The 71062-nt window shown below is 43.7% G+C and overlaps 4 protein-coding genes across 6 annotated transcripts; 1 reads left to right on the top strand and 3 right to left on the bottom strand.

Annotated features, from left to right (window-relative positions):
- Positions 1 to 966: 966 nt before the first annotated feature.
- LOC109783765 (uncharacterized) lies at positions 967 to 3792 on the bottom strand. The gene is made up of 3 exons (XM_020342364.4): positions 3510 to 3792; positions 1779 to 1984; positions 967 to 1694 (listed from the first exon to the last, which is right to left on the bottom strand). Exons 1-3 carry the CDS (start codon positions 3687 to 3689, stop codon positions 1253 to 1255), a joined length of 828 nt encoding a protein of 275 aa, XP_020197953.1. The 5' UTR covers positions 3690 to 3792; the 3' UTR covers positions 967 to 1252.
- Positions 3793 to 23437: 19645 nt separating this feature from the next.
- On the top strand, positions 23438 to 28109 carry LOC120964372 (uncharacterized). Of its 3 annotated transcripts, XM_040388991.3 has the most exons (7): positions 23438 to 23708; positions 23807 to 23873; positions 25564 to 25629; positions 25722 to 26189; positions 26274 to 26329; positions 26402 to 26492; positions 26985 to 28109. In XM_040388991.3, exons 2-6 carry the CDS (start codon positions 23811 to 23813, stop codon positions 26475 to 26477), a joined length of 729 nt encoding a protein of 242 aa, XP_040244925.1. In that variant the 5' UTR covers positions 23438 to 23708; positions 23807 to 23810; the 3' UTR covers positions 26478 to 26492; positions 26985 to 28109. The 3 variants fall into 3 exon arrangements, 2 of the variants coding, with proteins under 2 accessions (XP_040244925.1, XP_040244926.1); XM_040388992.2 differs by lacking the exon at positions 25564 to 25629 and having other exon boundaries at positions 23439 to 23708; XR_012183616.1 differs by lacking the exons at positions 25564 to 25629; positions 25722 to 26189; positions 26274 to 26329; positions 26402 to 26492; positions 26985 to 28109 and adding an exon at positions 24327 to 24657 and having other exon boundaries at positions 23440 to 23708.
- A 1139-nt stretch (positions 28110 to 29248) lies between these two features.
- On the bottom strand, positions 29249 to 31647 carry LOC109783764 (uncharacterized). The gene is made up of 5 exons (XM_020342363.4): positions 31550 to 31647; positions 30979 to 31307; positions 29807 to 29887; positions 29563 to 29726; positions 29249 to 29476 (listed from the first exon to the last, which is right to left on the bottom strand). The coding sequence occupies exons 2-5, from the start codon at positions 31286 to 31288 to the stop codon at positions 29264 to 29266; spliced, it is 768 nt and encodes a 255-aa protein (XP_020197952.1). The 5' UTR covers positions 31289 to 31307; positions 31550 to 31647; the 3' UTR covers positions 29249 to 29263.
- Positions 31648 to 48314: 16667 nt separating this feature from the next.
- LOC109783766 (pyrophosphate--fructose 6-phosphate 1-phosphotransferase subunit alpha) lies at positions 48315 to 53746 on the bottom strand. The gene is made up of 19 exons (XM_020342365.4): positions 53503 to 53746; positions 53237 to 53409; positions 53038 to 53150; positions 52745 to 52819; positions 52543 to 52656; positions 52229 to 52296; positions 52055 to 52138; positions 51875 to 51928; positions 51701 to 51781; positions 51520 to 51613; positions 51320 to 51393; positions 51126 to 51236; positions 50988 to 51032; positions 50857 to 50913; positions 50670 to 50774; positions 50448 to 50564; positions 49967 to 50070; positions 48849 to 49014; positions 48315 to 48754 (listed from the first exon to the last, which is right to left on the bottom strand). The coding sequence occupies exons 1-19, from the start codon at positions 53722 to 53724 to the stop codon at positions 48617 to 48619; spliced, it is 1995 nt and encodes a 664-aa protein (XP_020197954.1). The 5' UTR covers positions 53725 to 53746; the 3' UTR covers positions 48315 to 48616.
- Between the last annotated feature and the right edge of the window lie 17316 nt (positions 53747 to 71062).

A 71062-nucleotide genomic window follows, 5' to 3' on the forward strand; every position in this document is an offset into this window, starting at 1 on the left:
TGTGTGTGTGTATATATATATATATATATATATTCTCTGAAATGTAGTTTGTAAATATATTAACATTCGGTACATAGATACTTTTTTGTACATGAACATTTCTTGAATATGTGATGCAAATTTTTTATCTACACACTTTTTTCATTTTCCTCAAAATAGCCTTTCCTTTTTCAATACTGGAGTTTGAAAACTTTTTAAAACCCTTTTTTTTATATAGATGAGTTCAAATATTAGAAAAATCACAGTTTAAATGGGTCGTGCCCAAGACCCACCCATGTAAGACCGCTTTAGGTGTTTGCATGACTATTCCACACACCTAGGACGAAACATAAGGACTTTCCACCAAATTCCGTCCCACAATTTATGCCGTTTTGGCTCTTGTATTGTTCGTGCCTTCTTTGCCTATGTATTATCTTATTTCTTAATGAATATACATGCAACTCTTCTGCATGGTTCGAAAAAAATATTGGGTCGGAGTTGACAAAATACATTTATGTCATTTTCAAAATACATTTGTGTCAGTTTTGGCTTTGTATTGGTTGTGCCTTCTTTGACGGTGTATTATCTTCTTTCTTAATGAATGTACATGCAACTCTTCTGCATGACTGAAAAAAAACTACCGAGTCGGTCGCCAGTCGGCAAAATACACAGCTGACGCCTCTAACAAGCTCCCCTACTTCCCTTATTTGTGGTGATTCACGCGAAGCGTGCCAATCCACCTAGTACTTGCAATGTTCAGCTAATTTGGTGCTCATGTAGGACCTTCAAATATTCTACTCCCTCGGTTTCTAAATACTTGTCTTTCTAGGCATTTCAACAAGTGACTACATACGGAGTAAAATGAGTAAATCTACACTCTAAAATATGTCTACATACATCCGTATGTGATAGTCATTTAAAATGCTTAGAAAGACAAGTATTTAGGAACGGAGGGAGTATGAACCTTGTGGGTGGAGGAAACGAAAGTTCAGTATAAATAGTAAGTAGTTCATCTAAATGAGTGGTAATACAACATGATCACACACATTGCAGAGAGCAAAGGCTTCATGGAACAGCAGCTACCTTACTGCTTCTAATCTCATGATCCGTAGTTGTACAGAGATAAACAGCCAGTTTGTAGCAACTCATCGCTCAAGCCGCGCACTGCAACACCGCAGAGTGTCATCACCTCACTAATTAATTATAACAAACTCAAAGGTCCTTGGCAGAACAGGTTAAGCTGAACACATTTTAGGTGTCATCCTCAGTTTTCTCATTCATCCGACGTCAGGAGAACACTGCCCCGGCAGTAGGGGCAGTCGCCGTGGGATCGAAGCCACCGCTCCAGGCACGCCGAGTGGAAGACATGCTTGCAGCGCAGCTGCATGAGCCCGTCTGCCTCGCCGCACCTCTCCAGGCATATCGAGCACTCCGGTGAAGGCGCGGTGTTTTCGCCGTCTTCTGCGTCTTGGCAGGCCGTTTCTTGTAGCACAGGGACCGGTTCGGTGCACGGGGTGACAGGCATGCAGTTATCCACGGTGCTGAAAGGCTCTAGGAATGTTTCTTGGACTTCGCTGTAGGTGGTGATGGATACACTGGATTGGAAGTAACTGGTTAGGCTACCAAGTTCGCTATCGGCCAAGTTGGAGACACCAATGTCAGCAGGATGAGTTACTACTCCAGCCCAAATGGTTTCGGAGCACGAAGTGTTTTCCCTGAAACAATGGTCGAACATGCGTAAATCGAATATAAATTAAACTCTGCAATGAAAAAACAATGTGATGATTATTATTGCGGACCTTCTTCCTGACAAGTCCACACTATTAAGCCTCTGAAGAAGCCTTTCCCTAGCCTGTTGAACAGCATCAGGGAGCCGTCCATGATCCGATACACTGCGGCTTAGCCTTGAGCTGGAGCACGTGAACCCTATATGTTCTATTTTGTTTCCGGCACATCCCACTAGCTTACCACCATCTCTTTGGTTTGCTGGAACAAGTTCCTGACCCTGATTTTTTTTTTTAAAAAAAACAGATGTTAGAAACTATTCGTAGTGACTGAAGAATGGTTCACAACTATCATCATCATCACAGAGAACTTGGGAAAATAATATTGTGTTATTCTCCGCCGAAAGTGTTTTGTTGCATGCCTGGAGATAGCTCGATGATACACAAGGAAAAACGGCCAGCTCATGACATCAATAGGAGATTCTACGCATATTTAACTAATTTTCCTTAGGCTACAAGCCCGCGAGAAGGGTTAAGAGTTCATCTGCTCATAACTGAGATATGTTTCAAAACTGTATTTGCTCGACTATCGGAATTCTGGCAAGTACTATTTTGGTAGAAATTGATCAGACATGAGGAATATTTGACATAATAACACTCACTAGACAAATGGCTGCTCCTTCTGAAAATAAACATTCAGACAGTGAGCAATCACAGAGATTAGCACTTTGTAGTTCCCACAATGATTTCGGCCACTTAAAGCTTTGGCGTAATCATTCTACCAAGGCCTGCAACTCATCCATGTCACGGAATAGCTGTTCAAAAGAACTATCATTGTCATGTACACACTGAACTTTCCATAATAGATTAGTAGAGCCTCATTTTCTAGGAAAGGATATTCCAGTATATGCTGGCTTTATGATAACACTTACTATAAAAGTATGGTTCTCAGTTAAATACACGAACCCCCTAAATTCTAAAACCGGTTACTTATATATACTTTGGAAAAAGACTGCACAAAATTTCTGCTACCAGCTGAGAAAAACATCTGCAGCCTCTTTTGTGGATGTTTATGAGGAAATACGAGACTGTCCCTTCGTTGCAAAATGAAATAAAAGAACACTCATGACCAAACTGACAAAAGCTATATGCAACACAACCATTCCTATACAGTGAACAATTTGTGCGTGGGCCAAACATATAGGCAGTCAGGTATTGAACAAAGGGTACACACATAAACAGAAGTGCAGATGGTTCATGGTTCCACACCCTGGTTCATCTCAATTCCTAACCAATCCCGGCAAACGTACACCAAGATTACATAATACATATTCTACTTGGTCTTCATGTTAGTCCCACAAAAATAACAGTATTTCTCCCTTGATCTAATAAACAAAATCTAGTAGTAACAGTAGCTTTTCTGAATTAAGTGTTACTACCAGATTGTGCACAGGGCCATGCTCCTCCGTCCATGTATAAAATATGAATTTTACCCACCTTGTTCTTGAATCTTGACTAGCTGTAACTGCTCTAACCCCATGGCGTCCCCACACCCTAGTGCACTATCTGGATTGTCATACAAACGTCTCAATATTTTTTCCGCGGACGAGCATCCAAACGCACCCCTGAATTGCTGTCTTAACCCTTAACATCCGGACCCGCAAAAATAAGCCCCCGCAATTCGCGGCAACTGAAGCTCTAGATAGGAAGCAAAACCATGCAGAGAAAAACGTAACAGAGCGCAGGCCACTTGGGCCATGGTAGGGAGGGGATCGAGGAAGATGAGATGCGACGGCGAGAGCTCACCGGCTTGTGATGATGGTGGTGGTGGTGAGAGACGGCCGAGCTGCGCTGGCGGCGGGGCCCGGAGGCGCTCGCCCCGCGGCAGGGCCGGCGGCGCTGGTCGGGGGGCTCCGGCGGGCCCGGGTCCGGCGGCGCCGGCGAGGGGCGGCGCTGGAAGTAGAGGAGCTTGGAGGCGATCGGCATGCAAGGGAGGGAGATGTGGCAAACTGTTGCAGCTCCACCTGCTTCTCACACCTCGGTGTCTCTCTCTCCTCCCTCTTGCAGTAGCACTAGTGGCTTTATATCTCAAGATCTCGAGAGAGAGAGAGAGAGAAAGAAAAGCGGTAGTGGCTTTATTTATTGCAGCGTTTCAGTTCTCTTTTCGTGTTGCGACTCTCCCTTTCTTTCTCGGGTCAGATTTTTCGCGCAATCTTGGAGATTTTTGTTGCCCGTCCGATCAGAAAAATGGACGGTGGGATGGGCAGCTGATGAAAAGGACGTGACCTGCGAGAACAGTAGAAGTGTAACATCCTAGTCCTAGTACTACTTGGAACAGTCGTCTTCTTTGCTCCAACGATGATGCTTACTAAAAATCTTCGAGGTGGGCCTCTATAATTCACACGATTCATACTAGGAATAGAAGTTTCTAGAAAAAGGAATAGAAAAAAAAAACCATAGAATTGCAGTCATATCCATTTGAATCTCATAGATTTTTGGTATCTGATTGTATCGCTGAAACACAAAGGATTGTTCTCGAGAGCTGGAGTGAACGGTAAAATTTCTATGGAATATTTTGAATAAAATTATGATCGGAAATTTATATGAATTGCATCAAACGACCAACGAGCGTTGCGCTATCTGAAGAACAGCTGAAGCCAGCACGATGCCTACTGCCCAGAATGCGTCAAAAATGCTTCAAAAAATCCGATAGAAAATTTCTATGGTTTTCATCAAACGACCACCGATGTTGCGCTATCGGAACATATAAAGCCTCCTACACTACCCGCCGTTTCAGCGCCATCGCGGTTTGGAAATCATCCTGCGCGCACGATTGTCCTCGCTGGCAGCGGTAATAGTGATTATCATCGACCTGGTAAACATCCCGCCGTTCGTTCATTTGTACGCCACGGTTTCGGCTCAGGAGCAGCTGACATGTGGGCCACTCGTACACGTGGGCCCGGCTCGCAGCGACGCGGTCGGTGCGCGTTTCTGTCGGTGGAAAGCCAGCGGGGGTCGGTCGTGGGCTGTGCCAGTCGCTCGTGGGATGTCAGGGCGTTTTTCACCGTCGTCGCTCGCACCCACCGGTGACGTCTCCGTTTCAGCTGCGCCTGACCCCATCTGTCTGTCTCATGGGTGCGGGCCGCTCTGATTCTTTTTGACCGTGTGGGCAGCTCGGCTCGGACCGTTGGTGAAAGAGGGTTTTCGTTCTCTTCGCGCTGCTACGCGGGGTTGGCTGTCCTCGTCTCGCTGCAGGTGGTCCCTCCCTATCCTCGGTCCCATGCGTCGGGCTGGTTGGGTTTCTTTTTAGGTTCCTCTAGAAGTTACAGCGCCTCGGAGAGGGGTTACTGACCGGGTTCGTGGGTTCCTTCTGCTCCTCGTTGCCTCTCTGCCTCCTCGGTCACCTCACTTCCTCACGCCTGCGCCTCTCTCATTCCCCGTCCAGTCGCCATTGTTGCTCCTCCTCGTTGGTTATTCATCGCCGGCGTCTTGCTCGTTGCCTGCTTGGCTCGTCGTCAGCTTGTTTCGTCATGGCTCCTCGCGCTGCTGCTGTTGCGTTTGGCTAGGGTGAGTTCTTTGATTTGTCTGCTTGATTCCTGCTGCTCTCGTTGTTGTAGATTAATCTGTGCTGACTTGTTCTTCTCTGTTTCCTCTCCTTTCTATTCTTTCACAGGGCTGCTGCGTCTCCTTTGTTGTCTGCTTCTGCGTCGCTTTCTTCCTTCTCTGTCGGGTGAGGTTCTTCCTCTGCTTCTTATTTGTTCGATGAAATGCCTGGCTGGGTTTTCCCCGGTTTGTCGCGTTAGATCTATCCTGTGATGCTTTTAGGAGACGCTTGTCATGCTAGATCTCTTTTTGTGATATTTTCAGCAGATGCTTTTATGCTTTTGGGGGATGCTTCTATGCTTACTTATGTCCGTTCACATTTACACGTGCTGCAGGTCTTCCTTTGGGACGGTTTGGCTGCTTGGTTGGCTACTTTTCTTACTCCTGGTCTGTCTGCCTTCTGCCGTGATTCGATTTATCTCAGGGCTGGCGGTCTGCCTTTCGTCCGCGCAAGGTTCCATCTTTTTCATTGGCATATCTTTTTCTGCACTCCTTTAATATTTACTTTCCTGTCTCATTCTAACCATGTGTGTTACCTGCGTTGCGTGCTGTCGTGTTTTCCTTTGTTGTTACTTGTTATTCGTTGTTCTTTGTGCCTGTTCATTGTCCTTTGCATATCCAGGATGATTGCTATAGTGTCTACTGTTGTTCCGATTCTAGAAACTGTGATAGCCCATTGCGGGCTTCCTCCTGCTAGCTACCTGTGTGAGGTTGATGGGAATGGCGATGTCCTTGCTGGGGTAGAGGTCGAGATTCCTGGGGACGGTATATTGTCGACGCCGCAGAGAGTTTTCTTTTGGAGCCCTGCGTGCCTGGGTTGTGCAGAGTCGTACGAGCGGGCTGCTCTTCAGGCAATTAGGTTTTTGCAGGGACTGTATGGATTTGTGGTTAGAGATTACAATTATGAATGTGTTGTTCTCTATAGGAATTGTGGTAACGCTGCCATTGCTGTTGCTGCATCAGCTGTTCGCTATGCAGCTAATTTGGAGAGGGTTCTTGCTTGCACACACTCATCCACCACAGCCCCATCCAGGAGAGTTTTCAGTGGCCCAGCGCAAACGCCTGCAAATCTAGCGTTGCTGTATTCAGGCCTTCTTGCATCTCTGTACTCTATTTAGCCGCCACTGGTTGTTGTTACTGTTCCATTATTCTATTTAGTTGATGATGATGATGCTACACTTGCTGCCGATGAGTTTAGTTCATAGATTTGATTTGCTTTCTGGTGTCTTCCATGGATTGTGGGTTGTGCTTCTTTTTCTTTACTTTTCATCATGCCGATTTTAGAAAAAAAAAGTGTTTGTTTGTCTTCTCTTCTGTTGCAGAGACATGCTATCTCTTTTCTCATGCTCTTAGTTCCTTTGCCCGCGATATGGCACCGCGACGTGCTGTGCCTGCGCGACCTCCTGTTCCTGGGCAGTCTCCTGGTCCTTCTGGGAGAAATTCCGCTTTAGGCCGTGTGGTTGCCCCCCGTAGGCCTGCTCATGGTGCTGCTACTTTGGCTGTTTTCCCAGTAGGCCCTGCCATTGCCCTTGTTCGAAAGAGAAAGCGTATGTTCTGTTCCACTTGTCCTCCTGTGAATTCTATTAGACAACTGTTAGTAGCCAGGCCTTATTTTTTGTGTGTGCTCTCTCTTCTTTATATCCATAGGAGATGGCTTCTTTCCTTTTCTTTCTTCTACTGAGACTGCGAGGAATCGTAAGAGATGCAAGTTCTTATTGAAAAGGCTACGCGCTCATAACAAGGGTGGTTAGTTCTTATTCCCCTTGGTTGGTCATAGGTTACGTTCTTCCTCTTATCTGCCGTGTTAGTATTTTCTTCTTGTGGTTTGCACAGAGGATGCCCCTGCATCACCTCTGCATCCTGATTGGGTTGGTTTTTCTCCTGATGAGGTGCTCATACTTAAAGGTACGTCTGTCTGCTGTTGTCGGCGATGGTACTTCCTCTTTTCCCAGTGTCGTCCATTCTTATTAAATGCGGTTCTCGTACAGCTTTTTATCCAAAAAGATCCTACTATGGAGGTCCCGACTACCGATGCAGCCGCTGCCAGGCTAGCTTTTGGTGGCGTGAGAGGGTTAGGTCATAGTCTGCTATTACCAAGAGACGAGTGGTCTACAACAACTGTTGTAAGACTGGCAAGGTCTTTGTTAAACCCTTTGAAAAACCACCGCCATTCCTGGCAACCCTGCTTGATTATGAAGGCCCACCCCGCAGCCAAAAGTTTATTAAGCAAATACGCCAGTACAATTGCCTGTTTGCTTTTACATCCATGGGGGCAAAAATTGACCGCTCTGTAAATGATGGCGGGGGTCCAAAATTTTTTAAAATCAATGGTCAGGTTTGCCATCGTATAGGCTCGCTGCTTCCAAATGAGGGTGATTCTCCCAAATATGCAGAGTTATACATACATGACAGAGAAAATGTGGTTAACAATAGAATTCAGGCTTTAAACCATGAAAATGAAACTGGTGCAGGGTTAGACAAAGAGATTGTGAAGGGTCTTACGCAGATGCTTGATGTGAACAATTCTTTGGTCAAGAAATTTCGTATGGCCAGTGAGATTCTGAAAAATAATAGGCATGAAGTGATTTCAATAAGACTTATAGCTCCTGGTGAAAATGATAGTGCACAGTTTAATTTACCTGCAACTGATGAGCTAGCAGCCTTGGTTTATGGTGAATTTACGTTGGAGGCACCATGTAGAGACCTGATAATACGTACTAAAGAAGACCGTCTTCGTCGTATTTCCTCCTTAGATACTACTTAAATGCCTTTGCAATACCCTCTGTTATTCCCCTATGGTGAGCGTGGCTTTCAGCTCGGTGTGCGCTACATTGATTCCAATACCGATGATCCAAACAAGAGGGTTAAAATGACCATGCAAGACTTCTATTGCTTCTGCTCGCATTATAAACCGGAGCAGCATAACCCATATCTATGTTGTGGCCTGTTATCCTCACAGGCTGCTGTTGATTTTCGAGCTTGCATTGATGAATGCCGGCTCAATTTTATTCTTAAGTGTAATGATGACATGCGGGCTGAAAATCTTCAGGGTATCGTCGATGCGGTAGGCCAGGGTATGGTTGGTGGGTCAGAAGTTGGGAAAAAAATGTTTTGCCATCATCTTATACCGGTGGTCGCCGGTACATGTATGAAAATTTCCAAGATGCTATTGCTGTGTCGCGTGTTCATGGGTCACCAGATGTCTTCACTACTTTCACATGTAACCCAAAGTGGGAAGAGATCCTTGATTCTGTTGATCCCGGGCAAACAGCGACAGATAGGGCTGACATTGCTGTTAGGGTGTACCACATGAAACTTCTGCAGTATCTTCATCGGATAAAAAAAGGGAACGCCTTTGGTCCAGTTGTTGCCGGTACTGTTCCTCGTAAGCTTTCCTCAATTCTTATCTTCCTCCTTGTATCTGCTTCTTATAAGTTTCTCCATCTTTTCCTCCTATTTTCAGTCCTGCACACTATTGAATTTCAGAAGAGGGGGTTGCCGCATGCACACATTCTTGTTTGGCAAAAGAAGGAGGACGATAGAGTTGTCACACCGGCCTTTATAAATTCTTATATCTCAGCTGAGATCCATGATCCTGTACAGGATCCTTTGGGATATGCACTTGTTGCTGAGTTCATGATGCACGATCCCTGTGGTGTTGATGGCCCAAAATGCCCTTGCATGAAAAAAGGTTTTTGCTCAAAAAAATTTCCAAAACCATTTCAGGATGAAACTACCATTGATGAGAGTGGTTTCCCCTTATATAGGCGGCGCGATAATGGTCGTTTTGTAATGAAGAACAATGTCAGGCTGGATAATAGACATGTGGTTCCTTATAACATGCTTATATTAAAAAAGTGGCAGGCGCATATTAATGTTGAATGGTGTAATAAAACATATGTTATCAAGTATCTATATAAGTATGTTACCAAAGGCCCGGACAAGTCAAAAACCCTGTTTGAAAATATTAGGCGTGATGGCGACCAGGATGTCGATGAGATCAAAGAGTATAGAGAGTGCCGTTATATAGTTGACTACGACTCTTTCTGGAGGGTTTACGGCTATGACATACATGGCAAAACACCATCTGTTGAGAGATTACCTGTCCATCTCCTGAACATGCATGTTGTACGCTTTCGTACCCAGGCTACTCTGAGTTCAGTGATTGATGATGCCTGGCTGCAAAAAACAATGCTAACAGAATGGTTTGTGGCAAACAGGCTTCACCCTGCTGCTAGATCCTTAACTTACTGTGATTTCCCAACCAGATGGACGTGGATGCCAGAGGACAAAAGATGGAAACCTAGGACAAGAAGCGATAGAATTGGTAGGATATACTCTGTGCACCCAGCGGCTGGAGATCTTTTCTATTTTAGAATGTTGCTGATGATTGTCAAAGGTGCGACATGTTATGAGGATGTCAGGACTTACAATGGCATCGTATACTCGACGTTTAGAGAAGTGTGTGGAGCAAGAGGGTTGCTTGGTGATGACATGGAATGGTATACTGCTTTTGATGAAGCTGTCAAGTGGGGCATGGGAAATCAGCTGCGCCAGCTATTTGTTACTATGATTCTTCACTGTGCTGTTAATGATGAAGCTCTTTTCTTTGAAAAATACGAGGTTTACTTAGCTGATGATATCCAACATAGAATTCGGCACGCTAAAAATAATTTGAAATATGATGTTCCTCCGGTTGATTTAAGAGACATGCTGCTTGATGAATTGACTGTTATATTTGCTAGGAATAGTGCATGTATCCTAGATCATAAATTACCTGTAAAATCTGCATATGGTGAAGCCTCGGTGCAAAATGATATGCTTTCTGATGCGCTAGATGTCGATGTTGTTAGTCTTTTAAAAAAGGCAGAGGACATGTATGGTAGATTAAATAGAGACCAGTTGCATGCTTACTCTGTTATAATTGATTGCGTTCGGTCTGGAAAACCTGGTTTCTTTTTCGTCTCTGGGTATGGTGGCACTGGAAAAACATTTCTTTGGAATGCACTTGATGCTTATCTTAGAGGTAATAAGAGGGTGGTGCTGTGTGTTGCGTCCTCAGGGGTGGCTGCCTTGCTTTTACCTGCCGGCAGAACAGCACATTCTAGATTTAAAATACCTATTGACCTGCCTGATTATGGCACCTGTGAAATTAAATGGTCTACCATGCTCTCCACTCTAATTGAATCAGCTGATCTTATTATATGGGATGAAGCGTTGATGTCCCATCGAAAATGCTTTGAGGCCTTGGACAGGTCATTTCGTGATGTTCTATCGGCTAATGATCCTGCCTTAGCTGAACTTCCTTTTGGAGGCAAGGTTGTTGTTCTGGGTGGCGACCTTAGGCAAATATTGCCAGTCATTGAAGGTGGATCTCGAGCGCAGATTCTTGCTGCTGCGATCACTAATTCTCCTCTCTGGAATATTGTAGATGTTTTGCACCTAAATATAAACATGCGTCTGACTGCACACACGAATGATCCAATTCTCCAGTCTGAGGTAGCTGCCTTTGCGAAATGGGTTCTCAGTTTGGGTGATGGCACGGCAGCTGCTGTCGCTCGGGAGGGTGAGTCAGAGCCATCATGGATAACTATCCCTGATGAGCTTTTGATACATGCTGATGTGGATAAAATTGATGCCATTGTTCAAGTTGTATACAAAGAGATTCCTATTAGGTACTCTGATGTTGATTACCTAAAAGAAAGGGCAATCCTGACACCAACGAACGAAGTGGCTGAAAAAATTAATGAGCGTATTCTGTCTTTGGTGCCTACCAATGAGAGAGAGTATTTGAGTTGTGATACTATAGGTAATTCATCTGATGCAGTTCGCAATCAGGATGCTTTCTATCCTATTGAATACTTGAATGGGATTAAAGTTAATAATTTCCCGTATCATAGATTAGTACTAAAAGTAGGCGTTCCCATAATGCTTCTAAGAAATCTGAACCAATCAACAGGCTTATGTAATGGCACAAGGCTTATAATCACAAAACTTGCTGATAAGATTATTGAGGCAACTGTCATGACTGGTTCTAACATAGGCGACATTGTTTTAATTCCGAGAATAGGCTTGACCTCAAAAGATCCTAAATGGCCTTTCACTTTGCAGCGTCGGCAGTTTCCTATTAGAGTGTCCTATGCAATGACCATTAACAAAAGCCAAGGACAGACTCTTTCAAGTGTTGGTTTATACTTGGATACACCTGTGTTCACGCATGGGCAGCTGTATGTCGCAGTGTCCCGTGTTACTTCAAAGAAATCACTAAAAATCTTGATCAAAGGAGAGGATGATAAACCTGCTTCTCAGACAAGGAACATCGTGTTCCCTGAGATATTTCGTTCCATTTGCTAGATTGTGCTGCCCTATAATATATGTAGAATAAATTTTCTTATATATACTTTTATGATTTCTATATTCTTCCTATGATACAACTTCAGTCTTCGTATGTTTGTCCATTCGTTTGCCCTGTCCGTCAGATTCTGCAATTTACCGAGTCAAAAAACTTTTGCAATTCTGTGTGCTGCTTCCTTCACCTGCTGGGTCATTTTTTTTGCGCCCTGTCTTTCAATTTATCAGGTGAATTCATATAAATGGCATCTTTAGACTTGATTCTTCTTTATCTCTTTTTACTGATCTCTTGAGGTTCTATTTGCATACTGCAGATGTCGAACCAGAGGAACCAGAGGATCAGCCTTCTCTCGCAGATCAATGAAAGAGAACTGTTCTGGAATGCTAAGGTTCTGGTCTCTCGCATTTGGTATTACCGAGGTGGAACTGATGAAGGTGATATTATGCATACTGATATTGTGGTGCTTGACAAAGAGGTTCGTTTTCTACTGCAATACATATGCTCATGCTGCTAATCTTACCCTGTGGATCTAAGTTGTGATGGAAATGTGTAGGCCACCCACATGCATGGCCGGATTCCTGCTGACCTGTCGGCCCGGGTGAAGGATATCTTAAAGGAGGGCGATGTTTATTTAATGAAGAGATTCGCGTGCAAACAATCCAAGCCCACTTTCAGGGCTGTTGAGAGTCCATATATGATGCAGTTCACTCGCTTTAGTACTATTGATCCTGTGGTGGGTGATGAAGAGGATTTCCCATACTGCACTTACAACCTCATATCCTTTCTGGATATCCCCATGCCAGGCCCGCACACTCCTCGCTTTATCGGTTAGTCATTCCATGTTGTCGTCATGTATGCCCTGTTCTCGCTTCGGGTTTCATTGGGTGGTTTTACATTTGTCCTCCCATATACAAATGTGATTGGTCGAATTGTTGCAGTCACAGACATTGTCGCTGTTCACTCTCAACATCAAGCTGAGACTTCAGATACTAGGACTGTAGTTCTCCAGGATCAAGCGTAAGTTCCTTGTTAATTTTTCCTTTATTCTCTTGCCCGCTGCCTTTTCCCTTTCTTTACTTGCTCCTGTTGGGTTGTAGAGGAAATGAGATCAATCTTGTTCTCTGGGGTGCTCGAGCCCATGAGTTTGAGGCGGAAGAAGTCCGTGCTGCAAGTGAATCCGGAGTTGTCATTGCTATCTTTGTAGGAGCACTGCCAAAACAATACCGAGGTGATTGTTTAGTCTATCTGTCACTTGTCGCATCGTTTATTATGCCAGCTTGATATACATTTGTGTCTGACTGTGTGTCCCAATAGGTGTTAAAGGACTGAGTGGTAGTTCTGCATGCCGCTGGTATATTAGTGAGGACTTGCCAGCGATGAATGCCTTCCGTGCTAGGTATTTTCTCTTTCTATGTGCTTGCCAGTTTTCAACGTTTGTACAGTTGTTTTGCTTGCATTACAGTTGAGCTTGTTTCATCTAGCCTGGTGGAAGGACTTCCTTCTATTGCTTCTCAAGTTACAGGAGACCAGGCACTTGTTCCAGCGCCTGTTCGTGAACCTCCTATTGAATTGAGTGTTCGGGAGCTGCTTGCCCTTGATCCGTTTGACAATATGGTACCTTTTGTTTTTACTTTCTTTATGGTATTCCTATCTTCTTTCTGTCATCCTTGTCATCACACTTGTGGTTGTTCTTTATCGCAGAAGAAGCAGTTTATCGTCAAAGTTGCTATCACAGGCTTGGGCTCTGACAACCGTTGGTGGTTTCTCTCATGCCGGAAATGCCATAAGACAGCATACATCTCTGGGAGGCAGTACCGTTGCTCGGACTATGGTTGTTCTTCTATTGCAGCAGATCCCTCGTGAGTGCCTCTTTACAATAACTTCCACTCTCTTCTGTCTGCTGGATTGCTTCTGACTCTACTTGCCTTGCAATGTCTAGGTACTGTGTGTGCACCTATGGAAGCGATGGCGCAGATGAGGCGGAATTTATATTCTTTGATAGAGCAGCAAAAATCATCGTTGGCAAGCCACTCATGAATTTGATTTATCGCAAATACCCGGGTTTTACAGCCGCACTTGATCTTGCTCAGATAGGAGGTGCCGATGTAGGTTTTCCACTTGAAATTTCCCGACTTGTTACCCAAAAATACAGACTTGTCGTTACTATCTCCACCAAGAGCTTTCAGCCTACAAGCACCCAACTGTCATTCCAAGTTGGTAGAATTGATGAAACCTTTAAGCCTGAGCTTGTGCCCTTTGCAAATGCCGGTGCATCATGCGTCTTTGGAGCATCATCTTCTGCTGAGGGCTCAGACATAGCAATGTCCATACCTACCTCTTTCGCTACAGGATCATCTACACTTGTTGTACTGCCTCCTGATGAGGTATAAGTGCTGCTTGTTTTTTTAAAAGTATCTTTCAATCATTTAATTTCTGCCTTGTTTCTTTTACAGTTGAACACTCCTATATCTGCATTCAAAGGAAAAGGACAGGCTGTTATGCCTAAAACTCCCAGGCATTGACCCTTCCTTTGTCCTGTCATACATTCTCAAAGATTCGTCCTCTTTGCTTATGAGTGCGGTTCTTTTTCAAGCAACAAATCGCCATGCCCAAAAAGTGCTCGCCGCAAACTTTGCCTTGGGCCCTCTAAATCTAAGGACACTGAACTATCTGCCTCTGCTATCAAAGTGGCCTCTGCAACTGAAGAAGGTGCCGCTGATGGAAATATTGTTCAGCTCGGGCCCTCTGATTCTAAGGACACTGACCTATCTGCCTCTGCTATCAAAGTGGCCTCTGAGACTGATGAAAGTGCCACTGTTGGAAATATTGTTCAGCCTGCATCCGTGCTAAATGTTCGTACCTATGCTTATTATGCAAATAACATATCCATTCTGCATAGATCATACTTGATGTACAATGATCTTACATAACACCAAATTATACAGGTTGGAGAGGGAACTGAAGGTGCATCTGCTGAGGACCCAAAGAAAATCTTTCCTGACCCCTCTAAGGTCAAAAGGTGAAAACCCCTCTTATAAAACAAATTAAGTTGTTGTGTTAAATTGTGGAATGGCTCCTGCTTTGGTGTACACATTTGATCTGTACTTTTTCTAATAGAAGTTATAAGGTTCAGTTATTTTTCTGCTTGCTTCTTGATCACAATTGTTACAAATTTACTGAGCGCGGGTTTGTTACCAGCCTCAATGTCTGTTCTATACCTCACTGATGTATGTGAATTAATCACTTACTCGCAAAAAGTCACCACCTTTTACTATTGTGTTCCTCGCCAATGAATTGCAGATTAGATGCCTAACCAGTAATACTAGCCCCTCGTTTAGGAGCTTACAAGGCCTTTCCTTCTTTGCAATGAAAAACAGTGTTCCCTTTCTATGTTGACTATGCTTTCTTCTTCACTGATGCGTATGATGCTGTTTGATCAGAATTTCCTTTATAGCATTGCTCTTCCTGGATTCCTGAGAGGCTTAGTAAAATATTTATGTGCCTCCAGCATTTTTATGCTTGTTCCTATTTCTTTGCTGTTGCATGCACCTGGAAATTGATTATCTATGGAGTTGGTTTCCTATGTGCTAGGGTTCAATGGGTCTTCCGCTTGTGTATGTTGTCTTGCAATTTTTGTGTCTAATCTTTATGTACTTCCTGTGTATACAACATTCTAAAGATCTAACCTTTATCACCAAGAACAAAGTTATTAATGTACCCTTATTTTTGCTAATTGATCAAATCCAGAACAAACAATGCCATCAAGGGAGCTGGCGCACCAAAGAAAGCGAGGCAGTAGTTGTTCCATGGAACACTTCTTTCATGCCGTAATCTAGATATGTACATACGGTAAGGCTAACATTTCTTTGGTTCTACTTATTCTGCAGCTGTAATTAATGGTATGGTGCACTATGCTAATAACTGTGATATCTCTTCTTTGCCAGGGTATCTTCTATGTTCTGCTTACTTACCAAGTGAAGTCTATGCTGGAAGGGTATCATGCTGACCAGAGCTTCTCTGCTCTATTACGTCAGCACGACGGTCTGGCCATCGGGTTTGAAGGCCGTCGACTCAACGTACTTTTGCATGTGCACCGAATTTATTTTGTGCTGCTTTACAAGGCTGGGCTTTGACATCTGTGGACCTGTGTTGAGCCATTGTCATGACAATTCCTCTATTTAGGTCTTTCGAACGAATCAAGTATCATCATTGTAAATATCACTGTTACCTCTGCCTATCTTATCTTCTTATGCCAGTTTCAATCTAATGTAAATGCCGCTCGGTCATGGTACTTACTCTAAGTCCTCTTGTTCTTCCTATGGTGTATGTGCGTCTTCTTATGTCTTATATTTACTGCTGCCATTGCTGATCTAACATCCATCCTCCTTTGCTTATTTACCTCAAAAGGTGGATATCATGTGCCTTACTGTTAATTCACTACTGCAGTTAAATGTTTAAAGTATTTTCTGTACTTCTCTGAATACCGATAGGCTGAGCAAATTGAAAAAGCACCGGCTAAAACTGATGCTTCAACACCGTTCGTTCCTTGCTCTCTTCCTCATATTGTTTGTTTGATTTTTCCAACAAAATCTATGAACTTTATTTCCTATCAGGTTCAGCCTTCAGTTGGCTTTGCAAGTTTGTCATTTGTAAGTTACCTTCCACTGTTCTATGCTTTATAACTGGGATGTTTCCTTTTGGACAAAACTTAGTGTGTGCTTTCTAGACTCATATTTGTTCCCCTAACTTCTCAGCATGTGTGTATAGTCCAACTAATAGTTCATTCAATGGTTGTATAGTTTTGTAATCTACAGAATAACGAGAAAAATGTTCACCCCCTTGAAGTATTTTTTTTATAGTTATATGTATATACTATAAAACTTATAATTAATTATGATGTATACTTACTATTAACATACAATAAATAAATTATTCATACCTCTTCTTATTTTATCACAATACAACAATTATCATATTTATGCATCAAATACATACATAATTGATAAGAGCATCTTCCTTTCAACAGTGATACCTCCAGTCTATAAAATCAAAATCAAATAGCAGTGTTCATGTATAAACCTGTAAAATATTCTAGCTATTAGAACTTCGACTGCCTGCTAAAAGAAAAATGTGTTTTCCCTATAAGCCCATCCCTTCTCTCCTATGGGCCCTTGGCCTTCTCAAGCCCAAGTAGGGTAAATCTATGCTACGGCCCTCTCTCTCATCTTATCGCCACACCGAACTCTACCTTATCTTCTTTGGATTCGTCTTCTCACCCTCACCAGACCTGCTCCCCCTCCCCCCTCCTCCATCCGCCCTAGTCTGCTTAGAGCTCCTTTGCATTGGATGCTTCTCCCAACACACCAGATCCCCGGGTAACCACATCCTCCGACGAGTCTCTACAGCGCTCTGCTATTTCTCAGGTGGACACCTCCTTTCCATACCCATTACCGCGGCTTACTCACTGTCAATAACATGTCTTCATGTTCAGTAAGAGTAGATCTTTTCTTTCATTAATTTGCCTTCCATTGCCCATGATTTTCCTTCCTAGGTGTTCGATCTGTTTAAATCCTAGACAAAACTGGCCAGGAGATTCTAGAAGCACAACCCAGGACTGCAAGGTATATCCCTCTGTTTCCAGATCCAGATCCAACTATGTGTTTTATTCATGCAGATGAATACATATTTCGTTTTTCCCTACATAGTTTAGTATCTGGTCTGTGTGCTATCATATAGCTATCGATAATGTACTTTAATAAAGCCAGAAAATCATGTAATCTGGTGCCCTTTATTGATTAATTCTAAAGTATTCATCTTGTTTTTCTTCTAAATTTGTTTAATGATAGCAAACTACATCATCCATGTCTATGCTTTGCCTATACTCTTTTGAAAGAAATTGTTCCAGGCCATATGAATACTTTCTCATTCCTGGATTAAAATCACTAATTATCTCTGTTCATAGCCTAATTATATTATAACTTCATTTCATCTAGGCTTAGTAAAGCACTATTACATCATTACTGCATATCAATTTTCAAACTTCAATCTCCATTATTCTTAATGCGCACTTTAATTGTGGCTTCTGCCAGCCTCCCGAGTCTTATCTTTTCAAGCCATTCTCATGGAGTTGGTTGAGCTACGCACAACATCTTTGGCTGAGGCAATGTTTGACAAGCTTGGGCTCCCAAAAACAGTCTACTATGTGCGTTTGCTTGAGCAAGGTGGATATAGATCACAGATTGAATTTCACCGCACAAAAGAGCGTTATGATGCTTCAGCGCCCCGCACTAAATTGTTCAGCCATATATGTGTAAGCGGGGAGGCAGCAATGGACCATGCAGCTAACCTAGCCATTGGATACATGGAAAGCTATGGAAGAAAGGTTCTTGTTGATTATAACTACCATCGGCTGCAGCAAGAAAAACAAGCTTACGCAAAACTTTCAGACAGGTTGTCAGAAACAACAGAAGAAATCAATCAGCGCAATCAAACCATCAAACAGGTGACTAGAGAAGCATCCAATTATCTAGAAGAAGTGCATGTTGCATCAAACAAAATCCACACCCTTGCTGATGCTGCCTTAGACCCTGCTGCCGGCCTCTCTCTTTCCACTCTAAAACAAGCTATTCTACAAATTCAAAATGCAACTGTTGCTCTCCAGAGCACTACAGCCGCTGCACGTATTTCACGAGGAAAAGGGCATATACTCAGAGGATAATGTGCCTGAACCAGTCTATGATGGTCTTTCTGATGAAGAAACCAATGAAGATTATCATCAGGACATGGATGATGACTGCGCTCATTACGTGCGATCCCCATAAACAATGTGTAAAGCCCATTGGACTAATCAGCAAGTGAAGCTTTCTACATATAGCTTCACATCAAACCTTGCTTCTTTCTGCAAAGAGCCAATCTATTATCATACTTGTCCTGCTAGGGTGGCTAAATAAAATGTGAAGCTCAGTGTTTATAGCTTCACATAAGAAACTATCTCATTCTCAACTACTCTCTCATTGTGTACAAATGTGAACTATATTGTACTATCTAAGACCAGTGTAATATATCTATGTTTTACCTTCGTATTCCCTTTCTAAGATTCTTCGTTACACTACTTTTACCATTTACCTTTGTTTGCATACCCTGTTTTTCAAGTACAAACACACTGAACATTGGTTATCCCAATGCACACGCAGTCATTTATTATTGATATTCGGTTTTGTTTACTTATGAACAGATGAAGCACACCGTGCAGGCTGAAAACATAAATCTTGATGATGTTATTGTACCTGTTATGCTTAATGAAGATGACAACATTCAAAGTAATGTAATACCATTGTCCTATGCTGGCAGAACTCGTTCTATGATTCACGCATATCGTGATGGAATGTCGGCTTCTTATGTCCACAACTCACCTGACATAATCACCACCTTCACATGTAACCCTAAGTGGGCTGAGATGACAATGCCGCTTAAATTAGAGCAACAACAAATCAATAAGGCTACTGAGACTAATCGTATCTATCGCATGAAGCTACTTGAGTATCTGCAGAAGATCAATGAAGGGAAGATATTTGGGCCTGTAATCACTGGTACTGTGCCTAATGATTTATCTCTGCTTTCTCCATTTTCCTTCGGCATGCTCGGCTAATATCCTCTTCTGTAGTTCTCCATGACATCGAATTTAGAAAAAATGCACTGCCGCATGCCAGAATCCTTGTTTGGCAAAACAAAAAAAAATAATAGATTGGTCGTGCCAACTTTCATGAGAACCTTCGTTTCAACCACTGTAAGCATTTCTTTTGGACCTACCTTTCCTGCTTCTTTTTTCTTGCTTCAATTCTACATGCTTTGCAGTAATTACCTTAACTCTATCACAGGGATCTGAGCTAATTGATGGTTATGATGATACTCCTACATATGGTCTGATGCCTCGGCTACAAAGGCATGAACTGTCTATACACTAAAACATAACATACCACTATCTACTTACCAAAGCCATTAATTCTCATATAAACTATAGTTCATTTCACACTATAAATCCATCATCAAACAAATTTATATCCTATTGTGCTTAAATCTGTGAAACCTCTGTTTCTTCATTCTATCTTGTATAGTTTCTATTCATGTTCATATAAATATAGATACATGCTTCCCAGGTACTCCTTTTAATGAGAATTTGATAAACGTAGGAGTGAGCCGACTGTTGAAGGGTCCAATTCATCAAACATATTACAGTCCTAGCTCAGTCAAAGTTTCCAATGAGCATGCGAAAGTGGTATGTGTGTTCTTGCAGCCTCTTCTTTCTACTTATTTCTCCGTTACCATCCTCTCCGTTCTGTTATCTTTAGCATGAAACACAGGAATATGGCCTACCATATCAACGTCTTGTCTTACAAACTTTCCTGTTTTTCATGTCAGCCTGTTCTATGTATGAAGCCTTGCTACCTTGATGCTTGGTGCTTCAGTCCTCACTATCTTCACCGCAAGACAAGTAACAATCGCCTTTTGAACAACGGCCATCCTTCGCACTCATGGAGATGCACCAAAGCTCTCTTTGATCAACTCCCTGCTTAAGATCTGTGTTAAACTACTTTTGAGTCTTGTACATATCATCGCGACCTGTCCTGTTTTATCTATCTCCTTAGTAACTGTTTGTATCCATTGTAAATTCTCATTCACTCATACCACAGACTAATGCTGCTGCAATACTAAGTTTTCTCAAGTTTATGTCTATGTGCTCGTCCTTCTCATTCTTTTATTCAATTTTAAACTTCAATGATCAGCCTTTATAAAATTCATTAGGTAACACTTAAATTAAGGATAAAACTCCTTTAGTAAGTACAAAAAATTCTTCTATTGAAACACTGAACACTTAGTATGAAGGCAGAATATTTTAACCTTACAAGAGCTTTAATAATCAAATTAAGAATACATAGTGATATACTTTGCACTTCCTATCCACAGGCACTTAACCCACTACCTATAACAATTATAGTTAATATTTTTCTTACTCTGCTACTCAATATACACGTACGTACATATAACCAGACAAATCGAAGCCAAATACAAAATCAAGACTCAGCAACACAGAGACAAGCCCATGATAAAGAGTTATAAAAGCCCATATAAGTCCAGCCCATCCAGATTTTACCGTCGCTCTCGACCGTATATAACTACTGCACGAGCACACTTTTTGACCTAGATCCCCAATAGATAAACTCCTGGTTCTTCTCTCTGCCGACCAGCGGCTCCACCAACAATCCATCCATCCCTATCCCTACCACAGAAAGAGGTAATTCGTCCTTTCCTTTTCGATTTCCTGCTTCGCTTGCTTTCTCCTCACTGCACTATCCCTCTTCAATCTCAGATAAAAAATCTCACGATGGAGGACATGGACATTGGCATCGTCTGTGACAACGGTTCCCCAGGATCAGCAGCATCAAGGACAGCAACGCCTGCGCCCAATGTAATCTTCTGATCACCTGTTGTAGTTCATTCATCGGTCTTTATAAACTTGACTTTCTGTTTTGCTCCATCGCCGGCTTATTTGCCTTGCTTCTGTGTTCTTGGAACAGTGAATAAAAGATACATGCATGATGAAATACAGATAGTTAGGTTCGTGGAAATAGTTTGAGCGCCGCCTTGAAGCAACCAGAAATAGTTTCTGGTGAGCTTTGGTCAATGTGTCCTGACCAGCATGCTTCTGTAGTTACTAAATCAGGCACCTTTTGTTTCATATCGATCAGACCAGGATCTTTCGCATTTTGGCGTACTCCGAGCAAGATGTGTGTACGCTTTAGTCTTCACTTGCTGCCTCTATGCTGAAAAGTAGTGTATGATATAGCCTATGATCTTTAAACTTTGTTGTTATCTCTGTACCCAGAAGCGGGTTATCATCGCTTACTGTATATATGTGAAGGCCTCTTCTTCTGCTATTCTTTCCAGGCCACTGCGGCTAAAGAACAACCTTTTCTTTCATGTATGCTTTCACTTCAATTCTTTCATCAAAACTTCCTTCTAATCATGTCTTGTGATCACAGTGTGTACAAAAAATAAGAGCAATTACATTCCTGCCTATTTTACAAAGCATTTGCAACTATAAGTGCATATCTGCAAAATATCAAACTCCATTCAATTCACACCAAAACAATACTCACTTCTCTAGCTTAACCGTACACAATAGCCACTACTTTTTTAAATAATCTAACCACCGTCAAGCACGCTCTCAGCAGGCATGCTCTCAGTTCTGAATATAACACACTTTTCAAGCGACATCGGACATCCTATAATTTTGGGCAGCACCTCAAAGCAACCAGAAATAGTTACTGCTAGCCTTTGGTCAATGTATCCTGGCCAGCATGCTTCAGTGGTTACTAAAACAGCCACCTTTTGTTTCATATCAATAAGACCAAGATCTTTCCCCTTTTGGAAAACTCCGAGCAAGCTATATATAAACTTTAGTCTTCCCTTGCTGTTCCTATGGTAAAAAGTACTGTATTATATAGGCTATGATCTTTAGATTATATTGTTCTCTCTGTGAAGGACTCCTCTCCTGCTATTGTTTCCTGAAAACTATGACTCAAGAAACAAACTTCCTTTTATGCATGCTTTTGCTTCAATGCTTTCATTAGAGCTTCCCTGTGATCACGTCTTCCAATCACGGTGTATGCAATGAATTAAAAGCAATTAAATTCCTGTTTATATAACAAACGATCATCAACAACTACTACATCTGCAGAAAGTCAATAGTACTTTCCTACATGACTTAGTGCACCATTTCCAATCTTATCTGCTCACTGCATATAGTACATTAGCTATTCTTTTGAAGCAACAAATATATTAATGCATTCTCTCACAATAATTAGCTTCCACACGGCTTCCCATTATATCATCTGCTCAGTGGTCTTACGACAAAATAAATCTTAGATTTATAATCAAGGCCCTGGTTTACAATCAAAGTCGAATTCTGCCCTTCAAATAGCAACAGCTGCCAAAATATTATATGTACTTTATTTTAAAATCCAAATTTGGCCGCAGGTTGAAAAATTATTAGCAGCTTGAAAACTTTTTCATTATTCTCAAAAAGTACTCTCTTTGCGAAAGCTCAACAGTTAAAAGTTTTCCCTGTTCCAAAATTGTTCGTAAATTAAGAAATTTTGCTTCTTCTTAAAAGTGTTTAAAATTCAACAGTTGTTCATTGCTGTGAAGAGTTGCCCGTAATTTTTAAAAAATGCTCCTGCTTTCCCATCGTTTGTTCGCAAATTCACCAAATGTTTGTGCTTTCCTATTTTCTAAATTGTCTTCATTTCTACCATAAAATGATCATCGTTTCAGAAAAATGTTTCTGTTTTTAAATGGTTGTTGAAATCTTCAAATGCGTGCTATTTTACAAATTCAGAACATTTCTAGCATTTTTTTAAAGCTCGTGTCTTTTGTACCGAAAGCAATCGTGCTTTTTAAAAGAAATTGTTCACATCTTACAAGAAAAGATCCACAAAAGAAAAATTAATCCAATCTGCCGAGGTGACTAAGTCCAAAGTATTAACATTGCCATTGCACCAACAAATTACATCAGGCCTGGTGGAATGGGAATAATGCAGAGCTTCACATAGGAATTCTGCTGTTCCACAGGAGCATGAGCAGTTCGCTGAGTCGACAAAACAAGTATTCAGTTCTATTCAGGCCTAATGAATATGTAGCTATATACGGCCTAGATACAGCCTGCCTACAGCCCAGTCGCGGAGAGTGGAGGTGACACTAGGACCAATTATCCCCTCCGGTAAATCTTTCACGCAACAGGACACATACCTGTCCTGTGGCTACTCGTTGAAACCTCGGACATTCTCTGTTCATCGACGGTGCATGCGGTGAATCTCACCGCCGAGGCCCACAGCGGGCGAGGCGCTCTTGTCTTCTCCTTCTCTGCATCTTATCCATTCCTCTCCTCCCCATTCTCTCTGGTAGCACTCTCAGATCCAACCCTCAGCGACGGCCATTAGAAGCTTGCCATGGAAGCTATGAAGACCGCCGCCGACTGACTCTTCCCCATGGTATTCCCTTCGCCGCCATTGTATTTTACTACTCTACTATGTTCCCTTCTCTTACTGCAAATTGGATGCTCTAATCCGGTTTCTCATGCTTCTTTTAGATCCATGATTTTTTCTGCCGACCCGCCTAGCAGTTCTTCTACCACCGGTCACCATCGTCTTCCTCAAGTATATATCTATTCCGTTCTGGTCTAATTTACTGTTAAGCTGGCTTTGAGGCACCAGTACATAATGTGGCTGAAACCCCTTGTGCCAGTGCTTTTGATTTTTTTATCCTTAGTATTGTGTCTGACTACCTAAGACGTGGTGGTGTTTTAGTGTGGTCAGGCTTAATATCCTTTCTGTCCAAGGTAAACAAAATAGATGAGAGCGATGGATCTACCTAATAATTTACTTCAATTCCACAACCTTCCTATAAGCTGTGAATTATATATTACAGGAAAATGATAGTAGACATCCTGATCCACCTGCAGTTAGTCTTCTCATCACAAAATCCAAACTGTAGAACCCACTTGTCACCTATCATGTTTTCTTCCCCTTCCAACCCATACAGACTTGAGGATGATACTATACGTCAAGCCAGCTCTTTGTGATAGTGACATTCTCTCTCGCTTGCGGCAGGTCCAGACAATGGCTTCTGTTCCAATTTCATCTAAGATCCTGCTTGATGCTATGTTAGAGAAGGTTGGCCTGCCAGGGGCCACCTACTCAGCAAGCCCAACAGATGGTTCCCGTCTGCAAGTCACTGTTACCTTCTATCCAATCAAGATCAGGCTCAAGCGTTCACCTGTCAAGGTTTCCATTTCTACCTCGGAGCACCAAGATCTTGAGGAAGCTCAAGATTATGTAGCTGCAGCATCAATTAAATACATGGATGCTTATGAGGGCGTGGTTCCAAAAGACTATAGTTATGATCAACTGAAGGCTGTGGAAAAAAGAAATGCAGTGTTGTATCAGCAGCTTAAGGCAATGAAGAGGGACAACGCATGTCTGAGACAGAAGCTAAAAGAGAGCATTGGAAAAAACAAACTCCTGAGCAAAGGATCGGATGGATCCCTGGACACATAACAGAGCGTCACCAACAATCTTAAGCATTTGGTCAGTAGCAGGATGAGCCCAGGATCTGGTCCAGATGACCTGGAGCTTAGCAATGTTCTTCTCAATGTAGAGGCCAACAGCGAACATCTTCAGCAGTGCACTAATGACACAATGGTTAACCTTCAGGAGACTGGCGTTTATCCATACGGTCAGGAACAGCCAATAGATGAAGATAAAGGTCTGTCAACCCAAGGCGATGGAAATCCACCGTCACACCCGGAACTAAGAACCTCATTTTATGATGAGGAGGTCTTTGACGACAAATGGTGCTGCTCTGATGACTTCCGTGCCCTGCCTGAAGATCGCTTCTAATCTCATAAGGACCATCAGATTGCCATCATCATCGTTAGAGCCAGTCATTGTTCCCTACTAATATAGTTATCTATAACCATATGTCGTGTGTGTCTTATCGAACCATGGTACAATCAATGCGTCTGAATCTATCTATTTAGTTGTGATGGTCTGTATGTAAGTGTGCACCTGATAATGTAATCTACCATATCGAACCATATCCTATCGAACCATGGTACTCTCGGTTATGCAGCATATGCTGCCAAAGCTTGGTGCTTTGTCTATTTGTTTCGCTGCACGCTATTGTATTTGAATCGTGTGTTGAATTGCATTTCTATGCTTGCAAATTTACTTGAGCATTCTGCCTTTACTATCATACTTCTGTTACTTTGCTTACATAGGTCTCTGTGATTGCCTTTAAATAGTTTTAACCTGTGCTTTATTCCCATGCCACTGAAATTTTATATAGCCCCGTCCTGCGGACATTGCCAGCTCAATGGACGATGATGATTTCATAGTCAAGGGGCTTCCACAGGTTATGACTAGGCCATGTATATGCATCAACATTCTTTGTGTTACCGTATCCAGTTGACTTGATAAATTCTTTCGTCTTTCTATTGAATGCAGCTCTCTGCCATCTCTGTTACCATTAGCAGAAGGTATATGCTTGAACAGGCTATCAAGCGAATCCGCGCTACAATGCATGCATTTGAGCTAACTGATGATGATGACGCCACGTTGATGGCATCAGTGAAAATCGATCTACAACCTCACAGCAAAAGCATATTGCCAACCCAACAGGTGTTCTTTGGAGAATCAACTCAATTTGCCAGCGACGCTGTTGAATCAGCATGTTCTGCTGCTTTGTCCTATCTGTTGACGACGGGCATAATTACGATAGATGACTACAACTCAGCAGATCTGAATAATTGCCAGAGACAACTCAAAGCTGAGCAGTTCTGGTCATCAGAGCTATATGATCGTGTGGAGTCGTTTCAAAAACAGCTCAGCTCCTTGACTACAACAAAGAAGAGGCCTAGTTCAGAGAGTAATGATGATAGCACTCCAACAGCTAAATGTGTGAATAAATCAGAGGTAATCATTGCTTTGTTTTGCTCTCCGCTTCCGTTCCTCCAATACCACATACCATTTTACATACAATTGCTCATTGACTTGTAGGATGGCCTCAACGACACTCCGGGTTCGCTGCCGCCAAACAAAGAAACATCAACCAAGTAACATGCCCTCCCTCCTGCTCTTTAGACTCATGCAATTATATAGATTACTCATGTCTATTGCTTTCCCAGTGAAACAGATCACAGCTCCAGCAAAGAAATAATATCTCAGCCTGTTGCCCGCAGAGCTTTACTCTTTAAAGACTAAATGCACGGATCACATGTAAGACAGCTTGTAGGATCATTTCCTGTATAGCATTCTCAAATGCACTGCCTAGACCTTGCTCGCCTTACATATAGTTCTGTGCTTATCCTTATAAGTTGCTGTACAAATCCCGGTCGTGCACTATTAACATATGCACTTTCTTTTAGAATTCAGCATACCCTGCTTGTCATTAGCACTCTCTTTACAACATCTACATCTCTCTTTACAGAAGATTATTTGTTTCTTACTTTCCAATAGTGATCATCCTCATCCACCCATACTTCGTCTAGAAAATTATTATAGCATTTCTTTGACAACGTAAAGCATCGGCAAAAAACATCAAAATGTAGCGTACTAACTTGGCGTTTGTTCCCTTATCTACTGTTCCATACATATATAACCAATGTCTTTCAGTGAGGTTTTTTTATCTGATATTGCATACTTCGATATCGCCTGTTGATGTGTCTTTGAATGTAAATGTCTAACTGCTATATCATCCCCAACATCAAGGGTGCGTAGACAGGACTAATGTTGCTCAAATGTGAGCATACGTGCACGTGTTCAAGGAGTTTTGCCCTCTGTCTATGCCTCAAGTCTCAATGATGGCTCTCCATATTATCGCTACCATGTCTTATTTGTTTTGTTTGCTCAGCAAATGTTTTGTTGTACAAGAATTAGACGACACTGGACCTGTATAATTATATCCTACTCATGCAGTTTATTATGTAAGTTTCGAATGATGTTATCTGTTTCTATTAATATCATATCATGTATTGGAAACTCTTCTCTAAAGTAGTCCTGCTCTATGTGAACTTTTAAATGTTTCAGAGTTTTTGTGTTAATCCTTGCAATGTTCCAGTGGTTCTATAAATATGCTATATGTAGGTACACCCATCACTTCCCGCCTGCTAAAGTTATCTTTTACTAACTTTTTGTTTCTTGCTTCATTTCTTAGTGTTGTGTAGTCAGCTGTATTCCATAAAGAATTATTTCATATTCTGACAGTACTCCTATTCAAATTCCAGCGTTTGCCCATTTGACCATTTTTATAATGACTTTCTAACAATTTAAATGTATTAATATTGTACTCACAAGTTATTTGTATCTGGCCCAACAAAAACACATATTCCCTGTCCACAAAAAATAGTAAACGCATCTGTTTTTGGATAATGGCACCGTTATCTATAAAACCAAAATTGAATAGCACTATTCATACATGCTACTGTGAAATGTTCTACCTTTTAGAGTTTTAAACGCTTGCTAAAGAAAAATGAGTGCCACCTTTTTTTTTCCCCCGGCCTGCCTTCTCGTGCTTCTTTTCCTCGCTAAGTCCATTGCTTCAGAGTACCCCTTTTCTCCTATGGGCCATCCGCCTTCTCAGGGCCGAGACGTTGGCCCTTTCCATCACACGCACCAACCATTCGTATTGTCCATGTATTCAAGTTCATAGGCATATATATTGACATACCATGTATAGTTTTTTTGCATACAATGAACTACCACTTTGTTTCAAGAAATTTATCTTACGTATTTGTCCTACTTCATACTAATTAATTGCTTGGAATTTATAAACGCTTACAGAATATGATGCCCTATTCCTAAAAAAGCAAAAAAAAATCAGATACTCCTATTTTCCCACCTTCTTACACACATCGCACTCCATGGAAATTGGCCTTCATAAAAATCACATTCTTATTTTCCTTTATTATAGCTAAGCTGTTGTGATGTTCCACCCTAGGATGTTTGCTACTGGTAGAAACCATATCATGTGTTTTCGATATTCATGTTTTCTTTCGTGAGCTTTCAGTATATATGTGTAACCGAAACTTATTTGCTAATAACTCATTTGTTAATTCTTAAATTTTATTGTGTGTTGGCAGCAGAGTTGGTGCAGAACAATAAACTTAGCCATTAATTTATGAGAATTCTTTGCTTCACATGATACCATCTGTTCAATACTCTTACAACAAATCCGTAATAGCAAGGTCATATATAAGTAAAGAAATTACAGCTAAAATCACAATACGTCCTTCAAACTATTTATCGTGTCTCTTATGCCCCAAATTGCCATTGCACCTTCCTTCGTCAGATAAATAATGGAAACATCATGGTAAAACTGTGACCATACAAGCTACAGATCTTCATCCAAACAAAGATGAACTGGGAATTAGCACATTGTTGCCCAAAAAATAGACCCGGTTCAGCTGCCAGGTCTTTTTTTTGTGGGTAAAAGGAACAAGACTATGATGAGCAAAAACACAAAGACATGTGACATCAAAATAATGCTGGCCAACACAAATCCGGTCACAGAAACAGCAGCAAAGCAAGACCCCAGCTAGCAACACCTACAAGATTTATATCACTAAAATTTCTTCTCCTGGTGAAAGTTACTTCATGCCTTAAAACAAACAGCATTGGAGGCTTAGCAAACAGCGCACAGGTCACACATGGTTCACAATTTCAATCACCGTTCCATTACATGAACATCATGACAGATAGATCACTACCAAAAGGAATGCATACTGCCCCCCCCCCCCCAACTCAGCACACTTGACTAGAACCTAAACATAACTAGACATGGAACCATAACTAGACATAGGTATATATACATAGCCTTATGGAACACCTTAGATACACGTCCTTAAACGCTGCGTTGTAGACACCTGCACAAGTACAAACTTACTTACACCAGGCAATAAAATAGCAATCCTTGTACAAACTAAACGCACGGTGCATGTACAAACCTTCTAAATCTTGTGAACGGTGAATTCTGGTTTCCCTCTGCAAGCTCAAACAGAGAAAACACACATTTCCCCTTTTGTCAGCTTTGCTTCCTTTGCAAAGTCACTCCAGTTATGTGTTATGGCGGCCCTGTTGTCCACGCCATTAATAAGGCGAACACGTCTTGCACACCGACCAACTGATAGCTTGATCTTCACCCCATCAACTGGAGTGGTAATGAAATCCACCAGATACTCTTTAGTGAAGGAAGTAGAGAAGTACTACAAAAATACATCAGAGCTATAGTCAAATGATATGACAGGCTAATACGCTGATGCGAATGTAAGTACACTCAAAAAAGTCATACCATTCTCTGCCCAGCCTTGGTAAAGGTTTTGTTCATCTCACACACGTAGTGGCCAATAGCAGGCTTAACTGACTTAATATAGTGGCTGAGACGCTTCCGAGCACACATTGACATCTTCAAATTCTTTGAATACATCCATCTACCATTAGAGTCTGGATTATAGCCTGCAACCAAAACCAAACAGATTGATTTGATTCAGCCAACGAACAGCAGAATCAGTTAATCATGAGCAAGCAACGCTTACCAACTGTGTAATGTTTAGGACGGTCACACACGGACATGCATACCTTCCAAGGCTTCTTTACCTTCATCCGCTTATGCACTCCTACATAATTGAACAAGCCAGGAAATTATAAGTGCAAAGGATAACAATAACTGGCACGGTTATATGCAAGTTAGGCTGTGAATTTAAAAAAGCATTCCAAACAAAAGTAACCCAAGACAGGATAGTTTCATCATTGCTGAACAAATAAAATAGCAGAGATGGTATTTCTCTTATGATGTTGTTGATCATATGGAGATGTATAACATCATGCCAGCACAAGGTTGATCATTCGTCGCCTTCACGATGCTATACATATGTCACCCAAACAATAAAATACATACTATACATATACATACATCCTCCAATTTCCATAAATTATAACAAATAGTCTTTAGCCAAGAACAGAGCTGGGAGCAACAAAAACGACACAATTAATCAAAGCATAAACCTAAGAATAGGTCGCAATGTTACATAGTGTTCAAAGAATGTTCATCCGCTACTTTTGCAGCCTAAAAACATTCTCTGTAGTCTACTCTCCTCCATTTGTTGCCTATCCCAGCAAGTACATGGCATGAGGGTTGAATAATGAATATATGTGGCTAAAAAGACAGAGAGTTGAGGCATCTTAAAATATAAAAAAGGAAACCTATACAATAAATGTGATGAAAGCCACCAAACTGATACTTCCATCACAAACTGTATCGCAAATTGAGATCATATAACCACTGTTAACGAATTGGACCTAAAATCATACTTCCATCACACACTATATTGCAAATTAAGATCATGTAACCACCATTAGCAAATCAGACCTAAAATCGTGTCGGCCAGTTCGGTCGTACATATCTTTAATACCAGATTTTGAGAATAACAATAAGCTAATAACCACACCAAAGTACTGCATGCCTTTCTTCTGCTTTATACAAACTGAATTTCTCTGAAATCCTCACAATTCCTGTCAAAGCTCCTGCCTTGAAAGTGAAAGCTTTCATGCCTTTCTTCAACTTTATATAAACTAAATTTCTCTCAAATCCTCACAGTTCATGTCCGACCTCCTCCCTTGAAAGTGAAAGCTTTCAGTTCTAGAATTTGTGGCTCTAAGTACATGCAATGAAACTCCAGGATACTGAGATGCACGTGTGAAAAAGTACCTTTAGAAGAGGTGGTATGTGCACCTCCATCAAAGCTCCTGTATGAATCTTCGTCAGAGCTCGTGTATACACCTTCATCAGAGCTGGTGTATACGCTTTCATCTGAGCTGGTGTCCCCGCCTTCATCAGAGCTTATGTGCCTTCCTTCATCAGAGCTGATGTACATCACTTCATCGGAGCTCATACGCATTCCTTCATCAGAGGAGCTATCAGCACACCCATCTGAGCTGCTATTCGAGTGTTCATCAGAGCTACTGTCAGTGCTTCCATCAGAGTTGATGTCCACAGGATCGGTTCGAGATCCCCTCATGATCCCCCGTCGCAGGAACCTACAAAATGATGGATCTTCAATCAAAACAATGCCGCCATTGAAATAACCACGGCGATTTACTTCCCTATGGGCACATCCGTAGATATAAATAAATACAACTCGGGATCTATCATGGCTAAAAAAGGAGACAGGAGGGGTGGAAATCGACACATAAATAGCGGAGACGCAAGTTCCAGATAAATCAAAGCTAAATCCAAACATGCAGACAAATCCAAAATCAGAACAGAGCAGAAATCGCACCGGGCGGCGGCTTCGGAGACGCCTCTGACGACGAACTGAAGAGACGAGAAAGAAAGGGGATACACAGGCTCGCTGGATCCACTCGCTGCCGCTTCATATTCGGCTCTTCACAGGCCACGACTGTCGCTATTCGTGGGCCCGGGTACATAACATTGGCCCATCGAAATACTTATCTCCATATACAGAGAACAAAAAGGTGTTTCTTTCTTTTTTCCTTTTGTTACTCACAAGAAAAGGTCTTTCTTTTCCTTCACGTAAAAAAACAAATATTTGCAAGGCACGGTTCTGTTCTTCCATTTACTATTACATCTACTTCAATTCCTCTTACAGAAGCCAGTATTCATTTATTCAAAGAGCATCGTTATTTCATATTTGTGGCATAACTAAAAAGGTTATTTACCTTTCTGCAAGACATTGGCCATCCTACATGACTTAGTGCATCATTTCCAACCTACTATACTTACTGCATATAATATATGAGCTATTCTTTTTGAACAACAATATGTTAACGCACACTCTTACAACGATTGGCTTACACTCGGCCTTTGCGCCATTGGCGCAACGGGTCATCTAGTCTGAATAACAGCCGAAGCGAGCCCGATGCCTATTGCCGAGAACGGTCGGAAAAATGCCAGTCAATCAAGCACGATGCAGGATTACTTCGGAGTAAGCTTTGATCCTAATGAAACCCTGTGGCTGCTTCACCGCGGGCGAGCTAGCTAGTCTTGCTGCTAGTGCGTCTCTCCGCGACCTTGAGAGCCATTTCAAAAGTTGGTGGCCATCATAATCCGAAACCGAGACTCGACCAGCAAGGTTAAATGGCGCCAAATGTCTTCACTATAATTAATTAACTACTACTCCCGCGATCAAGTGCGAACGTTACGAGCGCGATGGTTACGTTTTTTTGCCAGCGCGATCAGGTTGCTCCCGTTATAAAACTTCACCACGAGAGACTCGTGAAGGGCCAGCGCTAATAACTCTCCGGCTTTTGAGTTTTTGACCATCCCCAACGCCACGAGCGTGCTAGCCGCGCTGACCGAGGTGGCAGGGAACAGGTGGCAGTGCCATGTTCGCCAGCGGCTCACACGTTGCGCCGCAAGCTGGCCCTACTCACAAGTCAAACTTCCCTGACCCGACCAGACAAATCTCACTCTCTTCGTGACTTCGTCTAACGAACTCTCAAGTCTCAAGTCTACTTTCTCGCACGCTCTCTGCCTGATACGTACACAGGAACGGTGCAGTTTTTGACACCACGGTTTGGTGGAATCGGACGGTCGTTACGAGTCGCTTTCGCGTGACGAGACGCCGTCTGATTCGTGTCTCACAAGTGCAGAGGGTGGCTTTCGTGGTGCGGTGGCGGTGGCGCGCAAGCTATACGGACAGGCAGTATGAACTAGTGGTAGGCTGAAAGAGTGAGAGATATGGCATCACTCCGAGGTCTTGTATAATGTAAGGCCTTATACAATACTAGATGCTTACGGAGGCACTTAAAAAAATAAACCGAGTTTTTCTCCAGCACCGGTATTTATTAGGCGTCTCTCTTATATAGAAATAAGCACCGGTGCTAAGAAAAACTCGATTTATTTTTCTAAGCACCTTGTATTGTACCAGGCCTGAGAGGTCATCAAGGTACCACCGAGGTGATTTTTTTATTTTTTATTTACAAACTTTACTCCATGAATTTAGGAGTAGAATCTTACATCTCAAATGAAAGGGCATCTTCAGCACGACCACAAAATGCCCACAAACGTCTCGATCGACCCGTCCGGACTCTTTTTGCCATCCGACACGATGCCGCAGATGTCCAGACCTCTGTCACTTACGCGTCCAACTCGGAAACCTATTCTGCGAACCGCTCCAACCGTTCTTTCGGAAAGAGGCGTCATATTCATGTCTGTCTAGGGTAGACGAGACCGCCCTGCAGCATGCCGTGCATTGAAGTGGCACGACGGTGGAGAGCGTTGCACGCTCGCTCTCCGCGTCGCGTTCAATGCCGACTTAGAGCAACACAACTGGACAGGGCGACGAGACGGCTTCCTAGTGCATTGAAGCCGGCTGCCCGTTCGTCCGCCTGCCCTTGAACAGGCGCGGTGACCGAGAAACCCACTCCGAGTGCCTGCATTTGAAGCACCGCTTGGCTTGGCCAGTGCCCGATATATAAGCACGACACGCAAAGCAGAAGCCGCACCACCTCCGCTACTTCTTCCTTCTTCGCCCATGGCTATCAGCACGCCTCCCCTTCCCTTCCCCCTCCTCCCACGACAACCACCAGCACAATAACGGTGAGTGGCAACGGGCTGTGGAAGCGGCTCTTGTTGGCATAGAAGCATAAGATGGCGCCCCTTGCAAACGTCTGGCGGGCTCGACATGCACGACGCATAGAGGCTAGACTGCACCCGAGGTTGCCGGAAGAGAACTCGGAGGACGACGACCGGACATTGGAGGGGGCGTCCGATGACAAACCCGCGCCCTCGCCAGTCGCCGGCTTACCACGGCGCAGGCGCAGGTGCACTATGAGATCATCATGGCGGAGGAGGAGCGGTTGTTCTCCATGTTCTGGATGCTACGAGAGGAGCAGCGGGACAACCTGCATCTCCTCAAGCAGCACTAGCTCGCGGAGGATAGATCACAGGCAACCGAGGATGCCACCGTGATCATGGTCGTGGAGAACCCAGTCTTCGTGGATGAGCAGCGTTTCAAGGCGAGACGGTGGTGGCTCCCTGAAGATGGAATAAGGTTCTGTCCGCCTAGCGCTGTCACGGCGATGCATCTAGCATCGTCGGAGTGTGTGCGGAGGTTTGTCTATGGTGGATCTCGCGAGATTCGATCGGTGCTGGTCTTAGGTGGATCTATTTTGATCCAGTCTTTGTTTGTATCATCTTGTGTCTACATGTTGGATCCTTCCGATATAAACTTTTATTCATTGACGACAGTTGATGTTCTGGTTCACTTGTCATGTGTAGCCTTAGCACGATGACTTTCCTACTCTCTATAAGAAGTTTTGTCCGGCTCCGATGAGGGAGGAACGATGACGGTGGCGCGCCTTCGATTCGCTTTAGTGCTTGTATTCTTCACTAGTTGGTCTACCGACCTGATTGTATTTTTTTTACTTCTGATGGTCTTTGTACCGCCATGACAAATGATGAATGCTCCCTTTGTTTCTAAATACAAGATTTTTTTGTAGGGCTAAATATAAGATGTTTTGGTAGATGGAAAGTTTCTTCCCAAAAAAACAGGTGCACCAATATTTTGGTGAACGATTCGCCCACCCCTGTTTCTCCCGTGCGTGGGTGCATAATTGAACGCAACAACCATTTTTTTGGCGTGGCTCCGATAATTGGACTTCAATCCAAACAATACCCTATGCCACGAGTCCACGCCAAAATTTTGGCATGCCCACCGCCAGCCACGATGCAAACTGTAGAATTGTATTGAATAATTGTTGATGCAATATTGATCCGGTACAAGAGGTATATATATAAGAGCCAAGCCGCACCTGACCTAGCCTTATTACAAACTGAGTAGGAGTCCTAATCCTATTACAAGTTGTATTCTAACATCCCCGCAATGTCAACGGTAGGCTCGACGATGTTGAGACTGAAACGAATGTCTTGAAACGGAGTAGTCGCCAGGCCTTTAGTAAAGATATCAACAAACTGAGCAGAAGTAGGCACATGGAGCACGCGAACTTGACCGAGAGCCACCTTCTCTTGAACAAAATGTATGTTGATATGTCTCCGTCGTATCTATAATTTTTTATTGTTCCATGCCAATATTATACAACTTTCATATACTTTTGGCAACTTTTTATACTATTTTTGGGACAAACATATTGATCCAATGCCCAGTGCCAGTTCCTGTTTGTTGCATATTTTATGTTTCGCAGAAACCCCATATCAAACGGAATCCAAACGGAATAAAAACGGACGGAGAATATTTTTGGAATATTTGGGAAATATGGGAGGAAGAATCAACGCGAGATGGTGCCCGAGGTGGCCACGAGGCAGGGGGCGCGCCTGCCCCCCTAGGTGCGCCCCTGACCCTCGTGGGCCCCCCGTAAGGCGGTTGCTGCTCTTCTTTGACCGCAAGAAAGCTAATTTTCGGAAAGAAAATCTTGGCAAAGGTTTCAATCCAATCGGAGTTACGGATCTTCGGATATATAAGAAACGGTGAAAGGGCAGAATCAGAGAACGCAGAAACAAAGAGAGACAGAGAGACAGATCCAATCTCGGAGGGGCTCTCGCCCCTCCCACAGCATGGAGACCATGGACCAGAGGGGAAACCCTTCTCCCATCTAGGGAGAGGGTCAAGGAAGAAGAAGAAGAAGAAGGGGGGCTCTCTCCCCCTCGCTTCCGGTGGCGCCGGAACGCCGCCGGGGCCATCATCATCACCGCGATCTTCACCAACACCTACGCCATCTTCACCAACATCTCCATCACCTTCCCCCTCTATATACAGCGGTCCACTCTCCCGCAACCCGCTGTACTCTCTACTTGAACATGGTTCTTTATGCTTCATATTATTATCCAATGATGTGTTGCCATCCTATGATGTCTGAGTAGATTTTGTTGTCCTATCGGTGGTTGATGAATTGCTATGATTGATTTAATTTGCTTGTGGTTATGTTGCTGTCCTTTGGTGCCCATCATATGAGCGCGCACGTGGATCACACCATAGGGTTAGTTGTATGTTGATAGGACTATGTATTGGAGGGCAAGAGTGACAGAAGGTTCAACCTAGCATAGAAATTGATGCATACGGGATTGAAGGGGGACCAATGTAACATAATGCTATGGTTGGGTTTTACCTTAATGAACGTTAGTAGTTGCGGATGCTTGCTAATAGTCCCAATCATAAGTGGATAGAGTTCCAAGTCAGGGATGACATGCTAGCAGTGGCCTCTCCCACATAAACTTGTTATCGGTCTAGTAAAGTAGTCAATTGCTTAGGGACAATTTCGCAACTCCTACCACCACTTTTTCACACTCGCTATATTTATTTTATTGTGTTTTTATATAAACAGCCCCTACTTTTTATTTACGTGCTCTTTATTATCTTGCAAACCTATCCAACAACACCTACAAAGTACTTCTAGTTTTATACTTGTTCTAAGTAAAGCGAACGTCAAGCGCGCGTAGAGTTGTATCAGTGGTCGATAGAACTTGAGGGAATATTTGTTCTACCTTTAGCTCCTCGTTGGGTTTCACACTCTTACTTATCGAAAGAGGCTACAATTGATCCCCTATACTTGTGGGTTATCAAGACCTTTTTCTAGCGCCGTTGCCGGGGAGCAATAGCATGGGGTGAATATTCTCGTGTGTGCTTGTGTACTTTATCACTAAGTAATTTTTATTTGCTGTTCTTAGTTGTTTTTTATCTTTAGTTATGGGTAGGAAACGCAAAATACCAAAAAAATTAGTTGTACCTACTGAACCAATGGTTGAACAACCACTCAAAATCTATCACACTCCTGAAGCTTTTTACTTGGATCATCTTCGATCCCTATGTGCTCGTGCTGAAACCCCAACTAGCTTAGTTGAGGGCAAATCTTTAGATGAGCATGCTTGTTATGTGCGACATCGCATATCTGAAAAAGGGAAACTTTTACTGGATCAAATTCATCGTTTGCAATGCTATGCTTGGAATTTATGTGAAATATATTATTTTACTTGTTGTTCTAAAAACCCTAAGAAACATCTTCCCTACCAATGTGAGTTTAGCGATAATGGAATCGTATCTTCGTATGCTAAGGGTGTTTATAATTACTATGATGTTCAACAAATTGAAGAATTTTTTGCTTTTAAGGGTGCTTATGAAATTGCTTCTTTGATTGAAAAGTATGATGCTAGTCTTTACAAATCTGAAAACTTTGCCATACTTCAATATTGTTACGATAATTATGCTTCTAATGCCTATGTTAAACCATATATTGAGGACTCCTCCGCTGTCCAAGAAGAAACTAATATTTTGCAGGAGTCTATGGAAAAAGAAATTGATGAAACTGTGAGCTCATTGGATGAAAAAGATGATGAGAAGAGCAAAGAACAAAAGGAGGAAGAGCGGATTAGCTACCCGTGCCCACCTTCTAATGAGAGTAACTCTTCAACTCATACATTGTTTAATTTCCCTTCGTGCTTACCAAATGATGATTGCTATGATGATTGTTATGATCCCGTTGATTCTCTTGAAATATCCCTTTTTGATGATGCTTGCTATGCTTGTGGCCAAGATGCCAATATGAATTATGCTTATGGAGATGGACTCGATATAGTTCCTTATGTTAAACATGAAATTTTTGCTATTGCATCCACGCATAATAGTCCTATTATCTTTTTGAATTCTCCCAACTACACTATATCAGAGAAGTTTGTGCTTATTAAGGATTATATTGATGGGTTGCCTTTTACCGTTGCACATGATGATTTTGATGAATATAATATGCATGTGCTTGCTGCTCCTACTTGCAATTATTATGAGAGAGGAACTATATCTCCACCTCTCTATGTTTCCAACATGATAAAATTGCAAGAAACTGCTTATACTATGCATTGGCCTTTACTATGTGTGCATAAATTGTTCTTTTATGACATGCCGATGCATGGGAAGAGAGTTAGACTTTGTCATTGCTTGATATATGTTACTTTGTGCTCACTACTAAATCACAAATCATCGCTAATTCAAATTGGCTTTGATATACCTTGGGATCCGGGTGGATTCACTACTTGAGCACTATATGCCTAGTTTAATGGCTTTAAAGAAAGCCCTGCCAGGGAGACAACCCGGAAGTCTTAGAGAGTCATTTATTCCTGTTGAGTGCTTTCATATAGTTTAGAAACAAAAAATTAAAGAGGGGAACCCAAAACTTTTTCAAAAAGGAAAGTGAAAGTGAGAGAGACAAGCATTGTTGAAGTGGGAGCTAGCCTTGAACTTTGTTCATGCTCACAGAAACTTTGTGAATCTTGATTACAGAAACTTTTCAATAAAAATAATTATTCCCTTGTACAGTTCCATTGTATTATAAAAATAATGTGCCAAGGTTTGCCTTTAGGATGTTTACAATGCTTGTTGGTTTGTACGGTGCAGGACAGAAACTTTGGCTGTAGTGCATGATTTTTAATTTTTTACTGGAACGTCAAACGGTTATGATTCTTTTTGCACTGTCTTTCTATACAAATGTTTTATTTTTCCTAATTTTGGCAGAATTTTTTTAAGTATCAGAAGTATGGTGAATGTTCAGATTGTTACAGACTGTTCTGTTTTAGACAGATTCTGTTTTTGATGTATAGTTTGCTTGTTTTGATGAAACTATTGATTTCTATCAGTGGATTAAGCCATGGAAAAGTTATATTATAGTAGCTACAATGCAAAAACAAAATATGAATTGGTTTGCAACAATACTTAGAGTAGTGATTTGCTTTATTATACTAACGGATCTTACCGAGTTTGATGTTGAAGTTTTGTGTGGATGAAGTGTTCGATGATCGAAAAGGTGTCGATATGAGGAAAAGGAAGAGAGGCAAGAGCTCAAGCTTGGGGATTCCCAAGGCACCCCAAGTAAATATTCAAGGAGACTCAAGCGTCTAAGCTTGGGGATGCCCTGGAAGGCATCCCCTCTTTCTTCAACAAGTATCAATATGTTTTCGGATTCGTTTCGTTCATGCGATATGTGCAAATCTTGGAGCGTCTTTTGCATTTACTTTTCATTTTTCTTTTATGCACCATGCTGGTATGAGATAGTCCATGGTTGATTTATATAATGCTCTTTGCACTTCACTTATATCTTTTGAGTATGGCTTTATAGAATGCTTCATGTGCTTCACTTATATCATTTGAACTTTGGATTGCCTGTTTCTCTTCACATAGAAAACCGCCATTTGTAGAATGCTCTTTTGCTTCACTTATACTTGTTAGAGCGTGGGCATATCTTTTGTAGAAATAATTAAACTCTCTTGCTTCACTTATATCTATTTAGAGAGATGACAGGAACTGGTCATTCACATGGTTAGTCATAAAATCCTACATAAAACTTGTAATCACTGGATATGATATGTTTGATTCCTTACAATAGTTTTGCGATATAAAGATGGTGATATTAGAGTCATGCTAGTGGGTAGTTGTGGATTAGTAGAAATACTTGTGTTGAGGTTTGTGATTCCCGTAGCATGCACGTATGGTGAACCGTTATGTAACGAAGTCGGAGCATAATTTATTTATTGATTGTTATGAGTGGCGGTCGGGGACGAGCGATGGTCTTTTCCTACCAATCTATCCCCCTAGGGGCATGCGTAGTAGTACTTTGCTTCGGGGGCTAATAAACTTTTGCAATAAGTATATGAGTTCTTTATGACTAATGTGAGTCCATGGATTATACGCACTCTCACCCTTCCATCATTGCTAGCCTCTTTGGTACTGTGCATTGCCCTTTCTCACCTCGAGAGTTGGTGCAAACTTCGCCGGTGCATCCAAACCCCGTGATACGATACGCTCTATCACACATAAGCCTCATTATATCTTCCTCAAAACAGCCACCATACCTACCTATCATGGCATTTCCATAGCCATTCCGAGATATATTGCCATGCAACTTCCATCATCATCATATACATGACTTGAGCATTTATTGTCATATTGCTTTGCATGATCGTAAGATAGCTAGCATGATGTTTTCATGGCTTGTCCGTTTTTTTATGTCATTGCTATGCTAGATCATTGCACATCCCGGTACACCGCCGGAGGCATTCATATAGAGCCATATGTTTCTTCTAGACATCGAGTTGTAATATTGAGTTTTAAGTAAATAGAAGTGTGATGATCATCATTATTAGAGCATTGCCCCTCCCCCAAAGAGAGGCCAAAGAAGCCTAAATAAAAAATGGGGCCAAAGAAGCCCGCAAAAAAATAAAAAGGGGCAATGTTGCTATCCTTTTACCACACTTGTGCTTCAAAGTAGCACCATGTTCTTCATATAGAGAGTCTCTTGAGTTATCACTTTCATATACTAGTGGGAATTTTCATTATAGAACTTGGCTTGTATATTCCAACGATGGGCTTCCTCAAATGCCCTAGGTCTTCATGAGCAAGCAAGTTGGATGCACACCCACTTAGTTTCAGTTTGAGCTTTCATATACTTATAGCTCTAGTGCATCCGTTGCATGGCAATCCCTACTCCTCATATTGACATCAATTGATGGGCATCTCCATAGCCCGTTGATTAGCCGTGTCGATATGAGACTTTCTCTTTTTTTGTCTTCTCCACACAACCTCCATCATCATATTCTATTCCACCCATAGTGCTATGTCCATGGCTTGCGCTCATGTATTGTGTGAGGGTTGAAAAGGATGAAGCGCGTTAAAAAGTATGAACCAATTGCTCGGCTTGTCATCGGGGTTGTGCATGATGTGAATATTTTGTGTGGTGAAGATGGAGCATAGCCAGACCATATGATTTTGTAGGGATAACTTTATTTGGCCATGTTATTTTGAAAAGACATGATTGCTTTATTAGTATGCTTGAAGTATTATTGTCTTAATGTCGAATGATAGACTATTGCTTTGAATCACTCGTGTCTTAATATTCATGCCATGATTAGATTATGTGATCAAGATTATGCTAGGTAGCATTCCACATTAAAAATTATCTTTTTTATCATTTACCTACTCGAGGACGAGCAGGAATTAAGCTTGGGGATGCTGATAAGTCTCCGTCGTATCTATAATTTTTGATTGTTCCATGCCAATATTATACAACTTTCATATACTTTTGGCAACTTTTTATACTATTTTTAGGACTAATATATTGATCCAGTGCCCAGTGCCAGTTCCTGTTTTTTCATGTTTTATGTTTCGCAGAAACCCCATATCAAACGGAATAAAAATGGACGGAGAATATTTTTGGAATATTTTGGAAATATGGGAGGATGAATCAACGCGAGACGATGCCCGAGGTGGCCACGAGGCAGGGCGCGCGCCCCTGACCCTCATGGGCCCCCTGCAAGGCGGTTGCTGCTCTTCTTTGGCCGCAAGAAAGCTAATTTTCGGAAAAAAATCTTGGCGAAGGTTTCAATCCAATCGGAGTTACGGATCTCCGGATATATAAGAAATGGTGAAAGGGCAGAATCAAAGAACACAGAAACAGAGAGAGGCAGAGAGACAGATCCAATCTCGGAGGGGCTCACGCCCCTCCCACGGCATGGAGACCATGGAACAGAGGGGAAACCCTTCTCCCATCTAGGGAGAAGGTCAAGGAAGAAGAAGATTAAGGGGGAGGGCTCTCTCCCCCTCGCTTTCGGTGGCGCCAGAACGCCGCCGGGGCCATCATCATCACCGCGATCTTCACCAACACCTATGCCATCTTCACCAACATCTCCATCACCTTCCCCCCTCTATCTACAGCAGTCCTCTCTCCCACAACCCGTTGTACCCTCTACTTGAACATGGTGCTTTATGCTTCATATTATTATCCAATGATGTGTTGCCATCCTATGATGTGTGAGTAGATTTTCGTTGTCCTATCGGTGGTTGATGAATTGCTATGATTGATTTAATTTGCTTGTGGTTATGTTGCTGTCCTTTGGTGCCCATCATATGAGCGCGCGCGTAGATCACACCATGGGGTTAGTTGTATGTTGATAGGACTATGTATTGGAGGGCAAGACCTAGCATAGAAATTGATGCATACGGGATTGAAGGGGGACCAATATAACTTAATGCTATGGTTGGGTTTTACCTTAATGAACGTTAGTAGTTGCGGATGCTTGCTAAAAGTTCCAATCATAAGTGCATAGAATTCCAAGTCAGGGATGACATGCTAGCAGTGGCCTCTCCCACATAAAACTTGCTATCGGTCTAGTAAAGTAGTCAATTGCTTAGGGACAATTTCGCAACTCCTACCACCACTTTTCCACACTCGCTATATTTACTTTATTGTGTCTTTATATAAACAGCCCCTACTTTTTATTTACGTGCTCTTTATTATCTTGCAAACCTATCCAACAACACCTACAAAGTACTTCTAGTTTTATACTTGTTCTAGGTAAAGCGAACGTCAAGCGCGCGTAGAGTTGTATCGGTGGTCGATAGAACTTGAGGGAATATTTGTTCTACCTTTAGCTCCTCGTTGGGTTCGACACTCTTACTTATCGAAAGAGGCTACAATTGATCCCCTATACTTGTGGGTTATCATATGTCGATCTCAATATGCTTGGTGCGACGGTGTTGAACCGGATTCCCTGACATGTAGACAGCTGAAATATTATCACAGTAAATAATGGTAGCTTGCTCAATAGGACGGTGCGGCTCCAACAGCAACTGGCGCAACCAAACCGTATCAGCAACCGCATGAGCCACAGCGCGGTACTCAGCTTCAGCAGACGAGCGGGAGACCGTAACCTGCCTTTTTGAAGACCAAGAAACCAAATTGTTACCAAGAAAAACACAAAATCCGGATGTGGACCTACGAGTATCTGGACAACCAGCCCAGTCTGCATCAGAGTAAGCTGTCAAGGAGGTGGGAGAGGATTTGTTGATATGAAGACCTAAGTATAGTGTGCCTTCGAGATACCGAAGAATACGTTTGACATGATTGTAGTGTGGAATACGAGGATCATGCATGTATAAACAAGCTTGTTGGACAGCAAAATAAATTTCAGGACGAGTGAGAGTAAGACACTGAAGTGCACCGGTAAGACTATGATAAAGAGAAGGATCAGAGAAAGGATCACCGCCGGCAGAGAGTTTGGAACCTGTATCAACAGGGGTACGGGAAGTTTGACAATCAAGCATACCAGCACGAGAAAGAAGGTCTAGAGTGTACTGACGTTGAGACAAGAAAAGATCAGAGGAGTCACGGATAACAGTAATACCTAAGAAGTGGTGAAGAAGACCAAAATCTGTCATAGAAAATTCATGGTGAAGAAGAGAGATAATATGATCTAAAAATTGTTGTGAGGAAGCTGTGAGGATAATATCATCAACATATAAAAGAAGGTAAGCAGTGTTGTTGTTGTGATGAAAGGTGAAGAGTGAAGTGTCAGAACGGGAAGGGGTAAAACCGATGGTTTGAGCATAAGTAGAAAAGCGTTGGAACCAGGCACGTAGTGCTTGTTTAAGACCATAAAGAGTTTTTTGAAGAAGACAAACATTATTAGGGTAGGAGGAATGTTTGAAGCCAAGAGGTTGTTGACAATAGACTGTTTCTTGAAGAGAGCCATGAAGAAAAGCATTTTTGACATCGAGTTGATGAATTGGCCAGGAAGAAGAGACGGCGATGGTAAGGACAGTGCGAATAGTGCTGGGCTTGACAACTGGAGAGAAAGTCTCATCATAATCGATGTCGTGTTGCTGAGAGTAACCACGACATACCCATCGAGCCTTATAACGTGCAAGACTCCCATCAGAATTAAATTTATGGCGAAAAACCCATTTGCCCGAAACGATATTTGTATTGGAAGGATGAGGAACTAACTGCCACGTGTTATTCTGCAGAAGGGCATCATATTCATCTTTCATAGCTGCGGCCCAATTAGGATCTAGAAGAGCTGATTTGTAAGATTTGGGTAGAGAGGAAGGAGATAAAGATGCATGAAGATTGAGACGATCTTTTGCAGGTAAACGAAACCCGGACTTGGCACGTGTGCGCATGGTATGATCATTAATAGGAGCTGGAACGGGAATATCATGAGCAGGAGGGGTGGGGGAAGATGTGGTGGACGCGTCCGGCGCAGCGGAGGAAGCGGATGCGGGAGATGGTGGTGAAGACTGCGGCTGCAGGAGGTCTGCCGCGTCAGAGTGTAATGTGTTTTCCTCTGTCGGGACAGAGGTGATGACAGAAGTGGTGGCGGCAGGATCTGCTACTGCGGCTGGTTTCGCTGGATTGGTCGGCGGGTGAAAGAATGGAAGATGATTGCGACGAGAGGGACTAGTGGACGGCGCGGGTGAGTTGGAATCTAATTGTTGACGCTCGGAAAAGGGAAAAATGTTTTCAGCAAATGTTACATGATGAGACACATGAACACGACCACTAACAAGATCTAGACAACGATAACCCTTGTGTTCGTCAGAAAAACCTAGATGGACACACGGGATAGAGCGCGGGGAAAGTTTGTTAGGAGAAGTGGAGTAGGAGTTTGGAAAACAAAGACAACCGAAGACGCGAATGTCGGAGTAATTTGGATGAGAAAGAAATAAAGAGAAGTAAGGATTAGTTTGTGGGTTAACTTTAGATGGACGAATATTGAGTAAATATGTGGCTGTGTGGAGTGCCTCTGCCCAGAACATCGACGGCATAGAAGATTGAATAAGCAGAGTGTGAATGATGTCATTAAGAGTATGAAGAGAACGCTCGGCTTTGCCGTTTTGAGGGGAGGTATAAGGACAGGAGAAACGTAAGAGAAATTCATATTGTAGAAAGAAATTTCGATTTTTAAAGTTGTCAAATTCACGACCATTATCACATTGTATGAATCTTATAGGGAGGAAAAAGTGGACCGATACATAGCGCTAAAAGTTAAGGAATATATTATGAACGTCGGATTTGTTGCGTAAAGGAAAAGTCCAAACATAATGAGTAAAATCGTCAAGAATCACGAGATAATACTTAAAACCGGATACACTTTCTATTGGTGATGTCCAGAGATCACAATGAAGTAATTCAAAAGGAAAAGTACTAGAGGATTGAGAGGAACTAAAGGGAAGGCGAACATGTTTGCCTAATTGACATGGCTGACACATAGAAGAATTATGAGAGTCTCTATTACAAGGTATTGAAAATTCACTAAGAAGTGTGGACAACACATTTTTATTGGGATGACCGAGACGTTGGTGCCACAGATCAATAGAGGCCACCATAGATGTTGGAGGAGCAGCGACCGGAACACCATGGAGAGAATATAAATCACCGGAGCTATTGAATCGAGCGATCTCGGCCTTGGTTGGGTAGTCCTTCACGGACAGACCAAAGGGGTCAAACTCAACAGAAACATGATTATCAGTGGTGATTTGGCGAACAGAAATCAGATTTTTAATAAGAGAAGGAGCTACAAGAACATCACGAAGAAGCAAAGGCTTAGTTGGGGATTGGATTTGAGCCTGACCGACACAGTAAATAGGAGTAGAAGATCCATCACCGAGAGTAATAGAGGGAAAAGACGAAGGTGTGCAAGAAGAAAGCAAATTACTCGATGCAGACATATGACGAGAAGCACCAGAATCGAAAATCCAATCCGTACCTGAGTTCCTTGTGCAGCAAAGTTGTTCATGGCTTGTAGAAAAGCAGCTTGGTCCCAGCACGGAGTCGAAGTAGAGGCCGGTGTAGTCATGGGAGCTTGCGGGTGTGGTGGCATCGGCAGTAGGGCCGGCATCGGCGTAAAGAGAGACACACCATCATTGTACTGCTGCATGTAGGGAGGCGATGGAGCGCCATAGGATGCATAAGGACTGGTGTTGTAGATCGGTGGCGCGTAGGAGGGAACAGCGTGGTACGCGACCGTCGGCTGTCGGGGCGCGAGGACGGATGCACCGGTGTGAGGGCGAGCACCGGGCTGCCAGCCACCGGTATAGGCAGGCGGGGCACCATATGGCGTAGGGGTGGACCAGGGCATAGGCCACGCCTGGACTAGCCCTGTCCATGGATCAGGAGATGGGCGCCATCCGGGCGGTGGTGGTGCAGTTGGTGGAGCCGGGGGCGGAGCAAGAGCGCGCGCCGTGCGGAACTACGGCGGCCTAGGGTTTTTGCCCTGATAGTTGGGACATGGACGCCAGCCAGATGGTTGAGGAGGTGCTGTTGGTGGAGGTGGTGGTGGCGGCGTAGACGTAGGCGGGCGAGGAGAAGCAGCGCGCCGCTCGAAGTAGCCGGGCGGCGGCAACGGTGCCGGGGCTGGCGGGTTAGCCATACCCTAGGATCGAAAGTCTGATACCATGTAGAATTGTATTGAATTTTATTGAATAATTGTTGATGCAATATTGTGCTGGTACAAGAGGTATATATATAAGAGCCGCCGCACCTGACCTAGCCTTATTACAAACCGAGTAGGAGTCCTAGTCCTATTACAAGTTGTATTCTAACACAAACAGGCCCTAGAAACCCAGCGGCCGCCGTCGCCATGTCCTTCCCTGAGCATGCAACAAGGTACTTGTTGTCGGTTGTTCTGGCCTGTATGTCTTCCGGCAGCGAGCGGAGAGATCGGGTTTGGAGGTAGCTAGGGAGGTGGTGGCCGCTGTGTCATCCAAGAGAAGGGCACATTTTTTTGAAAAAGGCGGATTACCCCTAACCTTTGCATCAAGCCGATGCATACATCTCTTTATTACTTATTTTTTTCGAGAATCTCTTTATTAATTATTCAATAAAGCCTTACAAAGTAATACATTAATGAGTTTGAAGCCACCCTCCTAGCAACAAGTGTCGTTACTCCTACCAACATGATGAAGGAGGTGCACATAACCGAGTCACTTGCTCTAACCTCACACCAACGCCAAACATCTAAACCCGGAGGCCTCAACCATCCCTCCTATGGCTTGTCGGTGGCACAACCTGGTCCAACAGACTCGCACTGGGCACCGCGTGCGCACGCTCCAGAGACCACTGCCACCGTCTTCTGCCGATCCATCTTCAGAACTAGAATCAACCCATTAACCTTGCCAGGGCTGTCATCGACGCCACCACAAATGCTAGACAACGCCACCTCTCTACGCGCGTGCTTCATCACGCATCCGTCATCGAGACCCTGCTGCACCACGCTGCTGAGACTCCGCATCGTCGATGTGTCATGTAAAACTCCGCTCCACCATTGTCGCCGTCCACTGGTCCCTCGAGCCGATGAACACCTCCAAGAATGACGCCCTCAAGGGGGGAACGACACCTGAGCACCGCTATCATCCGATCGGCTGATCAAGGTTCCCCCCGAAGGTAGCGGAAGGAGGTGGGAGCTTCACCTTGATGATGCCTTCAAGAAGGAAATGACGCCTAGGGCGTCACCATCACCGGCTCCGGCCACTAGCCGAAGACAAGGTTTTCACCCAGATCTTGTCCCACGAGAATCCAGCTGACATCTTGTGCACTAGCTAGACCACCTTTAAAGCCCCAAATTTGGCCACCCAGATCCGGCGACCACCCACATCAGCATCGCCACCCCAGGAGCCCTGGCGCACCGACCACTACCAGAGTGCACCACCGCTGGAGCCCGGGAGGAGGTCCGCCACCCCACCTTGCCAGCCGTCGGGAAAGATCCCACTCCTGCTCGTCACCGTCACTGATCTGATCCAATCTGGAGCCAAACCACCAGATCACTAGCGCAATTATGCCTTGGACAGGGGCACCACCACGCCATGCCACCGCGGGCTGCTTGAGCTTCACCCACCGCCATTGACTAGGGCTGCCGCCCCAAGATCCAGGTCGGACGTCGCCGCCGCCATTGGCCAGACCCAAACCCACCGCCATCCTCTGGCCGATCTCCACCCGCGCCACCACAAACGCCGCCGTCGGGAGCCACCGCGCCGACATGGACCGAGGAAAAGGCCACTCCCCCCGCGGATCCAACGCCCTCCCCGCCGTTCAACCCGGGAGAAGGAGGAACAACCCTCCACCGCCGCAGTCAATCGCACGGGCTTTACCCGGCGCCGTCCACCGGCGGCGATGGAGGGGAAGGAGGGGATGAGTCGGGGCGGCTGGTGGCTAGGGTTGGTGCCTCTCGTGTCGCCCGCTAGGGGTGCGACGTGAGAGGGAGGGTTGGCCTCCGGTTGATGAGTTGATGATCTTTGGTTGTACATTCAGTAAGGTTGTAATGTCCGAATTACAAGTCATTACTTAGAACAATTACAAGTCATTTACAATCAAAAGTTTTCGAGACTAACTGATCCTGAAGTTCTGATTACTTCGGCTGGAGTATATCGATTGCTCATCACAAACATATCCGGTCTCACACAAGGATTATATACTAGTATACTATTATTTCGACGTTTGCTGGCATATAGACTGCAGTGCTTTCACACGCTGTCCTTCAGAAAAGGATCACAGAGGAAAACAGAGTAGCTCAAGAAGCCAGCTGTAACTCAGATGCAGTGAGTGATTCACGCTCAGTTGAAATGGTAGAGAGGCAGCTCAGCATTGAGAGGGTGGGACATCACTGTCAGCACATGTGTCACTGAGATCATCGAGCTTATTGCCGCTTTGAGGGTGTCCCTCGAGCAACCGGGCTTCACGATCGTCTTCACCTGGAAGTAAATTCATTGGTATGCTTGGCACAGTTAGGAACATGAGACAGGCAACAAAATGCAACCTGAGTCGAGATTGGTTTCAGGCACCGACCTTGTCGAGATATAGTTTTAGCATTTCGATGTCGCCCATGTAGTCCTGGTCTTCAATGGTCAGTGTGATGGGCTTTGCATCTGAACCAGGTCCTTCAAATTGTATACCTCCAGGAGTCCTGTAGAAGTCATCGAGGAGAAAGCTCGAAGCTTTCTCTCGCAGCAACCTGTAGAAGTCATCGCAGTTCGTATAAGGCGTAAGATCGTGACCAGATAAAAGTAGGACTTTTAAGTGTTACAACTAGGGAGTAATTGGGCATTATTTTCTTGTAAATTTCATTTTTCATCATGAACCGATGCGTTACTTTTGTTCAGTAATGACCTCTAAATAAAATGAGTTCCATAGCCTTCGTGTTTTATTACATCGGCGGTCTCGTAAATCGCTGAATGTGAATTATGTTATCAATATTTAAATTAATTTTTTTACAGGTTATAAATCAGTTTTGCTAGAAGTCTAAATATTTGTCAACAATATGTATAATGTTTTTTTGCAGGAATATTTTTAATGGTTCTATTGCAGTAAAAAATTCACATTACATATTTTGCTGTTATAGTTAGAGAAATCTCAACCTTCTATACTTTGATAATGATAGGGGAGTTTTTTTTAACTCATAATGATATGGGGAGTTATTCATGGGGTTGAACATTTGATTCAAGTTTTTTTTTCATCTACAGTAATGAAGATGACACTTCTTTTAGAGTACTCCCTCCGTCCGAAAATACTTGTCATCAAAATGGATAAAAAGGGATGTATCTAGAACTAAAATACGTCTAGATACATCTCCTTTTATTCATTTTGATGACAAGTATTTCCGGACAGAGGGAGTAGAAAACTGATGTAGATATAGCCAATCTGGAATTCCCGCTCTTTAGTTTTGAAAGAATGTCTGGTATGAATTAATTAGGGTTGGACACTGAAAAAAGTGTCTTCTGTGATACTCCCTCTGTGACTAAATATAAGACGTTTTTGTAGTTTAAATTGAACTGCAAAAACGATTTAAACTGCAAAAACGTCTTATATTTAGTTACAGAAGTTGTATTACATTATTTAACCATCAAGAAAAGGAACTATTTGAGTTAATAAAAGCACCTTTTATATATAAAAAAACATAGACTTACTCATATGCCTTCCCTTTCAGGTCGATAGGAGAAGGATGAATGGCAGGCTTTCCTATAGGGATTGCCCCAGGGCCACGTAAATGCCTCCTGACACTCATCATTGCCTGATAATGACAACAATAAGTATTACTGGTCAGTAAGGACTACTTAAACAGATGGTAATCTTTTTGTACTGAATTCAGACAATACAACAGAACAAGTTTTACAGAGTAGTCTGGAGTAGTTGACAAGAAGTCCATAATAAGAGTATGGCCGAAGAAATTTCTAGCTGACAAGAAGTCTAGTGGGAAAAATAATTCTTGCTTAACTGCTTCTCCAATGTACATGATGGGTTTTTACTTAACCACAAAAGGGGTGCTAGATAAGATGGATTCCATACCATTTAGTGCAGAGGATACATGTTTTTTTTTGTCAAGATCAAGCTTTCAAATCTAAACAAAAGATTAAGGAATAGAAATGGAAACATAAATAAAGATCTTACGGTTAGTGGGGCAGCAGCACATCGCCACTTGTGTACAGGGTCCTTGAGATTAGCCACAGTTGCCATGTAGCCAGTCAAACCAGCTGCTATCATATGCAGGGAGATATGGCCAAGAACCTGGTTCAAATATTAGAGTAGGTCCTTTAAAAAAAATAGAAACATATATTTAGAGTATTGTCTTCAGATAAATTAAAAATTTAACATAAAATTTGCAACCCTTACATAAGCGTAGTCACAGTCAAAGTTTGACGGTAGGGATCCTCGAGCCTGATATCCAAAGAAATGGCAGACTGAACTGAACTTCTTTCCCTTGTATCTCCCTTCTTTCTGGAAATTAAGCAACATGATCAGAAGGGGCTGATCCTGAAATTTAAAACCCAAATAAAAAAGCAGAAGCCTGAAAACTCACTGTTCTCTTTATCATTTCTGCTTCTACCAAGTGAGCTAACAGTTGCTCAGTGTCAATCTGTAAAACGACAATGTGAGACCAACAATTGCATGATAAAATTTCGGCAACTAAGAGCATCTCGAGTCACAAACCTGGGACAACTGAGCAGAGTTGTCAGATTCTTGATGGAGGAGGAGCTGAGTGAAAAATGTAATGCATTTGGAACTTAGTTTATGTTAAAAGCTAATGTCATAACAGTATGCAAAGAAACTTTGCTGGAAATGCAGCACCTCTCTTCTGATGAAGGGTGGTAAGAACTGGAACAGTGCTGCTGCCCACGGAGACACTTGTGTTGGTATCTCTGTAACAGGCACATTATTGTTGTGGAGGATACTGATTTCCTGGAATGGTTGAACAGTAATGAATAAGGTGGAACCAAAGTTATGTTTTTCATCCTATTATTAGGTGGCCAGAACCATTATACCTGAATGAGTGCATACATTTCTGGAATGCTTTCTATCAGTCCCTCTGGTATAAGGAGCACACCATGGTGTTTTCCTGAACATGGATACCGGGAGATCAATTTATCACAATATATGTATGAAGATGGCATAAAAAATTAAAAATTATGAGCAAAGTGTTCAGCTAATCTTGCAAACAAACCGGCTGAAGGACTGTACAAACCTAATTCTGCCCTTGCTTGTACTCCGTCACATATCTTGTTTATAACTTCCATCAGTGTGAGTTTTGACAATGCCACCTCCTCTCCCATGATAAGCTGCATGGAGAAATTCAAAAGCATAAAGATGATAATATTGTTCTTCTCATGCATAGTAGTCTGGCTGATAAGTTTGATGACTCATACCATGTTCGGGTGTGATTGGAGTGCACATTCTAAGGCGACATGAGACGCTTTTCGACCCATCAAACGAACAAAATAGTAGTACTGGTAGGAAAATGAACAGAAGCCAAGTGCTATATTAATGATACGTAATTAGGCTTTTTTAACAGTTAATATGAATGAGTGAATTACAGTTACCTTTCCAGCTGAGATTGCATCCAGGCAAACATTGCTTATAAGCTGAGAATTCACCTGAAAAAGAATTTCCATAAATGACAGGAGTGATAAACTGACAGTGCTAAACCGCATCCGATGCCTCTTTAATTATGCGCAGGTCATTTCGTCTTAGAAAATTTCTCGTGGAATCCAGTGGGTTACCTTGCACACTGTATCAAATCCAACGGTTGTCTCCACAAACTGGTTTTTGAGATCGCCATTCAGTGAAACAGGCACACCAACAACCTGTTCGATAAAGACATTAGTCCCTGAGAGATTACTGGGGCCCTTGAAGAATACGAGCATTTGGTATTACGGATTAAGTGAATACATTACCTTGGTCTTACAGTTCTTTTGGACAAGGGTCTCCGCGAGCTGTGCAGCATCTGAATTGGAAGTCACTCCTGATAACAGAGAGCAAGTGCAGTGTTAACAGAACCACGTACATGCTTCTACTAAAATGGGATATTTGATGGGTTTGAAATTGCTACACCAATTATGCTTGAAAATATCCTTTATGTTGACAACATGGTACACTATAATAGAACTCAAAATAGCTCATGCATCAAATTATTGACATATGGTAAACCTGGATCATTAGTTTTCATGGACTGTCATAACCAATTTTATCGGGTTCTCGTAATTGGTACCTCCAACAATGACCAGGCCATCCAAGTTAAGATTCTGGCATGTAGTCATAGCAGCACTCACTTGCTTACTCGAGCGGATCTGGTCAATACTTCTGCCCAGCAAATCGAAACCACCTGGGAAAACAGAGGTGCAATTTTTTTTCTGTCATCTATAAGAATCACAGAATTGTGTCAAGAATCGACGGTAGATGAACGCACGAACCCTGGTTCTTGTATGAAGCAAGAACATCATCTGTGATCTCCAATGTCTTGTTTGCAAACAGCCCCTCAGTCCCACCTACACACAAGCACAACCTACTTTAAATAAACAAAATTCTTTCATTTCTTATCTACACCAAATCAATTTTTTTCTAGAATACTCTTATATAGACCAAATCTTGTGAGAAAAAAATCCAGATGCTGACGCAATATAAAGAGACTATTTTTTTTCTTTCGAAACTGAGCCAAAAAAACAAAAGCCAATAGGAAACTGAGACTTTGGAAGTAAAAGATTACCAATAAATCCGTAGAGAATACTGTGGGGATTGTAAGCCTTGAGAGCATCATGGAGGCCCCAGACCACATTGTGCCCTCCAGGTGACTGCCTCCCGGAGAAGACCACGCCCACCCTGCAAAATCAGCACCACTGTATGCATCAGCGTTGCAGATTCCCATTGGACGGAACAAACGATCCGGGCTAGCTATCGAGCTTGACCTGATGGGCGGGCGCTCGTCGACAGCCTTGCCAGCCCCGGCGGTGTCGTCCGGCGCGAGAAAGGTGACGAGCCGCTGGCCGTAGGTGCGCGGGAAGGCCTGGGCGACGGCGTGCGCGCCGGTGGGGTCGATGGTGGTGGTCGCATCGCCGTACTCCACCCTCACCGTCGCTCCCTGGGACAGACAACAAATTTCAGCATCATTAATCCAAGAACGAGAGAATGGAGATGGGCAGCAGAGGATACGGGCGGGCTGGTCGACGATCACCTGGAGACAGGGCGGGAGGCGGGGCTGGTACAGGGCCCGCCTCTGCTGCAGGGGCCCCGCCAGCTCCGTAGGCGCGCCGTAGTCTGCGTTCATCCCTCTCGATCGATCGGTCGGTACAAGATTGACGATTTTACTTGCTGGTTGGTGGCGTTGTGGTGCTGTGCGTTGGTCCGGTGAAGAAAGACAGGGGAAGATATGATATGAGAGTGTGGGGATTGTCATACCACGGGGCGGCGCCGGCGGTTTGACATGCGTCCTTGTTGTCTGTTTTGTCAAACCGGCGGGAGAGCGACACACCGGTGCTGTCCCTAGGCTATGGGCTGCCCCCTGATTTTTCTATGTTTTTTCCTTCTTCGAATGTATGCCCGACTCTTTATTCACGGAGGGGGCGGCCGGAAAGCGACGCCCACTGCCCATTGATTTATACTATTGACACAAAAAAAATATTCGGTCGATTTGATTGCACATATAGCTAAACTGCTAAAGTGTTGCTTTTGCATAGAGATATTTTTGTTGGCTCGTGGGAAGATCCTCTGATTATTCTCAACCGGATAACTTCCCGCCTAGCCAGCTGTCTGATCTGTGGCCGTCCGATCGCAGCAACACAACGCACCGCCGAGCGCGCGACAGCTTCAACGGAGCACTGATGACACCCCAGTGAAGCTCCCTTACAGTTCTCATGGCGCACCACGCAGCGCGACAAAAGTTGCAACGTAGCACCGACAATGTCCGGCGAAACTCCATTACAGCTCCGGCGGAGCTCCCTTGCATCCCCGTCACAGCTTCCACGGCCCAGGCGGCGCTCCATTGCATCCCCGTCACAGCTTCCATAGCTCCGGCGCCATGACAAAAGCTCCAACACAACAGACGGCGAGCAACCCAGTCTCCTCCTGAGTGCGGCATTGCGGCACCAACAGCGAGCGGTGCCCACCCTGCGGCCTTCGCGCTGCCTTGCAACACTGGTGGTGAGCAACCCAGCCTCCTCCTGCGTGTTGCATCGCAGACCGGTCACGAGCGGCGCCCGCCTCCGGTGTTCGTGCTGCATTGCAACATCGGCGGCGGCGATACGCTAGTGGCCGACGTCGCCTCTTCATGGCGAGGACGCAACAGTTGGTGTTGTGTCCCCTCGCTCGCAGCAACAACACAACTATTTGGGGCGGGATGCAGCTGGCGGTGGTCATCGTCGTCCCTCCTGGTTCGGAACAGCGACGGCTAGAGGTCGGCGTCACCATGGACACCCTCTCCCTCTCGGATAGGACAGAAGATAGATGGAGAGGGGGAGAGACAAGGAGGAGAGTAGTGGAGCAATGGAGGAGAGACCGTGTGAGGATATAAGGCTGGCGGAGGAAGCGGTGGACTGGTCCACAAAGGGCACGTGTCGCGTAGGGGACACAGTTTACGTGACGTTGTTATGATTTGGTGGAAAACAAATGTTTTACCTATTCCTAACACCGTCCATTTGTTTTGATGTCCTTCTTTTACGAGAGGGCCAGTCTAAGTGTTAAGGCATGTCTCTTTTTAAGTAGTTTTGGTGACTGATGATAATGTTTTTGCGGACTAATCGTGAGCGCTGAGTATTTCAGAGATTCATTCTTTGGCACGAGACGATTCCTTCCCCTCGGAGTTTTAAGCGAAGACGGTGTAGCTCTTTCATTTCAGTTTTGGTGGTCTAGTTTCGTAGGAGTCACCGTATTATCAAGAGGGAGTCCGCGTTGGAAAGGCTAGGGTGGAATCAACATGTACACATCTCCTTTTGCACCCACTGAGCCTTCCCGCTTCGATGGAGGATCTTTCGTTGCTTCCTGTGTGAGCTATGGTCCCAGCGGTAGTACCGCAGACCCCAGCGGTAGTACCGCTCAAGAGCCACAAGCGGCAGTACCGCTCCTCAGCGGTAGTACCGCCTGGGGCTCTCAGTCGTAGTGCCGCTGTTGTGCTGAGCTTCTACCGCCTCGACTCGAGAGTGCCGCCTCTCGTGTCGGGTTTTGCGGCACTAGCAGTGGCAGTAGAAGCGGTAGTACCGCTCGCAAGCGGTAGTACCGCCCCTACCACCGCTGCTAGTACCGCCCTGGGTCCGGTTCTCGCTCCGCCTCTGGTCTCCCTCTGTCTCCACGGTAGTACCGCGTGGGGGAGCAGTAGTACCGCGACACCCAGCAGTAGTACCGCTGCCCCCAGCGGTAGTACCGCTCTGTGCGGGCTAAATGGGGGGGGGTAACGGTTGGATTGTTTCCCCTTATAAAAGGAGGTCTTCTTCTCCAAGTTGACCTACCTCTTTTCCCCCAAGCTCCATTGTTGCTCCAAAACTCATTTTTGCCCGATCTCTCTCCCTAGACAATCAAACTTGTTGATTCTTTAGGGATTGGATGAGAAGGCTCGGATCTACACTTCCACCAAGAGAAATTTGATTCCCCCACTAATCCCTTGCGGATCTTGTTACTCTTGGGTGTTTGAGCACCCTAGACGGTTGAGGTCACCTCGGAGCCATATTCCATTGTGGTGAAGCTCCATGGTATCGTTGGGAGCCTCCAATTGAGTTGTGGAGATAGCCCCAACCTTGTTTGTAAAGGTTTGTCGCCGCCTTCAAGGGCACCAATAGTGGAATCACGACATCTCGCATTGTGTGAGGGCGTGAGGAAAATACGGTGGCCCTAGTGGCTTCTTGGGGAGCATTATGCGTCGACACCGCTCCAACGGAGACGTACTTCCCCTCAAAGGGAAGGAACTTCGGTAACACATCCTCGTCTCCACCGGCTCCTCTATTGGTTATCTCTCACCTTTACTTGTGCAAGCTCATACTGTGTTGTATTCTTTGCTTGCTTGTGCACTTGTTGTTGTTGCATCATATAGGTTGCTCACCTAGTTACATATCTAGACAACCTACTTTGATGCAAAGTTTAATTTGGTAAATAAAAGCTAAAAATTATTAGTTGCCTATTCACCCCCCTCTAGTCAACTATATCGATCTTTTCAGTAAGGTACATCTAAATGTGACTTAAAGTCATAAAGATGATGTCATCTATTTTTATTGCTCTTTTTGTTATGTGTTGTCCTGATTGTTTTGTTGTGGGTTGTAGGTTGTGATTTGTGTCAAGCATTGGGTGAGGCCTTTAGTTTTTCTCTTGTTTATGTCGGTTGTCCGTTCCTTCCAATCGCCCACGGTGTTGGGTGTGCAGTCTCCTATTTGGCGTGTAGGTCGAGCGGGAGTGGCCTAGTGCTCACCCCTCCAGCGTGATCAATTATTGTTTGGGCCGACCCATTTTAGTATGTATTTTCCAAAACCGTTTTTTGATTTTCTTGGGTTTTTTTAGGTTTTTATTTTTCATTGTTTTTCTTTTACACTTCTACCAATTTTTTTATTTCTCATTCTTTTTTTCTTTTTCTTTCTAATTTTCTAATTTTTATTTACTTTTTAATTTTTATTTTTGCAAACATCTTTCAAATTTGTGAACATATTTTTGCTATCGGGAACATTTTCTACAAGTTTTTTTGAAATCATGAACATCTTTCAAATTTTTGATTTTTTAAAATTGTGAACATTTTTTCAAAAGATGAACATCTTGCAAATTTGCGATTTTTAGGAAATCGTGACAATTTTTTAAATTAGTAAAATTTTGAAATCATGAATATTTTTCAAATCCTTGAACATTTTTTACAAACTCGTGAAAATTTTAAACCATGAAGATTTTTAGAATTCACGAGTATTTTTTGAAATTGCTAACATGTTTTTAAACTCATGAAGAGTTTTTTAATTGGCTAACAGTTTTTTACATTTTGGAATATATTTTTTTGTATGAACAAGTTTTGGAAATGCGTGAACATATTTTGAATCGATGAAGTTTTTTTGATACTTGGCAACATTGTTTAAAATTTTGAAACATTTTTCAGAATATTTAAAAAATCATGAACATTATTTCAATTCCCTAAATTTTGTTCAAAGTGATGAACAATTTTTTGAATACATGAAAATTGTTCAAAACCTTGAGAATTTTTTAATATGTGAAATATTTTTAAAATCCACAATCATTTTATGATTTGTTGAACATTTTCTCCAAAATTCTCTTCTTGAAATTCTTTTGGAACTATCTTTTTTTTTGCGGGGACTTTTGGAACTATCTTGAAATCCCAAATTCTTAAACTTGAAAAACAGAAAATAGCTAAAAAAAAGACGAAATAAAAAAAACCTGGGCGCTCGCACACGGGCCGACCCAAAAGGACGCGTTGCGTCTCCTTCCAGCAAATGATATATCTTGCTTATAGCGAGTCTTCCTTCGGTCTCGCCTGAAGCGTCTACATTTGCCGGCCGACCCATTCGCACATAGTTAAAGGAAATAGACCACTAAAAAAAGGGGCAGCTAGCCACCAGGCCACTGTCAGGTTCGTGCTAGAATAGTCGGTCGCAACATTGTTAAAGAAAAAGAGTCGTTTTTTCACTGTTTTCAAGGTTTTTTTGTTTTTGTTTATTCAAGTTTTTTCACCGGTTTCTTTGTTTCTTTTTTGGTTTTACTATTTATTTTCTATTTTCTTCATTTTTATTTTGCTTTTCTTTCTTTTCGTTGGTTTTTCTTTTGTTTTGTCTTAGGTTTTCATTTTTTCTATACACATTTTAGTATCTATCAAATATAGTTTTCTAATATAATTTTCATTTTTTTGCAAATACAAGTTTACCATTTATTGAATAGATGGTCAATGTTTTATGTACATACAATTAATATTTCAAAAATGATTGATTAACATTTCTCAAGTACTGGGTTACCCAGGTTAACAATTTTTGACTATCTGGCCAACATTTCTTCGATATACATTTTTTTTTCAAATCCTTGATTAATATTTTTCAAATACAAGTTTAGTATATTTTCAATACATGTTCACATTTTTCTATACACATTTGAATTTGTTTTTCAAAAGCTTGATTAAAAAAAATCATATAAAAGTTTAACATTTTTTCCATATATCTTTAACATTTTTCTATACACAATTAACTTTTTCAAATACTTGATTAATATTTTTCAAATACAAGTTTGACATTTTCTTGAATACATGGTCGACATTTTCTCTATACATATTCAACATTTTTCAAACTGTTGATTAACATTTTTGAAATACATGTTCAACATTTTTACCAAATGCTTGGATTAACATTTTTTAAATACATGATCATAGTTTCACACCCACTATATATTTTTTGTATACATGAGAAACATTTTCTCTATGTAAGTTTAACATTTTTTTTCAAATGCTTGGTTAACAGTTTTTGAAATGTTTTTTTGTATAGTGTTTTTTGTAATATATTTATCTAGAATATTTGGAAGTATAAACGAAAGAACAAAAAAAACGTGAAAAAACAAAAAAAAACGAGGCAGTGGCCTCCCATATAGTGGGCCAGCCCACACGCTCGCGTGCCTGCAACGCGCTTCAACGAATCTGAAGGTTGCCTCGCTATAAGTGAGGTATAGCCCCGTCCTGAGATGAGAGTGGTTGCTACTTGCTAGGCCAGTTCAGTTACATTGTTAGTGTGCTAACAAAAAAATTGTAGGGAAGGTGGCTAACTAGTTGGGCCGAAATTGTTCCTTTTTAAGGGGAACACTTACCACTGACCAGCCAGTTGAAACTTCGACTACTGCACGTGCGATTGGATAAGAAACCGCTTCGACGCTCTCTGACCGCAAATTTAGTGTGGATCCACGCACTGCCTGGCTCCTTCCGTCCTTATCTGGTCCTCTTGTGGCCCATATTCTTCCTCATATCCTTATTCCTCCCGCAGCTCATCTTCCTCCTTTGCTCTCATTGTCAGCCATGGAGCTCCTGCTGTGAGCCCCCGATTCAATCGTACACTAATCATGCACGCAAACATGTACGATCAAGATCAGGGACTCACGGGAAGATATCAAAACACAACTCTAAAAACACAAATAAGTCATACAAGCATCATAATACAAGCCAAGGGCCTCGAGGGCTCGAATATAAGTGCTCGATCATAGACGAGTCAGCGGAAGCAACAATATCTGAGTACAGACATAAGTTAAACAAGTTTGTCTTAAGAAGGCTAGCACAAACTGGGATACAGATCGAAAGAGGCGTAGGCCTCCTGCCTGGGATCCTCCTAAACTACTCCTGGTCGTCAGCGGCGGCCTGCACGTAGTAGTAGGCACCCTCGGTGTAGTAGGGGTCGTCGTCGACGGTGGCGTCTAGCTCCGGGGCTCCAATCTCTGGTTGCGACAACCAGGAAGAAAGGAAAGGGAGGGAAAGGGGGAGAAAAACAACCGTGAGTACTCATCCAAAGTACTCGCAAGCAAGGATCTACACTACATATGCATGGGTATCTGTGTAAAGGGGCAATATCGGTGGGCTGAACTGCAGAATGCCAGAATAAGAGGGGGATAGCTAGTCCTGTCGAAGACTACGCTTCTGGCAGCCTCCATCTTGCAGCATGTAGAAGAGAGTAGATGGTAAGTTCACCAAGTAGCATCGCATAGCATAATCCGACCCGGCGATCCTCCCCTCATCGCCCTGTGTGAGAGCGATCACCGGGTTATATCTGGCACTTGGAAGGGTGTGTTTTATTAAGTATCCGGTTCTAGTTGTCATAAGGTCAAGGTACAACTCCAAGTCGTCCTGTTACCGAAGATCACGGCTATTCGAATAGATAACTTCCCTGCAGGGGTGCACCACATTACCCAACACGCTCGATCCCCTTTGGCCGGACACACTTTCCTGGGTCATGCCCAGCCTCGGAAGATCAACACGTCGCAGCCCTACCTAGACACAACAGAGAGGTCAGCACGCCGGTCTAAATCCTATGGCGCAGGGGTCTGGGCCCATCGCCCATTGCACATCTGCACGTTGCGAGGGCGGCCGGAAGCAGACCTAGCCTCCCTAATACAAGAGCAGGCGTTCCAGTCCAATCTAGCGCGCTCCGCTCAGTCGCTGACGTCAAGAAGGCTTCGGCCGATACCACGACGTCGAGTGCCCATAACTGTTCCCGCGTAGTTGGTTAGTGCGTATAGGCCAGTGGCCAGACTCAGATCAAATACCAAGATCTCTTTAAGCGTGTTATTTTAAAGTAACCACGGACGCCGACCAGGGCCAGGCCTACCTCTCACCTAGGTGGTCTCAACCTGCCCTGTCGCTCCGCCATAAAGTAACAGTCGGGGGCCGTCAGGAACCCAGGCCCACCTCTACCGGGATGGAGCCACCTGTCCTTTCAGCCCCCTCATCGAAACCACGTGCGGGTACTCTACGAGCAGACCCGACTTTAGTCACTACATGTATCATGGATAATATGTATGTAAGTATATACCCGTGATCACCTCCCGAGTGATCACGACCCAGTAGTATAGCATGGTAGACGGACAAGAATGTAGGGCCACTGATGGAATACTAGCATCCTATACTAAGCATGTAGGATTGCAGGTAAAGGTAACAACAATAGTAGCAAGGATAGGCTATGCATCAGGATAGGATTAACGAAAAGCAGTAACATGCTACACTACTCTAATGCAAGCAATAGAGAGAAGAATAGGCGATATCTGGTGATCAGGGGGGGGGGGGCTTGCCTGGTTGCTCTGGCAAGAGAAGGGTTCGTCGTCGATGTAGTCGATCACAGGGGTACCGCCAGCGTTCTCGGGGTCTACCGGAAAGAAGTAACGGAGGGGGAACACAATAAATAACAGAGCAATCAAAGCATCACAAAGCATAACATGGCAATACGCGGTGCTAGGGGTGACCTAACGCAGTACTAGGCGATACTGGCGAAGGGGGCAAACATCCGGGAAAGTATTCCCGGTGTTTCGCGTTTTTTGACAGATGAACCGGAGGTGAAATGTCGCACGTTCGCTATGCTAGGGATGTGTGGCGGACGAACGGGCTGCGTATTCGGATTCGTCTCATCGTTCTGAGCAACTTTCATGTAGAAAACATTTTCATCTGAGCTACGGTTTATTTTTTATTAATTTTTAATGTTTAAAACAAATTCTGGAATTATTATTAATTGAAAATTAAATAGCAATTTGCTATGCGTACACACTGAAGTGTACCCAGCAGAGTTGTTAGAGGCTGATAGTGGGCCCTGTTTACTGCTGAGTCAGCAGTCAACAATCAGCTGTTGACTGGTCAAACTGACCAAGGGGGTCCACCTGCCATTGACTGGTAGTTAAACTAATTTAACTGATGTGATAAATTTAGCAATGGGACCAATAGGTCAGTGGGACACTTTATTAACATGCAAATTACTTAAGTAAATGGTTAATTAGGGATGCGGGGTCCATGTGTCATTGACAGCGGGTAAACTAGTATTCGTAAAATAAATTAATTAAGTTGATAGTGGGGTCCATATGGCAGTGAACAAATAGGGATAATTAAGCGACCGGATTAGCCGTGGCTAATCGCTGGTGGCCACCGTGGGCGGCAGAAGCTCGCCGGAGTGCCGCAATGGGCGGCGACTCGAGTCTTAGACACCACCGAGGGCGAGCTGGAGCTCGCGAGCTCCCAAGGAAGCAGGGGAAGGCCGCGGAGTCGAAGGAGGAGGCCATGGCGGAGCTGGGCGGCGGCGGCGAAGGCGGATGCGTGCGGGGAGGCACTGGAAGCGCAGGCGAGCATGGGGCGGCGCTGGACAGTGGCGGCAGCGGCAAATAGCACAACGGCGAGTGGAGGCGGGTGAGGGAGGTCCGGGGCCGGAGGGGGGTGCGGGTGGCGTGTGCGTGTGCGCGCGGCTGGAGCGGGTCATGAACATGAGCGCGACGACCGGGGGAGAGAGGGGGTGCGAAGGGGAATCGGGTCCTCACCCTCGCTGCCGAGGAGAGGGGGCGGTGAGGCTCGTGGGGGTCCGGCGGGGAAGAGTTGGGGAGGCGACGAGCGACGATGTCAGGGGCGGCTCCGGGGCGAGGTGACGGCGGACGGTGGCGAGCGCTGGCACCGGGGATCGGCTCGGGTGCCGATCCAGATCCAGCGGGGGGGGGGGGCAACTTCGGCGAGGTGGTCCTCTGAGCGGCGGCAGCGTCGATGGGGTCGGGGGCACGGTTGCCCCGATCTCGATCCAGACGGGGGAGAGAGGGAGGAGTGAGTGGGGTTCGTGGGGGTTAGGGTTTCGGTGCCCGGGGATAAGGGAGTGCGAGGGGGGCGACTGGGCCTTTGCCTAGTTGGGCTGGCCAGCTGGGCCACGGTTGGCCCAGTGGGGGGGGGGTTCTGTTTTTCTTTTGTTTATTTTATTTCTTTCCTTTTATTTTATTTCTTTTACTGTTTTCTCTTAGTTTCACCCTTTTATAGTTTAAATGAAATACAAAACTAGTTCCTAATTTAGTTTTAATAAATATGCCACTGCCACAAACAATTTAGCACTGAAATAAAATAGTTTTGAAATAGTTTATTATTTTTAAAAGCATTTGAATAACTGTTTTGCCACAGTTTATTTATTATAGTGCATTTTAACACTTCATAAAAGTGTGGTTTCTCCATTGATATTACATATGATTTAGTGTCATATTTAGAACATTTTAGTTTTGACATTTGAAAACTTTTAATGTTTGCTTGAATTCGAATCTTGAATTTGAAACGATTTCGAACTAACGTGAGATTAGCAACAGAAATCAAAGTGACGTGGCATCCTTAACAGAGGGTTACTGTAGCTTAATTATCCGGGCGTCACAATTCTCCTCCACTACAAGAAATCTCGTCCCGAGATTTAAGAGGTAGTGAAAGGGGGAAGGTTTGGTTACGAATCTAGCGGGTCTTCTCATCCTGGCTTGCTCTTCTCGAAGAGGCCGGTCCAATACATTGATGTCTTCATTTCTCTGCTTCAGGTCATCATGATGAAGTCGGCGTCCTTTCTTCAGGAACTCCATCGTACTTACAAAAGAATAAAGGGTGGGCATTCCGGGAGAACAGACCTCTGCAAGGTCGACTATCTGGTCGATAACATCGAGGAAGGTGGCGGAAGTAACTCTCGAATTGAAACTTACGAAAATATCGAGAGCAAGGTAAGGAGGTATCATGGGAAGTTTCGAGCGGGCAGCAATCGTTGGATGCCTGAAACAGGGCCTAAAAAGGGGTTCAAAGCAATGGGAATAAGTATTGTGTCTGATACTAGAATTGATGATCTCTCGAAAGGTGGCTCGTGAATCACATACGAGGCCAAGTGCGAGGAATTAACTTTGGAAACCGGGGGTGTATAGGAGAGTCAGGTTTCGATCCTATGGAACTGTGGGTTAAAAATAGGGAGGGTGTTGTCATCTTGCATGGTCATGATAGCAAGGCATGTCAGAAAATAGTCTGTCAGTTATGTCGCCAACAATGTCGGAACCAAGGGCGAGGGACGAAGAGAACCATATTCCTGCTCGTTGAACGAGGCGGGCCAGTAGGCAAAGTTATCGTCCATCAGTGGTTACCGGAATGTTTTCAACAATAGTACAGGGGCTTTCTGACAGAATTGTACACCGAGGTGGTTACATAAGCAGGGAATTATTACTGCTTAGATCATATTGATCACAAGAAAGGTTAAAGAAAACAATGGAAAGGAAAATGTGTTTATCAGATTAACAGAACAATGGAAAGGAAAATGTGTTTAAACACATATTTCAGGGGTATATCCTTTCCAAGGATAAGCAGAGCATGATATCCATGACAGGATAGAAAGTAGAAAACCATTTAGGTAAGGGGAGAGGATTTCATGACATAACCCAAACAACAGTGATTGAATAATTGATAAAGAAAATTTAGCATCGTGCTCAAATGTTTTTATTGAAAATCAGAGTACCACATACATGCTTCGAGATAGCATTGACATGGTCTTCAAACAAAGGTCAGACTTTGGATACACCAAGGATCCATCAGGAACAAATTATAGAATAAGTCTTACAATTTCCTCATGGAAGAATGGCTAATTTTTGCCAAAAAGGAAACTATAACAATAGGCCCTCTGGCCAGGTGTGCTAGGCATGATATCACCTTACTAGGTTATATAAAGATCAATGCTATGACTCTTGGAAAATGTCCCAACCATCATATCTGACAAGTTTCAAATCTGATTGGTGTCAGGATACCTCAGACTCAGGATGCCTGAGAAGAAAAGGTGCAACACAATTAGACGAGATGACATTGTGAGATTCTCGGAAACGATCTATGGAAGCGTGTTTCGAAACAAGAGTTCATCATTAAACCAAGGAGAGGATGAGGGGTGGCTGATGAGCTAAACGACAATTCATCGACATTTCCAAAAGATGGATTTCCACAATCATGCGGACAAGGAGATAACATTTGTCAGATCAAATGATATAATGAGGTATGCTCGAGTAAAACATACCCAATTAAGCATTGGTTGAAAGGTGCACCCGAAATATGGGCTTAGGTAGCATGACCGATGTTAGAATGGTGATTCGATAACCAATGGTCTAAGAATGAAATGTCGACCATTAACTTCAAAGCAATAGGGTTGCTAGAAGGAAAGAATCCAAACAACACCGTTCACTTGTTGAAATCAACACGGGGTCCAAGAAAGAATGGGGATGGTGAGAAGTATCACTATACCAAGAATTCTTAAGAGGTGGAGTAATCCTCATGACAATCTTGACATAAAAGATGATAATACTCCAAGGTAAGGAAGAACAAATGCTGGATAGCAAGGAACTCAAGGTATAACACAGAACACGAACAAGTTTGTGTTGGAGGGAAGGCAATAAAGTGGTCGATGACAACACAAATCATCGAGGGCAAGGATGGTATTTCTCATCATGAATTCAACTGATATCCTGGAAGAGCTCGGAATGCCGATGATGATCACGACTCAATTGTTGAGAGATTTCATGAAGATGTAATCGGTCGACGATGACATCAAGTCAAAGGAATGATGAAGCGAAAGGTTATTGGAACCAAGGGTATGACACAAACTCGAAATCAAGCTTGTTGTTCAAGGAGAAATGATATGTCGAGGAAGATCGACATAAGATTAGCTCACCGTCGAAATTTGTGCTCCGGGAAGAAGGACCAGGTAGCACAGTTAAAATTAGCACGATAATGATGTATCCGTTCAGGCTAGGAAAGACATGATGGAGTATTAAACTTGTAAGCATTGAAGATCTCTAATCCTCGTTGAATCATAGTGCGGACTCGATTCCGTTATCGGTGTCCTTGAGTGTCTAACAACTCAGAACCCGAGGAAAAATTGGAATCAGTGAGAATAATAGTAGATGAAGAACTCATAAGGAGTTATGTAGTTTCGTGATATTCTCGAGATACCAGAGGGGTAATACTCGACAAAAAACCAAAGTAGAGGTTGGACTGGGGTATTGCTTTGCAGAAGACAAGTACTTCAACTTGTCCGAGAAATGGGATCAAAGAAGAACAATATGGTCGGAACCATAATTGCAAAGGACCAAATCCCGGATGTAAGATGAACTTATACCAAGGGGACAATTTATTTTTAAGAGAAGCTTTCATGATAAGATCTACATCGTGTCTATGGGCATGAACACAAAGTTCAAGGTCGACTCCCACTTCTCCAATGCATAACCTTTCACTCACTGCTTTGTTAAAATTAACTGAAGGTGAAGAACTACCTGGTGAATTACCAGAGCAGTATGACCCGTGAAATCTTTTGGGTACACACAGATTAGGAAAGGCATTGATTCAACCCATCGAGGCATCTTAGGAACATATACCACGAGCTTCAGGAGTAATGAACAATAGCTCGAAAGCAGAGCATGGTTGACAAAGGGAGAGGATACAGTTTACCAAAGGCATTATGTACCAGGGAAAGAACTCACATGGTGATCAAATGTGAAGGAAACTGTCGGATAACAATCCAACAAGGGACTTGATGGTCAACAAAGGATCTGATGTGAGTATCGGTACCCAATCAGAGGAAGAAAGAATGCAATTGCATCGGTTTATAGAACATCTGAATAATTCAACGATTAACTAACAAAGGAATTATGATTTTGAAATCAAGGGATCAGGAGCAAACGCTCTGATCAAGGATGGATAAGTTGAGTAGGCTTAGGGGAACAACCGATGGCAATCCGATTGGTCGAGAACCAGCTCATGTTTAAAATGATGTCTGAGCCGGAAGGATAAATCCTGAGGATTGCAAGCATCCGCAGCATATTGAATCGACAGACTCAAAATGATAGTGACAAAGGATGCTAATAAGATTACTAGACTTATGGGATTAACCATAATGTAAGCAAGCAAGAATTTCAAGAGCAATAGGCTGCTGAAGATTTTCAGAAGAACGATTGGTATTTCGAAGATTGGTGACATACATGAATCAGCTGGGGATGATTGGATACTCGGTAAGTGCGAGAAATTATCCGTAGGGGTATTCATGTGGCAAAGAATTGCAAGGCAGTAGGCACCATGTATTCTCAGAACATTAGAGAGAATTTCGGGGTATCTTGTAATAATAAGATCAACGGGGAATGATTGTATGAATGGCAAGTGTACTTGGTTATCCATTGGGTTTACCGATGGAATGGAATTGCAAAAGTGATGGCAAAAGGTATCGAGGGAACATCGGAGAGTAACTTCAGAATCTTCAAGTGCATCAGGCGATCACCTGTATCGAGTGGCTCTCCGGGAGGAAGTAGTTACGAGAACCTAGAGTTAGAGTTAGTAAAACCATTTAACCCGATAGAAGAGAGATAAGAGTCCCAGAGTTAAGACGAGGAATAAAAGATCCTAATACCACCCAATGGCGACGTGGGCCCGTAAGCCACACAGCCATGTTAGTCAAAAGTTTTTGCAATGTCTAGACTCGACTTTGGCCAAGGAGTGTGGAAGGGGGATTCCTACAGGCAGTCGGCTCTGATACCAACTTGTGACGCCCCCGATTCAATCGTACACTAATCATGCACGCAAACGTGTAAGATCAAGATCAGGAACTCACGGGAAGATATCACAGCACAACTCTAAAAACATAAATAAGTCATACAAGCATCATAATACAAGCCAGGGGCCTCGAGGGCTCGAATACAAGTGCTCGATCATAGACGAGTCAGCGGAAGCAACAATATCTGAGTATAGACATAAGTTAAACAAGTTTGTCTTAAGAAGGCTAGCACAAACTGGGATACAGATCGAAAGAGGCGCAGGCCTCCTGCCTGGGATCCTCCTAAACTACTCCTGGTCGTCGGCGGCGGCCTGCATGTAGTAGTAGGCACCCTCGGTGTAGTAGGGGTCGTCGTCGACGGTGGCGTCTAGCTCCGGGGCTCCAATCTCTGGTTGCGACAACCAGGAAGAAAGGAAAGGGAGGGAAAGGGGGAGAAAAGCAACTGTCAGTACTCATCCAAAGTACTCGCAAGCAAGGATCTACACTACATATGCATGGGTATCTGTGTAAAGGGGCAATATCGGTGGGCTGAACTGCAGAATGCCAGAATAAGATGGGGATAGCTAGTCCTGTCGAAGACTACGCTTCTGGCAGCCTCCATCTTGAAGCATGTAGAAGAGAGTAGATGGTAAGTTCACCAAGTAGCATCGCATAGCATAATCCTACCCGCCAATCCTCCCCTCGTCGCCCTGTGTGAGAGCGATCACCGGGTTATATCTGGCACTTGGAAGGGTGTGTTTTATTAAGTATCCGGTTCTAGTTGTCATAAGGTCAAGGTACAACTCCAAGTCGTCCTGTTACTGAAGATCACGGCTATTCGAATAGATAAACTTCCCTGCAGGGGTGCACCACATTACCCAACACGCTCGATCCCCTTTGGTCGGACACACTTTCCTGGGTCATGCCCGGCCTCGGAAGATCAACACGTCGCAGCCCTACCTAGGCACAACAGAGAGGTCAGCACGCCGGTCTAAATCCTATGGCGCAGGAGTCTGGGCCCATCGCCCATTGCACACCTTCATGTTGCGAGGGCGGCCGGAAGCAGACATAGCCTCCCTAATACAAGAGCAGGCGTTCCAGTCCAATCCGGCGCGCGCCGCTCAGTCGCTGACGTCAAGAAGGCTTCGACTAATACCACGACATCGAGTGCCCATAACTGCTCCCGCGTAGTTGGTTAGTGCGTATTGGCCAGTGGCCAGACTCAGATCAAATACCAAGATCTCGTTAAGCGTGTTATTTTAAAGTAACTGCGGACGCCGACCAGGGCCAGGCCCACCTCTCACCTAGGTGGTCTCAACCTGCCATGTCGCTCCGCCACAAAGTAACAGTCAGGGGCCATCAGGAACCCAGGCCCACCTCTACCGGGATGGAGCCAACTGTCCTTTCAGCCCCCTCATCGAAACCACTTGCGGGTACTCTACGAGCCGACCCGACTTTATTCACCACATGTATCATGGATAATATGTATGTAAGTATATACCCGTGATCACCTCCCGAGTGATCACGACCCGGTAGTATAACATGGCAGACGGACAAGAATGTACGGCCACTGATGGAATACTAGCATCCTATACTAAGCATGTAGGATTGCCGGTAAAGGTAACAACAATAGTAGCAAGGACAGGCTATGCATCATGATAGGATTAATGGAAAGCAGTAAGATGCTACACTACTCTAATGCAAGCAATAGAGAGAAGAATAGGCAATATCTGGTGATCAAGGGGGGCTTGCCTGGTTGCTCTGGCAAGAGAAGGGTTCGTCGTCGATGTAGTCGATCACAGGGGTACCAGCAGCGGTCTCGGGGTCTACCGGAAAGAAGTAACGGAGGGGGAACACAATAAATAACAGAGCAATCAAAGCATCACAAAGCATAACATGGCAATACACGGTGCTAGGGGTGACCTAACGCAGTACTAGGCGATACTGGCGAAGGGGGCAAACATCCGGGAAAGTATTCCCGGTGTTTCGCGTTTTTTGACAGATGAACCAGAGGTGAAATGTCGCACGTTCGCTATGCTAGGGATGTGTGGCGGACGAACGGGCTGCGTATTCGGATTCGTCTTGTCGTTCTGAGCAACTTTCATGTAGAAAACATTTTCATCTGATCCACGGTTTATTTTTTATTAATTTTTAATGTTTAAAACAAATTCTGGAATTATTATTAATTGAAAATTAAATAGCAATTTGCTATGCGTACACACTGAAGTGTACCCAGCAGAGTTGTTAGAGGCTGACAGTGGGCCCTGTTTACTGCTGAGTCAGCAGTCAACAATCAGCTGTTGACTGGTCAAACTGACCAAGGGGGTCCACCTGCCATTGACTGGTAGTTAAACTAATTTAACTGATGTGATAAATTTAGCAATGGGACCAATAGGTCAGTGGGACACTTTATTAACATGCAAATTACTTAAGTAAATGGTTAATTAGGGATGCGGGGTCCATGTGTCATTGACAGCGGGTAAACTAGTATTCGTAAAATAAATTAATTAAGTTGATAGTGGGGTCCATATGGCAGTGAACAAATAGGGATAATTAAGTGGCCGGATTAGCCGTGGCTAATCGCTGGTGGCCACCGTGGGCGGCAGAAGCTCGCCGGAGCGCCGCAATTGGCGGCGACTCGAGTCTCAGACACCACCGGGGGCGAGCTGGAGCTCACGAGCTCCCAAGGAAGTAGGGGAAGGCCGCGGAGTCGAAGGAGGAGGCCATGGCGGAGCTGGGCGGCGGCGGCGAAGGCGGATGCGTGCGGGGAGGCACTGGAAGCACAGGCGAGCACGGGGCAGTGCTGGACAGTGGCGGCAGCGGCAAGTAGCGCAGCGGCGAGTGGAGGCGGGTGAGGGAGGTCCGGGGCCGGAGGGGGGGCGCGGGAGGCGTGTGCGTGTGCGCGCGGCTGGAGCGGGTCATGAACGTGAGCGCGATGACCGGGGGAGAGAGGGGGGTGCGAAGGGGAATCGGGTCCTCACCCTCGCTGCCGAGGAAAGGGGGCGGCGAGGCTCGTGGGGGTCCGGCGGGGAAGAGTTGGGGAGGCGACGAGCGACGATGTCGGGTGCGGCTCCGGGGCGAGGTGACGGCGGCGAGCGCTGGCACCGGGGATCGGCTTGGGTGCCGATCCAGATCCAGGGGGGGCAGCTCCGGCGAGGTGTTCCTCCGAGCGGCGGCAGCGTCGAAGGGGTCGGGGGCATGGTTGCCCCGATCTCGATCCAGACGGAGGAGTGAGTGGGGTTCGTGGGGGTTAGGGTTTCGGTGCCCGGGGGATAAGGGAGTGCGAGGGGGGCGACTGGGCCTTTGCCCAGTTCGGCTGGCCAGCTGGGCCACGGTTGGCCCAGTGGGGGGGGGGGTTCTTTTTTCTTTTCTTTTATTTTATTTCTTTCCTTTTATTTATTTTCTTTTACTGTTTTCTCTTAGTTTCACCCTTTTATAGTTTAAATGAAATACAAAACTAGTTCCTAATTTAGTTTTAAAAACACTGCCACAAACAGTTTAGCACTGAAATAAAATAGTTTTGAAATTGTTTATTATTTTAAAAGCATTTGAATAACTGTTTTGCCACAGTTTATTTATTATAGTGCATTTTAACACTTCATAAAAGTGTGGTTTCTCTATTGATATTTTATATGATTTATTATCATATTTAGAACATTTTAGTTTTGACATTTGAAAACTTTTAATGTTTGCTCGATTTCGAATCTTGAATTTGAAACGATTTCGAACTAACGCGAGATTAGCAACAGAAATCGAAGTGACGTGGCA

The sequence above is a fragment of the Aegilops tauschii genome, chromosome 5, assembly GCF_002575655.3.
Source record: "Aegilops tauschii subsp. strangulata cultivar AL8/78 chromosome 5, Aet v6.0, whole genome shotgun sequence".
Taxonomy (NCBI): Eukaryota; Viridiplantae; Streptophyta; class Magnoliopsida; order Poales; family Poaceae; genus Aegilops; species Aegilops tauschii.

Coding starts and splice junctions, on each gene's coding strand:
- LOC109783766 (XM_020342365.4), bottom strand. CDS start 53,724: ATGACAATCCCCACACTCTCATATCATATCTTCCCCTGTCTTTCTTCA. Junction 51,237..51,319: donor AAATGTATGCACTCATTCAG/GTATAATGGTTC, acceptor CAACCATTCCAG/GAAATCAGTATCCTCCACAA. Junction 50,071..50,447: donor GTGCTGCTGCCCCACTAACC/GTAAGATCTTTA, acceptor TGTCATTATCAG/GCAATGATGAGTGTCAGGAG.
- LOC109783765 (XM_020342364.4), bottom strand. CDS start 3,689: ATGCCGATCGCCTCCAAGCTCCTCTACTTCCAGCGCCGCCCCTCGCCG. Junction 1,985..3,509: donor ACCACCATCATCACAAGCCG/GTGAGCTCTCGC, acceptor AAAAAAAATCAG/GGTCAGGAACTTGTTCCAGC. Junction 1,695..1,778: donor GTGGACTTGTCAGGAAGAAG/GTCCGCAATAAT, acceptor CCATTGTTTCAG/GGAAAACACTTCGTGCTCCG.
- LOC120964372 (XM_040388991.3), top strand. CDS start 23,811: ATGATTTTTTCTGCCGACCCGCCTAGCAGTTCTTCTACCACCGGTCAC. Junction 25,630..25,721: donor TAGTCAAGGGGCTTCCACAG/GTTATGACTAGG, acceptor TATTGAATGCAG/CTCTCTGCCATCTCTGTTAC. Junction 26,330..26,401: donor AACAAAGAAACATCAACCAA/GTAACATGCCCT, acceptor TTGCTTTCCCAG/TGAAACAGATCACAGCTCCA.
- LOC109783764 (XM_020342363.4), bottom strand. CDS start 31,288: ATGAGGGGATCTCGAACCGATCCTGTGGACATCAACTCTGATGGAAGC. Junction 29,888..30,978: donor ACATACCACCTCTTCTAAAG/GTACTTTTTCAC, acceptor TCAATTATGTAG/GAGTGCATAAGCGGATGAAG. Junction 29,727..29,806: donor TCCTAAACATTACACAGTTG/GTAAGCGTTGCT, acceptor TTTTGGTTGCAG/GCTATAATCCAGACTCTAAT.